At 44.4% G+C, this 72,089-nt stretch overlaps 1 protein-coding gene across 1 annotated transcript; it reads right to left on the bottom strand.

Moving 5' to 3' along the window:
* Positions 1-15,227: 15,227 nt before the first annotated feature.
* Positions 15,228-19,660, bottom strand: LOC133393426 (uncharacterized). Its single transcript, XM_061658449.1, has one exon. The coding sequence runs from the start codon at positions 19,598-19,600 to the stop codon at positions 16,730-16,732; it is 2,871 nt and encodes a 956-aa protein (XP_061514433.1). The 5' UTR covers positions 19,601-19,660; the 3' UTR covers positions 15,228-16,729.
* Positions 19,661-72,089: the final 52,429 nt, after the last annotated feature.

Here is a 72,089-nt window from a genome sequence, read left to right on the forward strand (position 1 = left end):
TATTGCCGTCGCCCACGATGACATTGATCATGCGTTGACGCATCGACATCACCAGATTCTGGATCGTTTTCGGTGGAATATTGCTCCACGCCTCTTGCATGTGGTCGAAGAGTTGATCCAGATCTTCCGGTATGTTTTTACCCAGCTTCTTCTTGAAAATTGCCCAGAGGTTCTCAATGGGATTGAGATCCGGGCTAAGGGCAGGCCACTTCATTATTTTCACATTGTTGTCAGCAAACCAAGTTTGGACAGTCCCGGAAGTATGCTTAGAATCATTGTCTTCCATAAACATCCAAGACCGAGGAAGGTTTTGCCTAGCGTGTGATAATAAATGAGTATCAAGAATATTTCGATACCCAAACCGATTCAAATTACCGTGGATTCGAACCAACGGACCCATTCCATAGTAGGAGAAGCATCCCCACACCATGAGACTACCACCGCCATGCTTAAAAGTTTTGAAGCAGTATTTCGGATCAAGAGCACAATTAACAGGGCACCGAACCAACCTGCGTCCGTCCGACCCCTGTCGATTGAATTTCGACTCGTCTGACCACAAAACCCTGCGCCAATCCTCTTCATCGAAGAACATGTGCTCAATTGCAAATAACACCCGTGCGTTTTTATGCGCAGGTGTTAAATTGGGCACTTTGCGTGGCACTCGCGTCACCGCCAATTTCAGTCTGTCTCGGATCTCTGGTGCCGAGCTAAACGGATGTTTCTTCGATATGTTAACAATCTTACGGTCTTCCTCCGCCGTGGTCTTCCGAGGACGTCCGGGTGACTTGCGCGTTTCGGTTGTCCGAAGCGCGTTTGCCACAAAAATGCGCGATCGTTCCATCACGAACTCGATCGTTCTGCGCTTAATGCCAGCAGCCGCCATTCCGCCATTGCGATTTGATTAGGATTGAAATAAGGAGAGCCGAGCACGGCAAGGAGATGGTCAGATCGGTCTCTCTTGATTCGGGCTTGGTTGGGAGCAGACGTGTGTCGTGATAGATAATTTTATTTGTTAATATATAAGATTTAATTATATTAATTGTGTTCGCGTCACAGTAGCAAATCCGAACACAACACTTTCTTCTTTTTGCATGATCATTACTCGTTCTGGATCGTCACTGAGTACGTTTTCGTTTCCGAATACTAACCAACCAAGTTTAGTTTTTATCCCGATGGGCTGGTTGTCTAACCCTGTTTTCCGATCAAGCAGAAGGATTAGTTGGCTGTAGTTAAGGCCGATTAGCAAGGTTGGTCTCACATCTGCAAAGCTCTTGAGTGGAATGCTTGAAAGATAAGGATATTCTTTTTTAAGTCTTTCTCCATTCATGGTTTGTAAAGGAAGGTTCAAGCTCATCAGCGTTCTTGCATCATCTATGAAGTGTTCTACGTTGTTGCTTCCAATTACATTGAACTTTACTCTACGACTCTTCAAGTCAAGATTTTCTATATTGCTTGTCCACTTCAGTTTAAGGGGATCGCAATCACCCAGTTTTTTGGCTATATTTTCCTCTAGAAGTGTTAATGAGGAACCTGGGCCAAGGAATGCGTATGTATTGACGGCTAAAGTTCCGTTTCGCAGGGTAACTGGCACTATCTAATAATATATTTTTTGTTTCTCCCTTGAAACTTCGTCGTGTTGCAAATGATGATATGATGTTTGGGCGTTGTTTTCACTATGTATGATAGGATGATGCTCTCTTAAAACTTCGTGGTGTTGATTTACCGATTGTGCTCTATTTTCGTTATGCATTAAGAGGTGGTGCAGTCTCGTACACCCGTTCACACCACAGCCTTTCCAGATTCTGAGTAAGCTTATGGTTCGTGAAGCGTAAACAGCCGTGACACAGACCAGCCCTTACACCAGTCTTTCATGTTTCGCTGATCGTCTTTGTTTTAAACGTCTCACACTGTGATAATGAGTGGTCGTTCGCGCATTCCACACAGCGCAGCTTTGGCTTCTTATTTTGTTTTGGGATTGCTTGAGGTTGCTTGCGTTCCAACTCACCTTCGTGGATGCAAACATGATCTCATCCCGCTGGTTTTATTACGCGTCGAATCTTACGAGCAGCGATTTTTAGCCATTCATTCACTTCATTGATCGTGGCATCTCTTTCCGAGAGCTTTTACGAGCTCCTGTATAAGCGACCGATTGTTGTTACCAGTCGTGGCCGGTTCTTCCATCTTCGAAGTGCTCGGCTTCTGGTTACTTGTGCTCGGACGTAGAACGCACTTGATACACAAAAAAGCTTCATCCGGCGTTGGGAGTACGCTAAGCTTTGCGCATTCCAGGTGGAACCACCGGTCACAGTCGTCACACTGGTTCATATGTTCCGTTTCTTCGTCCGGTTCGTGGCACAATGTACATGCCCCTTTCTTGTTGTCCACAAAAAAATCCTTCCTCGTGGTCGTTTTTATGGGCGCCGTCGTGGTCGCCCTTTTAGACACCGTCGTGGCCGTCTGGCTGGTAGTATCTTGCTTCGTTGCCATTTCACCTGTTTCGTTGCGGGGTTTTCGAGTACCGCTGATGTCGTCTGCTGGAAGTCTCGATGAAATGCTATGTTCTGGCAGCGCCGTCCGTTGTAACACTGTCCGTGTTCAGGATACGATCATCCACCAGCTCCTATTCCTCCACCGGGCCGATCACGCTATCGGGTCTCGTACGAACCTCCTTGGTTTGCGGTACGTATTCGCACGCCTAGAGTCGTCTAAGCGTTTTGGGAACTAACGTCTAAGCGTCCTCTCCGCCGCACTGACCAGCCGCGAAGGTAGCTGGTGCCAGGGTCCGCCGTGGAGACGAGCAGCAATTCGAACTAAGCGACGCTTCACTAACACCGCCAGGAACTCCGCCTTCGAGATCCCTTTGGCAAAAGTTCGCGCTTCACAGCGACTGTCTTCCAGCTAGTTTCCCCAGGCTTTCAGGGGGCTATGCAGATGGAAGGGGAACCTTTACCGCAGAAACGTTCAAGAGGAGAAGCTCAAGAAGTAGAGAGTGAGCGAGCAGAGATCGGATTCGACTTCGCCTTTCTGCCTACTGGTGTCCGCCGAGGATTACAACTGGAGGGGTCCAATAGCGGATCAATAAGCTTTCGAAAATTATATCGTTTCGGAAGTGAAATAATATGTTGCGTTTCGATTCTCTTGCTTAGCTCATTTGGTTTATTTTCACTTGGGAAAGGGATGATTTTACAGCGTGTATTTCTAGCGATGGATAACATCCTTTTCTAGAAAAATATTCTTCATTAGACGAGGCGAGAAATATGTTGCTAGCATCGAACGCAATCCTCTATTACCGCGCCCTGGACACCTATCTCTAACTCTAAATTATGTATCTAATTTCGTGTGGTGCATACTAGGTTTTATTAAGAATTCTTGCTCTAAGTCGAAAAATGTCCTGATGAGGACGAAGGGAAAAATATTGATTCGAGGATCGAACGCGATCCTTTATAATAGTTTACCGCATGTCTGCCGCATGCACTACTTAGGGCGGTGGCAACGCTGATGGGATGCTATTTTATCGGACGAGATTTATATGGGATTTGACAGATAACGTCGGACGTGCGATTTCGTCGTCTGACGTTATCTTTCAATTCCCATATATAAATTTGACAGGCCGTCCGATAAAATCGCATGCGAAAAAGCGTTGCCACCGCCCTTAGTACGCTCGGATACTACCCAAGCTCCCAACCACGCTCGTTTTCGCTGGTCTTTTCGGGGATAATTGGTTAACGAATTATGCCCGAAAACATCAACGAAATACAGAACATTTTCGGGGATAGTGAACACATGTGATGGAAGAACCCATGCAAAAACGAGCTAGAAATATAAATTAACATTCGGATTCACTCCCTCCCCTCATGTTTCAATTCATGCTTGTGCTTCATCCTTGATGCTACCAACCACATCGCTAGTTCTACTTCGAATGATTCGAGAAAAATATAATATATTATCAATAATAATATTATTATTTATTCCGAAAGTTATCCAGCTGGCATAAGCTTACATAACATACTTATTTCTATAATTAATGCTAAAGAACAGTGCTAACAAAAACGCATCGAAAAACATAAGAAGTTTAACTGTCAATCAACCAAATAAAAATAAAAAACAACATAAACTGTGGAAGCGTCATATTAAGCTATGTAAAAAGGTCCGTAAATAGTTTAAGTTTAAGTTCAAGTCGACATTGTTTCCTAGCGAGTTATAGACACTTATCATTTTTAATAAAGGATCGTTAGATCCAAAATTAGTCGATCTGAATTGTATGTTGAATAATGTCCTGGTTCTTAACATTCTACTGGGTACCTGAAAGTTCAATTTACTCAGAATTGACGGGGCGTCTAAAGATCCGCTAACAAGTTTGTGTATAAATAAGCACTGTGCTGTCTTTCTTCTATGTTGTAGAGGTTCTAGTCCAAATAACAGGCACCTTGTACGGTAAGATGGACAAACAGAATTACGAGACCACGGGAGACGATAAAACAATGAACGAGTGAGCTTGCGTTGAACCGATTCTAGCCTATCTATGAAATATTGCTGTGTCGGAGTTCAAATAATACTAGCGAATTCTAGGGTAGGACGGACAAATGCACAATACAGAGCTTTTATACTGAATGGATCTTTGAAGTCTTTCGCAACACGCAAAATGAATCCTAACAAACGGAAAGCTTTTGAAAGTATTGCTTCATAGTGGTTTTGTAACGTTAGTCTGCTATCTAAATGAACGCCTTAATCGCGAATCACATTTTTACGCGGCACTGATCTATCATCAATTTTATAATCGTAAACAATGGGAGTTCTTTTTCTAGTGTAGGATATAACAGAGCATTTAGATATGTTGAGACGCATACAATTTGAATTATACCATGAGTTAAATCGAGTTAAACAGTTTTGAAGAGTAAAACAATCGGTTTGATCTGATGTCGGTAGGAACATTTTCATATCATCTGCATAAAACAATTTTTCGCAATCTGGTATAACGTAAATAACATCGTTTATGAAAATGTTAAAAAGAATAGGTCCGAGAATACTGCCTTGTGGTACCCCGGACGTGTTGGTGAATGGTGCAGATAGAGAGGAGGAAATATTCACTGTTATATGCCTATCACTTAAATAACAGGAGAGCCAATGAACTAGCGCCCCATTTACTCCGTAGCTTGATAGTTTTGAAATTAGCATTGAGTGATTTACGGAGTCAAAGGCAGCACTGAAGTTGGTGTAGATTACGTCTACCTGTTTACCGTTGTCCATTGCAGGATAACAGGTGCTCAATAAAAAGAGAAGGTTAGTTTCAATTGAGCGGTTGGGTAGAAAGCCGTGCTGATCGTTGGAAATTATATTTTCAAAAGCACTTGATAGGTGTTTCGAAATGGTGATCTCAAAAATTTTGCTGACTGCACATAACATATAAATACCACGGTAATAACATATGTCATTACTATTTCCATTTTTGTACACCGGGAACATGAATGAAGATTTCCAGGCTTGAGGGAAGCATTTCTGCTGCAAAGACTTGTTGAACAATGTGGTCAAGACAGGAGTTAAAGCATCTCTGCAGCGTTTGAAAATAGCACTGGGTATAGCGTCAGGCCCAGCAGCGAATGAAAGCTTCAACTCGTTGATAGCCGAAGCAATGTCAGCTTCAGAAAGAACAGGAAGAGGAATGTCGGCAGTATCAGGTATATGGTTGGACGAAACAGCATTAGTGACTGGTGGCGAGTTAATCACGTATGTTGATGAAAAGTAATCAGCAAATGCTTGACTGATTTCAACATTACCGGTGTACGATCTTCCATTCAGAAGCATCATTGATGGAAGTCTGTTACTATCTCGTTTTTGTCGAGCAAAACTAAAAAACGTTCTTGGATCCCTTTTAAATCGGTTTTCTATTTTTCTTACGTAGTTGGCGTAGGCTCGGCGATTAAATGTCTGGTACAGACGGGCAGCTTTAATAAATATTCTTCTATTGACCTCGTTCTTATGTTGACGGAACATTTTATGGAGTCTTTTTTTCTGTTTTCTCAGGTCTTTTAACCGTGAGTTAGACCAGGGTGGCTTGGTTGGGGTCCGATAACGAGGGACAAACTGATCGTAAAAGCTTGTGATTTTGTTTGTGAACAACAAAATGTTTTGGTTGAGATCCGGGTCTCTGGTGATATGGCTCCAGTTAACGTTGGTAAGGGCCGATGAGAGACCTATAAAATTCGTCTTTCGGAAGTTCCGACTCTGGAAATTTGATGTATGTTGTGGAGTTGTAGTGTGGTTTGATTTAGAAAATATGCGAAGAGCAATCACCGGGTGGTAGGAGTCGGGTTGAATCCAAGGGTCAAGAACGTGCTCCAACTTTAATAAGTGGTAAGGAATCCCATCATCAGCCAAAATAAGGTCCAGTATAGACTCCGTGAGGATTCATGAAGCTGTTTAGTTGGGACAGTCTTGCATAGTTGAATTCATCGAGAAGAACTGAACAGGAAGTATTAATCCGGGATTCCGATGTGTTTAAAACTGCAACATTGTCCTGGGATGTGCTCCATACGAGCTGAAACTGATTGAAATCCCCCATAGGGATCATCGAATCATCAGTATATTTATCCCGCACACACCGAAGAGTGGAGCATAAAGCATTTATTGTGTGGGTGTCGTTGCAACGGTCCGGTGCGAGGTAGATAGCACCAACTATAAGAGAATTCGTAGGGGTTCTCAGTTGAATCCACAGACTCTCAGTAATGTTTGAGAGAGGAGTGCAAGGGCTAGAGGCAATTGTTTTTTTTAACTGCAATAAGAACTCCCCCTCCTCTTGTCTTTGTACTATTAGTAGTAGAACGATCGGTACGATAAACTGTGAAGCGGTTGTCGTCAAAAAGCATCGTCGAGGAAATAGCATCGTCGAGCCATGTTTCAGTTAAAACTATAACGTCATATTCCGATTCATAACTTGCTGCATATAAATTAGCTCCCAGATAGCAAAGCCGACCCAAGTGCCACAAATCCACTAAACGACCACTAAACGGCTTCTAAACGACTCAAGTTCTCTACCTAAACAGAATATAGAAAGACTTCGTTTAGCAGATGGCAAACGACTCATGCATTCTAAAAATAGCGAAAAAGCTGGTGGCGCTCTCTGTTGGTGGGATACCCCAACCAGTTGAGCTTCATCGCTTGGAGGAGAGCTTTCTCATTTCCTCTGTACTGTTGTATGGTTTCGCATTGAAGTTATGCATCGCTAGAACTAGAACGGCGATACAATTGTTTAACTAAACTTTAACTACTTAACTAAGTTTAACTTTAACTAAGTTTAACTAAACTCCAAAGGAAACCGTGCTGGTGAAGCAAGTGAGATTTGAGTAATGGTCGTTGGTGTTGATACCCACGTATCTGATCACACGACCATTCATATAGATTTTTGCTCAGAAACTTAGAAGGTTATATAGGTCATGATAAGATGAAACTTGTCGAAACACATTGTAAGAAAAGGATGGCAATATAATGATGAGTTGTAATACGCCATCTATTGATCAAACCAATGAAGCTGTGGAGCTTTCATTTTTTTTCTATGGATATTCAATTTTCCAGTCGTTTAAGCTTAATCTGTGGCGCTTGGGGAAGGCCTTTGTATGGGAGCCATCGCGCTGATCAAGGCTCACTTTTTCGCGCGCATAAAGCAAAATGTGCGCGAAGGCGAAAAAACCCGAAAGCGCTTCGTGTGGCCCTCTCTCGTGTTTCTAGTTTTATTCTCTCTCGCATATCATAACTCTCTCCCAGTTTTTCGGATTGAAATGAGAATTCACTCTCTTGATTTGGTTGCGGCAGTCTAGCTGCTTCACACTCTTTATTCTCTTCTTTTTGCAGTTCGCACAAGAGGATTCACACATGTGTTCTCACATACTTACATACACACACACGGTGGTTGGAAGCCTGGCGCGGCTGTTTCCAATTCTGTCTTTTCTTCTTCCCTCTTCACACCGCGCTGGAGCCCGTGGTGGTGCGCGTGTTCAACCTGCTTGGTTCAGGAAAGATGTCATCAGATTTGGCGCGCCTCAACAGTGGTGTTGTATGAAGACTGTTGATGAAAATACACAATTAATAGACACACTTTGTTAAAAAGATTAAACTTCATTTAAAGATGTGACAAACTTACCTTTGTGCTCGAGGATCATTTGAAACTAGAACGCCTGTGCACAAAGTGTCACACTTTTTAAGTAGTTTGAGGAACAGCTAGCGGTAGCAGCACACATCTGAAACTTGTAATGTGCAAAACATTGCATATTAGAATAATATTAGAATTAGAATAAATGTCACATAGCACTAGACACTTAGAAAAGGAAACTTACCCAAACAATTAGATGATAAAAATTCGTCCTCCCATGAAGCAGAAAGAACACCGCGGATGGCGCAGTATGGAAGGTGTTTCACGCAGGAAAAATAGTTCACGCAGTACACAAACACACACTCTCACGTTCACGGTTCAGAGCACACTGAAGTCGCTCTTTGACTTGGATGGAAAAGAGCAAACACCCAGATGAGTGCGATGGAAGAAAATGACTTGTGTTCAACAGGGATGGGTATAATCAAACACACGAAGTAGGCATGGGCAAAACGATTCTTTTCACCGAACGCGAACGAACTAGTTCGCTCACCAAAAAGAACCGAACGCGAACGACGATTCTTTCGTTCTTTGTTTCATGAGGTTTTTATTCACAAAGAACGCTCGTTATCTTTTTCATTTACCCACCATAGACGCATACTGTAGCCAAAGAAGTACTCATTCTGCGGTTGAAACCAATCATTTAAAAACATTAAACACTCGGCTGTCTGGTCAACACAATCCATCGCAAAACCGACCAAAAACTAGCATGTAAAAACTAATACGAGCAAAAATGTCTCCTGCATATATTGTACCCCATGCCTTATACACACTTAAGGATTCTATTTAAAAAAAAACTACTTAATTATGGATCAACACGACGGGCTCGATCTATTGAATTGTATAGGTATAATTTCCATGCCAACAGAACACAGATCGAACACCCGTTCGAACGCGTTCGATGAATTCAGTTGTGTAGGTACGATTTACACACCAACAGAACACAGATCGAACACCAGTTCGAACGCGTTCGATGAATTCAGTTGTGTAGGTACAGTATCGGACAGAAAGATAGGGCATTGGGTTTTTAACGCACCGTGCACCCGTTGGGCCAAGTTTATGTGTGGTTTGTATGTGTTTGTGTTTGTGTGTGTGTGTGTGTATGTGTGTGTATGTGTGTGTGTGTATGTGTGTGTGCATGTGTGTGTGTGTGTGGATGTATGTTTGAATGTGTATTGATGTGTGTGTTTGTTTCACAAGTAGGTCGTTTCGGATAGATTTGTAAGTAGCTTTTTTGTGTTTTGGGTTAGGTTTTTGGTGTGATAAGCAGGACCACCGCCCTCACGATCAGTGTGTTTTCGATATATTAACAATGTTACGGTCTTCTTTCGCCGTGGTCTTCTGAGGACGACCGGTTGACTTACGCGTTTCGGTTGTCCAAGCGCGTTTCAGTTGTCTAAGCACGTTTCGGTTGTCCGAAGCGCGTTTGCCACAAAAGTGCGCGATCGTTCCATTACGAACTCGATCCTTTTGCGCTTAATGCCAGCAGCAGCCATTCGCTTTTACATATGGCGCTGATGATCGGTACAACGTTTACCTCGACCCATTGTTACTAACATTGCTTGCTTGGACCGTCAAGAACGCGCTGGTTAAAAACTTGGACACGGCTGATCCCGTGCTCTGCCTGCGTTCTACTTCTATACGCGATGAACTACATCGTTATGGAGCAGCGAAAACATCGCATGGATAAAAACTATCAACGAGTACGCGAGTAAGCGTCTTCCCTTCAAAATCGAGAAAAGAATACTGCCGCGCTCATGAAACAAAACGCCCATTGAAAAGAACAACTGCGCGCCAGCTCAATGAACGCACAAAGTTTACCATTCGCACACAACGTGCAACGCAGAGATGCACGAAGGCCTTTCAATGGCGTGCACTGGAGAAACACCTGTGAGGGAATGCCGAGTTCATTGCTATTGTGCGTGTGTCCATTTCGCACCGGTGTCGCATTCACATTCATGAAACAGCACACCTGCATTTTCGTCCGAGGAACAAGCGCTGCTGTCGATGCAAACTTTAGTTTTTATCCAAGTGTAAACGCACAATGTTTCACATGATAACACACATAATAAGAATAATTTCAACGCAATATGACATCATGGCAAGCTATGTATTTCAGACACAAACACGCGCACTTGCAAATACACATTAAAAAGCACACTCTCTTTCTACTACTACTACACACACACACACACATGCACACACACAGACACACATACATACACACACACACACACACTCACACACTCACACACATACACACACACATACACACACACAAACACGAGTAACGTGGCAAAACAAGTGCACGGTGCATTGAAAAAAAGGGTCCTATCTTAATGTCCGATACTGTACGATTTATACACCAACAGAACACAGATCGAACACCAGTTCGAACGCGTTCGATGAATTCAGTTGTGTAGGTACGATTTATACACCAACAGAACACAGATCGAACACTAACGGATCAGATCGAACGCGTTCGATGAATTCAGTTGTGTAGGTACGCTTTACACATCAACAGAACACAGATCGAACACCAGTTCGAACGCGTTCGATGAATTCAGTCGTATAGATACGATTTCCACACCAACAGCACACGTATCGAACACTGCTGGACAAATTCGACGGCGTTCGAGGAATTGAGTTGTATGGGTATGATTTCAACACCAACAGGGTACATTTTGATCTCTGACGACCCGTTCGCACAGTGCGAGAAAGAGCGAGAAAGCAATATGATTTTGCACGTTTTATTACCACATTTATGTATGCCGTCGAACACTGAACGGAACGTTCGAACGCGTTCGGTGTAGTCAGTTTCTTCCAAAAGTCCTGGTCGTTATTTTTGTTAAGAACCTCGTTCGTTCGTGCACTTTACCGAACTGTTCGAACGGTGCGATTCTCGTTCATTTTACACATGCCTAACACGAAGTGTGCTGGAGAATTCTCTTCGTGTGGCAAGAGAGAATTGACTAGCACCCTGATGAGCGAGAACGCAACAAACGTTGTATAATGTAGAAATGGGATAGGAATAGTGAGCGAAGGCAGTTTGTGGACATGAGGGGGTTGAAACTGGGAGAAACAGGCTTCGATTGCTACTTGGGCTGTTTTAGTGCGTAACCCACGCACATTTTAATAATAGATCGAAAGTTCACTCAGGGGAGGCTGAGAGTATGTGATCGTTGGGAGAGTATCGGAGAGCGAAACAGTATGATATTCGGTGTTCGGGCTACTCTCTTCGGGTGTGAGAGTGTTCGGGACGATCTGTGATCTCATAGTCATACTGGTGAGTTGTGTAGGGTATGTGGTGTAGAAAATCGTTGATTTTTTTTTATTAAGGAACTCAAATTCGGCGAATACGAAACCGCGGAGCCAAGTTGCAGGTGAAAGTGCTTTAATATTAAGTGCATTTGGGAGACTGACCTTGAAGTAGATAAATCGAAGCGTTGCAGGATCGCGATCACGAGGATGTATTTTTTTACCATACAATTTTAATTTTCAAGGCGATTGTAATAAAAGTTGTCATATCTTCTTCAGTAACGTGCGGTGCGATGTGAGTGACAAACATCCATACTCGTGGCTCAACATTAGGAACGAAGCTTTCAAACGATGAACTTGCATCAGTTGCTGCACCGGTAAGCAATGCGTTTCGATGATGAAAGGAATGATCAGCCGAAGCAGCACTGTCAACACCGATTCTTTGTTGTGTTTGTTCGCGTGGTGATGTAGATGAAAGAGTGTGAGTGATATTGCGTGTATAAGAACATCCAGGCGGCATTTCCGAAGAGTTCGTGGTGTTGTGAATAGTTTTGACGGGATGGACAGGCGTAGTGTTCAGTGTAGTAGTGGAAGCCAATCTTTCGTTGAACTGTGAAGTGTTAGTGGCATGGTTCCTAGTGAGTATGTGAGGATATTCAGAGTAGTTTGTGCGTATTCGTATATCAATCTCTGCAATCATTTCTCTCTTCAACTCATTTAGTAGGTGAGATATTTCGTTCTTCGTCTCACTAATCGTTTCGATGTTTCTATTCGAATCACTTTGCCAGTTGCGCCACCATATTATTATTCATTATCATGCTATTTACTGGTTTTGTTTTATGGAGGTGTACTGATATTAAATGAATTAAAAGAAATAAAACAAAAACAAAAGAAAAGAAATAAAACAATAAAAATAACAGATCGACTATTAAACACCCATTTCTAACAATGAGTAAAGAGGTCTGAAGCTATTGGAGCTGGATGTTTTAAAAATAAAAGAAAACTTTAAATCATCAATGAAAACAATAAAAATGGAATTGAACTCAGGTCGACCATGGTACAAACATTACATCATTACCATTTGACCATGACTACTTCATGAACATGAATCGCTATCTATCAGTTTTAAACCCTCCAAATATAGTACAATGAACAAAGAGATCAAGGATAATGTATTTAGAAGGTTGATTTTTACCGATTTTGGTGGGCGACATTGTGGGGGACATCTGTCACTCTCTGCATACAAATTTCATTACCCAGCACCAGCCCTCCCCGATTTTTATACCGGAGCCCTCGGAAGAGATGTGTCAAGTCGAGAAATGTCATTTTGCTCTGAACAACTTCACCTTGTCATTTATAACACCTTGGTCCGGATGCACCCCGACCTGGCATCAACTAAAAGAGCTCTAGATCAATCAGCATCGTTGGCTCGTGAACTTCCACTCTTTTATTCTCCTTATTATTACATTCTTTTCAATAAAGTGAATTCAATACGCAACATTTTTGGTGTCAGAAGTGGGATCCTAACAAAAGGCGATCCAGTAAAAGATTAGGAATCTGATCCACAGAATTGCAAAACTGCGTATTGCGTGAATGAGAGAGACAAAATGGCTCCCATCGACAATGAAACAATAGCAACACTTTCAAGCATGATTGCGCGAGCCTTGCAATCCGCAATTGGCACTGCTGTTGGCCAGGCCAGAGAAGACGTCGCAGCATCGTCCCAGCAAAAACTACCGCCATTTTCTCACGAGCCATACCAACGAACTGAAGGGATGTCTGTCGCTGATTATTTCGACCGGCTTGAATGGGCGCTCCAACTCAACAACATTCCCAAGGAAAAATACGCCGACTACGCACGCGTATACATGGGGTCAGAGCTTAACAACGCCTTTAAGTTCTTGATAACGCCCAAGAATCCAGAAGAAATTCCATACAAAGAACTTCGCCAAATTCTACAGCGGCACTTCGACCAAGCGAAAAACAAGTTCGTGGAAAGTATCAAGTTCCGGAACATTCGACAACAGAAAGGAGAGACAATTGCCCAGTTTGTATTGCGGCTTAAACAAGGTGCTGCCTCCTGCGAATATGGAACTTTTCTTGACCGAATGTTAATCGAACAAATGCTTCATGGTTTCGATGAACGCGCAATTTGTGATACAATTGTTGCAAAGAACCCTACGACTTTCAAAGAAGCTTTCGACATCGCCATCGCTATGGAAGCCACACACAACACGGCTCGACAAGTAGGCACTGTTTCACCCGTATCAGAAACAACACACCGGCTTGGGGTTGAAAAACCGCGCACAAAACAACAACAACGCCGTATAGCACCTGCTAACCGTAACCGGCAGACGAGCAGTGAATCATCCGATCGACCACCGAACACATTCTACGAGAGCGGCACACAACGTACAAATTCCTGTAATGGGTGTGGAGGACAACACTTGCGAAGCCAATGCCGTTTTCGCACCGCTAAATGCAACAAATGCAATCGTAAGAGTCTTATTGCAAAGGTATGTAGATCTGAACGGAAACTTTAACCAACTGCACAGGTTCAGTCGCAGCAGAACTCCGATATCGACGTGGTACAATCGCTACATTGTATCAACAATATGCCGTCCGTGAACAAGAAAATGCTTAACGTGAAGATCAACGGTTTTCCCCTGACGATGGAATTGGACACCGGAGCACCATGCGGCATAATCAGCGAAACCACATTACGTAAAATACTGCCGAAATATTCGCTGCAACCGTCGGACCGCCAATTTTCGAGTTACACAGGACATCGTATCAACTGCATTGGTCGCCTGTTCGTCCAAGTTTAACTTGGAACCACATCTAACAATCTTTTCTTATATGTTGTAGAGGGGAAGTATGACTCGCTTTTCGGACGCGATTGGATAGCACAGTTCACAAATGAGATCAATTTTCGTGAACTGTTTACATCAACTGTACCAGTAAACGTACTCTCAAGCATCGAACCAACTCGGGAACAAGCAGCTCAACTGTCGAAACTGCTCGAAGACTTTAACAATATCTTTAACGACGTTCCAGGTATGCTTGTAGGGCCACCAGCGAAGGTACACTTAAAACCCGATACCACTCCGGTTTTCGCTCGAGCACGAGATGTACCACTTGCTCTTCGAGAACGCTACGCATCAGAGATCGACAAGAAACTTGCTTCCGGATTCTACGAAAAAGTTGAAGTTTCAGAAAGGGCTTCACCGACCCATATCGTCATTAAAAAGAACGGAGGTTGTTGACGCCGTCAACCGTCAATTCAGATGCAAAAGCCTCCTTGCACGGGTCACGCGATAGAGGCCGCTGCCGGTCACTTCGAAATTAATCGGTTTATCGAAACCCGACCAGCGACGGCACGAACCGAAGCCCTTAGGGGGAATGACCGGCGCAGCAGGATGACGAGCAGATTCCTTCGCGCACCCGAGCATACGCACGTGATTTTTTAGCGCCACCTTGCGAAATAGTAATAAATTATACCATTCTAATTTCGGCTAAAAAACGTTTTAATTGATCTCTGGGTAGAAAGAATCGGTTGCATCGCAACATTCTAAAAAATCACTCTGGCTTTATGAAGGATGCGGTATTCTTCTGGATATACCATCTGTTGCACCTCTCGCAATATACTTCTCTCCGCCTGCTGCAGTTCTGCGATGCTTAGGGGACCGAACGATCGTCCATCCTTTTGACTTTTGGACCGTGTGAGAAAACCTCACGAATGTTCGGCTACGTGGTAAAACTCGTTTTCTTTCCCGATAATTCCAAAAACTTGTGCCGGTTAGAAAAATGAATGCGACTCGTTCAAATGTCCGTTTGCTACTGTATATTCAATTGTCAAGAGTTCATTACATAATTCATTTTGAGTTCATTCTGTTATCCTTATCTATGCCTATGAGTTCATTTCCTATCCTATTTCTAAATTGAGTTCGAATTTCGAATTCGAACTAATAAATTCAAATGATTCCGGCTAATCTCCAACATTCCGGCCACCAAAGAAAGTATTTCTTTAAACATTCAGAAAATACAATTGAAAAAAAATAAGAAAATGAAGAAGTATCTCGATCTAACTTCGCCTCAGAGATAGCAAATGTTGTGCAAGTGTGGTGTTGTGTTGTACAAGTTGCAAGTGTCGATCTGTCACTTCGTGTATCGTGTCGTGTGTATGTGCGGTGTGGTTGTTTACATTACGCATGTGCTTCGCGCTGATCGCCTCCTAACTTTGGTGTTCGAGGTTAATTGTCTTCACCTATGTTTGGATTTGGAAGGATTGCCAATCTAGCTGCTGCGCGTACTATCTCCTTTCCTGCAGCTGTACGAAGTGTTACTACTCTAACAACGCCGTCCTTTCCTGGGTGCAATCGTGTTATTCTACCCATTGGCCACAAGGTAGATGGTATATTGTCTTCCTTTATGATTACCAATTGCCCTTCTTCTAGCGACACTGGTGGAACTATTAAGCGTTTGGCCCGGGCCTGAAGCTGCTGCAAGTATTCCGGATACCAACGCGACCATATATGTTGCATATGCTTTTGCACCAAATCAAACTCCTTCAATCTATTGGCTGACACCTGACTCCTATCAACTTGTGGCAACGCCAGCATGTTCGACCCTACCAAAAAATGACCCGGAGTGAGTGGTTGCGTGTCCGAAGGCTCACTAGAAAGCGGAATCAGGGGTCTTGAATTTAAGCATTGTTCGACCTGCGCTAGCAATGTTACCATTCCCTCCTGAGTGAGGCTCGTACTTCCTATCGTGCGAATTAGGTGCTGTTTAGCGGATCGTACAGCAGCCTCCCACAGTCCTCCGAAGTGTGGCGCTCGAGGTGGAATAAACTTCCACTGAATTTCTTCATTGGCACACCAGTTGAAGATTTCGATGCGTTCGCTATTGCTGCACTTAAACATCTCGTAGAGGCGATGAAGTTCGTGTGCAGCCCCCTTAAACGTAGTAGCATTATCCGAATGCAGTTCCGCGATTTTGCCTCTGCGAGCCACGAAGCGCCTTAGTGCTGCCAAAAATGCCGCCGTAGTGAGATCATTCACCAACTCAATGTGGACCGCTCGTGTTGCAAAGCACACGAAGATGGCGATGTATGCCTTGGTGGGACTTCTATTGCGAACAGGCGACTTCAGCAATACCGGACCGCAATAGTCCACACCACTGACAGCAAATGGTCTCGTGGGTGTAACCCTTGATGTCGGAAGATCTGCAACGGATTGTTGCACCAGTGTAGGTTTGGCCTTGAAACACTTGTGACACCGATGGAAAACCAACTTCGTCAAATTACGGCCACCGATTATCCAGAAGCGTTCACGAAGTATGGATAACAAGTGTTCCGGTGTGCATATACTTCTGGTGATACGCGACTGCCAACAATGCAGCGAGTGGGTGTTTTGCAGAAAGAAGTATAGGATGCTTCGTGTATTCTGCTATTTGTGCGTTGTGAAGCCGACCACCAACACGCAGGATTCCCGCCTCATCAATAAAGGGGGACAACCATTTCAACTTCGAATTGCGCGGTACATCCTTGCCGGTTTTGACCGTTTTTAACTCGTCCGCAAATGAATCTTGCTGAGCTAACCGACACAACTGCAGCTCAGCTTGGATGAGTTCGTCTCGAGATGGAGGTGCAATCAATGTAATCATGTCCTGAATCGAAGCATGACCCTTGGCTGTCGGTGACGTAATTGCGGGTTTCGGTGTCCTCATGCATTGCACGAAACGTAAACAATACGCCATGGTTCGACGAAGTTTGGGGTAGGTTGAAAACCGTGCAAATAGCTTATTGTTGAAATCGTCCTCCATCGACATTGCAGCTATTCGTGATTGTGTAACCCGTTCTTCTTCTATTGATGCCGTTTCTTCAATTGCAGGTTCTCTTATAGGCCATTCTTCCTGTTTGCTGCTCAACCAATGTGGCCCATGCCACCATCGTTCACAGGATTGCAATTTGTCTGGTAGTAGACCTCGCGATGCATCGTCTGCTGGGTTGTCTACACCAGGAACATGCCTCCAGCACTTGATCCGGGTTTCTCCTTGAATTTGTGCCACCCTGTTGGCAACGAAAGGCTTCCACCTCCGTGGTGCTGAATTGAGCCAATGTAGCACGGTCATGGAATCAGTCCAAGCGAAAGCATCGTATTCACCGTTGAGGGACTGACTGACCTTCCGGAACAGTTGCGTTGCCAACCGCGCTGCACAAAGCTCGAGTCTCGCTATAGAATGTGTGTTCGACAACGATACTACTTTAGACTTAGCTGCCAACAGCTGCACCGATGTTGTCGAATCGTTTTCTGCCCTGACGTAACAGCAAGCACCATATGCCACCTGAGAAGCATCCGCGAAAATGTGTAGCTGCACGTTTGTTGCTTGCCGAATTGAAGTGTAACGCGGAATGCGCACTTCCCGAAGTGAATGCAGCTTGGAATGAAATGCCGTCCATTCCCTTTGGAGATGTGATGGTAGCTCACGATCCCAATCCCACGGCTTCCCGTTTTCCTGCAACTTCCACAGCTGTTGCATAAAGAGCTTAGCGATGATAATGGTTGGACTAAGCAAGCCCAGCGGGTCAAAGATTTTGGCGATGTAGGACAAAGCTAGCCTCTTTGTCAACATCGTCGCAGCAGTTGGTAGATCGATCCGATATCGCAGCATATCAACTGCTGGCTCCCAAACCAGACCAAGCGTCGATACAAATTGGGGATCTTGCCATTCATGAGTAGGAAGGATGGCAAGGTCTTCTGAAGGAATGCCGATTAGTGCTTCGGGTACGTTCGATACCCACTTCTTCAACACGAATCCAGCCTGCTTGAGCATCTCGGAAATCTGCCTTTGCATTTCAATTGCATCTGCCAACTCGTCTGTTCCCGTTAGCAGGTCATCCACATAAAAATCGTGCAATACAGGATCCACTGCTCGGGGGTATTGCATCTTGTGATCGAGAGCGATCTGCTTTAGCGTTCTTGTTGCTAGGAAGGGTGCGCAAGACGTGCCATATGTTACTGTTTGTAGTTGGAACGTCTGAATCGGCTCTGCGGTGTTTCTTCTATACCGAATGCGCAGGTATTCAGTGTCGCGAGAATCGTGGAGAATTTGGCGATACATTTTCTCAACGTCTGCTGAGAGTGTGACTGCGTGAGACCGGAAACGAACGATGATGGTAAACAGATCGTCTTGGATCACCGGCCCAACCAGGAGTTTGTCGTTTAAGGAGTAGCCAGAAGCTGTCTTGCACGACGCGTCAAAGACTACCCTGACCTTGGTGGTTGTGCTCGATTCCTTAAGCACCGCGTGATGAGGGAGATAGTAGTGTTCACACGAATCGTCCACCGGCTCGGTGAGTTGTTTCATGTGCCCTAAGCGCTCATACTCCGACATGAATTTACTATACTCCTCCTTCATTGCAGGGTTAGACTTAAGCCGCCGTTCCACCGCTAGGAGACGACGATCAGCGATTGCTTTCGATTCTCCTAAAACGATATTCGTATTAGGAATTTGTGGTAAACGTACGACATACCTGCCAGATGGGTCTCTGGTTGTAGTAGAGATGAAATGACGTTCACACATGTCTTCCTCCAGAGATAGAGCGGGCTCGTCGAAGATGGTCTCGCTCTCCCAGAACCGCGTCAATATGGCTTCCAACGGACTGTCGCTCGTTGCCATATTACATACCCGATGTTGTTGAGACGAATGCGTAGTGTTTCCTGCTACCGCCCATCCAAACTGCGTTTCTACCAGCCATGGCAGACCCGAACCGAGAGATTGCTTGCGTCCGGTATGCAGCTCCCAGAACGTATCGCCACCGATGACCACATCGACCTTGCCTGGGATGTGATACGTGGGGTCTGCTAGCGTTACATCCGGGATGTTCCACGAAGACACGTTGATTGGTGAGGTGGGAATGTCCGCCGAGGGTGTATCCAGGATCAGAAACTCCAATGGGGTGGTGAATTGAAGGTTCCTTGAACGAACGATCGCCGTGGTCGAACCCTTTATCTGCTGCCTTGAAGTTCCGATGCCAGACACTGATACATTAACTCTCGCTCGAGGTGTCATGAGCTTCCGAGCTAACGTATCCGAAATGAAGTTGGACATAGAGCCCGAATCCAAAAGCGCCCGTGCCTCATGTTTCTCTCCATAATCGTCTACGATGAACACAATAGCCGTCTCGAGAAACACCATATCATCATCTGATTGGGCTGACAAAGCGACTGTAGGTTGTTGTGGTGGTTGATGAAGCAGCGTATGTTACCGACCGCCGTGGTGCGGTGGGCCGATGTGCCCCGGCCACCTTGATCGGAGCCACAATCCGATCGCACGAGATACTCTGGCTCGATTTTAGGATTTGGATTCGGTCTTGCAGGAATTCGATCAACTCGCTGTACTTATCCCTTTTCTTATGCACAGAATGCCTTTCCCACGCCAGAATGGTCTCATTGTCCAGCTTCATCAGCAACATGTTGGACAAAGGCGTGTCCCATGAGTCGACAGGTTCATGCAGCTTCTGCAACCCATTCACATATCGCACGAATTCATCTACCAACGACGTCAAGCCATCGACACTTTCTGTTGCAATCGCAGGTAGGAAATGTAGCCGTCGCCAGTACTCGCGAATGAGCATCCGTGAGTTGTCGTATCGCTTAAGCAGCGCAGCCCAGGTAACAGAATAGTTTTCCGTGGTCAGAGTAACATGTTCGAAGGGAACCGCAGCGTCACCTTTCAGGGACGAAAGTAAGTACTGCAGTTTTGCAATTGGCGGCAGCTCGACACTTGCGTCAATCATCGCGACAAAGCGATCGCGGAATGACAACCACTTTGTCGAATCACCGTCGAACGTTGGTAATTCGATTTTGGGAAAACGAATGTTTGATGTATTTGGCCGTCCAAACGCCAGGGTTGAGTTAGCCAATAAGGAGTCGTTGAGCGAATTGGCTTCCTTCCGTTGGTTTTCTCTAAGGAACGATTTTAGCCGCCGGCAGCGCTCTTCCATATCGATCCTGTCAGTAATACAGGCTTGAATCGCATCACTAGTGTCGTCATACTCTTCCAATTTTGCCACCGCGGCAAAAAAGTCCTGTCTGTGTTGCTCCAAACCCTCCATAACCTCCGGGATTTCACCTACATTTTCGGGTTTGAAGTTCTGCTTAAAGCGCTCCAGCGCCTTAATGTTTTCCACTGCGACGAGTTTTTTGTGCTGAGCAGATTTTATCTTCTTGTCCATCTTAGCTTCCGTCAGATTTCACGATAATGTCGATAACGCGATATGAACGTTCACGAAACTGTAGCAATTCGAATTTACGCGGGAAAAATAAACCACGATTCACGATCACGAAAATTCGACCGATGCCCTTGCTGCAGGGCTAATGAACTTGAACGAGCGCGAGAATTCGAAATGGCGCGAATGATGACTTGCACCGTGCTCGTGATGCGGAGCGTTCCGAATTTGCCGTTGCTCTTGATGCAGAGCGAAAGAAAACACTTAGCACGCACGTATCCGGTTCGAAGGACCAAAAATGTGAGAAAACCTCACGAATGTTCGGCTACGTGGTAAAACTCGTTTTCTTTCCCGATAATTCCAAAAACTTGTGCCGGTTAGAAAAATGAATGCGACTCGTTCAAATGTCCGTTTGCTACTGTATATTCAATTGTCAAGAGTTCATTACATAATTCATTTTGAGTTCATTCTGTTATCCTTATCTATGCCTATGAGTTCATTTCCTATCCTATTTCTAAATTGAGTTCGAATTTCGAATTCGAACTAATAAATTCAAATGATTCCGGCTAATCTCCAACAGACCGTTCACGGTAGTAAACGGTAGGAAAACGGAGAAAAGATGGGGAGTTCTCTTTACCTGTCTGGTGGTGCGGGCGATACACATTGAAGTCGCGCATACACTGTCCACTAGTTCCTGCATCCTCGCCCTCCGCAACTTCATAGCTCGCCGAGCAACACCAAACGAGATAGTATCTGACCGGGGTACCAACTTCGTCGGCGCCAATCGGGAACTCCAGGAACGGCTAAAAGATATAAACATGAGTAAGATCGTCGAGGAGCTGAACCTTACCAGCGTAAAGTGGACCTTCAATCCGCCAGGAGCACCGCATTTTGTAGGTGCCTGGGAGCGGCTCGTACAATCGGTGAAGAAAACATTGGCAAACATTCAGTTTACCAAACATCCATCAGATGCGGTGTTCAACAGTTGGTTGATGGAAGTGGAATTTATCATCAATTCTCGTCCTCTTACAGATGTTCCGGTTGATCGTGAAGAGGACTCCCCACTTACGCCAAACCACTTCCTTCTCGGATCCTCGTGCGGGGCCAAGCCGATAACCAGCTACGATGTGTCGGCCGAGTCTATAAAAAACACCTGGAAGACGTCACAGGTGTACGCCGATATCTTCTGGCGAAAGTGGGTGTCGTGCTACCTGCCCACTCTTACCAAGCGGACCAAGTGGTTTGACACTGTGAAACCTATTACGGTGGGCGACGTGGTGCTAATCGTCGACGAAACACTCCCGCGCGGATGCTGGCCAAAGGGACGCGTAGTTCGAGCCATCGTATCGAGAGACGGCGCGGTCAGACGAGTACACGTGCAAACGGCCTCCGGAAAAATAATCGAAAGGCCGGCTGTCAAGATAGCAGTAATTGACGTATCCGCATGAAAGTGTTTGCAATGTTTACAAACACTGGGGGCCAGTGTTGACGCCGTCAACCGTCAATTCAGATGCAAAAGCCTCCTTGCACGGGTCACGCGATAGAGGGCGCTGCCGGTCGCTTCGAAATTAATCGGTTTATCGAAACCCGACCAGCGACGGCACGAACCGAAGCCCTTAGGGGGAATGACCGGCGCAGCAGGATGACGAGCAGATTCCTTCGCGCACCCGAGCATACGCACGTGATTTTTTAGCGCCACCTTGCGAAATAGTAATAAATTATACCATTCTAATTTCGGCTAAAAAACGTTTTAATTGATCTCTGGGTAGAAAGAATCGGTTGCATCGCAACAGAGGTATTCGGATAACCGGGAACTACAAACCGACTGTAAATCCCAAAATGATTATCGACGAACACCCAATACTAAAAATCGAAGACATCTTCAACAAAATGAAAGGAGCTGCCCTGTTTTGCCACCTCGACGTAACGGATGCTTACACGCACCTTCCAATCGACGAAGACTTCCGGCATATTTTGACGCTAAACACATCGACACATGGACTGATCCGTCCCAAGAGAGCGGTGTATGGTGCTGCAAACATACCAGCTATTTGGCAGCGACGTATGGAGACGATCCTTCAAGGTTTGACCAATGTTGTCAGTTTTTTTGATGACGTCATTGTATTTGCGAAAGACTTCGAAGAGATGCTAGCAGCGCTGAACGAGACATTGGAGCAAATGCGACGAAACGGTCTTCGACTAAATCGTTCCAAATGCATCTTTGCGACATCATCCCTCGAATGCTTGGGTAATCGCATCGATCGTCACGGCCTGCACAAATTAGACAAACACATGAAAGCCATACGCGAAGCTCCAACACCAACTACACCAGAGGAACTACAATTATTTCTTGGTAAGGCAACTTATTATTCCTCATTCATACCCAATCTCTCTTGTAGGGCACGTCCTCTTCGAGATGTACTGCTTACCGATCCTTTTGAGTGGACACAAGCAGCAGAGAAGGCCTACCAAGACATAAAACTTGCGCTAATTTCACCACAAGTGCTGATGCAGTACGATCCATCGTTACCACTGATTCTCGCAACAAACGCTAGCAAAACCGGTCTCAGCGCTGTTCTCTCACATCGATTGAGCAATGGATCAGAACAACCGATCGCGTATGCCAGTTGTACAATGTCGCTAACTGAACAACGATACCATATGATTGATAAGGAGGCTCTTGCGATAGTGTGGGCAGTGAAAAAGTTTTTCCATTACCTCTATGCGCGAAAATTCACTCTAATCACTGATCATAAGCCCCTTACTCAAATACTGCACCCAGAAAAGTCTTTGCCTACTTTGTGCATTTGTCGAATGGCCAACTACGCCGACTATCTGGCACATTTCAATTTCGATATTGTCTACAGGCCCACAAACCAGAATACAAACGCCGATTACTGCTCCAGAATCCCAAATGCACCAACAGAAAATCAGAGCAATAGACAATTTTCACACGAGGGAGGAAATATGGATCATATATATCATATGTCTATTGGCCAGGAATTGATTCCGAAATCGAGCAAACAGCTAAATCTTGCACTGAATGTGCACGACAAGCCACAAGTCCACCAAAATTCAACAAACACCATTGGGAATACCCTAACGCACCTTGGGAACGCATACATATCGACTATGCAGGTCCCGTGGCAGGCGCTATGCTATTAGTAGTTGTGGATGCATACAGCAAATGGTTCGAGGTAAAGGTAACCACATCAACTACAACAAACGCAACGATCAGTTTACTGGATGAATTATTCGCAGCTTATGGAGCACCAGTAACGGTAGTCTCCGACAACGGTCCACAATTTGCATCAGCCGATTTCACGTCTTACCACAAAAACACAGGCGTTAAGTACCATAAGCTTACAGCCCCCTACCATCCGGCTACAAACGGCCAAGTAGAACGGTATGTTCAAACCGTAAAAAAGGCGTTGACAGCTATGGGTACAACAAAAGACACTTTGCAAAAGAATCTTAACACGTTTCTGCTACAATACCGAAAGGCTCCTCACACCGAAACAGGAAGTCCGCCAGCAAAGTTGTTCTTAGGTCGAAACATTCGCACGCGCATTGATCTTGTGCGACCACAAGATATCAACACACGGATGCATCAGAAGCAACAATCCACATTCGAACCGACTTTCCGTACATTCTCAGTTGGACAGAAAGTGTACTGTCTTTCTGGAAACCCACGAACGGACAAATGGATTGTAAATGGACCCAAGTGGAGTCATCGAAGCCTGCTTGGGTGATCTTCATTATCAAATCAGGTCTAACGGAAAGATGCTTAAGCGACATGTCGACCAGATTCAAAGCTTCCAAGGCAACGTCAGCTTCGAAGAGACCGATGAAGACGTACCTCGTCGACTGGACTTCTATGCGAACACTGAGACGCAGCAACCACCAATCAATAATGAAGCCAACGAAACAGCAACGTCTTCAGATGAGTCCATTTCATCAGGTATTGTGTTTGGAACACCTATGAGCAGCCCGCAACAATTAAACTCATCGTCAAGCGAAGACTCACCTTCAGTAGCCCGCAGGTCCCAAAGACAACGTCGCCCTCCTCTACGCTATTCGCCATCCTAGAGTGAACCAGGATCTTCATACAAGAGGGAGGAAATGTTGTATATGGAACACCCTATGTATGAGCGGTGATGATTGTCATCGCTCATGACGTGACACAACCTGGATGCCGTCCGGATGCACCCCGACCTGGCATCAACTAAAAGAGCTCTAGATCAATCAGCATCGTTGGCTCGTGAACTTCCACTCTTTTATTCTCCTTATTATTACATTCTTTTCAATAAAGTGAATTCAATACGCAACAATCAGTGCCCGAAATTACGACGAAATCTTGTGCAGCTCAAGCTAAGAGGCTAGATTTCTGATTTTGGTCATTTTTAAGTGATGAATTACTGAAAAACTACTCCATGCCACGTTCATGAGAAAGAAATGTATAGTTAAACTAAGTTTTGAGCACAAAATGCACAATTAGCCCTAAAAAGTGTATGGTTGTTTGGAATCGTTTGTGAACGCTTTTTCATCTAATTGTCAAAAATAAGCCTTCAAAATGGTTGACCATAATCGAGCTATGCATCGACCTCTGTATTATATGGACTTTGGCTGCTTCGATGTAAACAACTTTTCTAAATACAAATTGCGAAGGAAGTGTGAGGCAAGATTTTGTGAGAATTATTGTATAAAACACCCAGGAAAATCATTTTATAAGTTTCCAAATCAATGCAAAAGATGTGAGAAGTACATAAAACAATACGCATTGGAATTTGGGAAGAAAAACTGATCCCAAGTGCCACAAATCCACTAAACGACCACTAAACGGCTTCTAAACGACTCAAGTTCTCTACCTAAACAGAATATAGAAAGACTTCGTTTAGCAGACGGCAAACGACTCATGCATTCTAAAAATAGCGAAAAAGCTGGTGGCGCTCTCTGTTGGTGGGATATCCCAACCAGTTGAGCTTCATCGCTTGGAGGAGAGCTTTCTCATTTCCTCTGTACTGTTGTATGGTTTCGCATTGAAGTTGTGCATCGCTAGAACTAGAACGGCGATACGATTGTTTAAATACTAAACTCCAACCGAAATCACCAGTACTGAAGCAAGTGAGATTTGAGTAATGGTCGTTGGTGGGTGGGTATCAACACGTATCTGACCACACGACCATTCATGTAGATTTTTGCTCGGAAAGTTATAAGGCTATTTGGGTCATGATAAGATGAAACTTGTCGAAACACATTGCAAGAAAAGGATAGCAATATAATGATGAGTTGTAATACGCCATCTATTGATCAAACCAATGAAGCTGTGGAGCTTTTATTTTTTTTCTATTGTAGTATTGTGGAGATTTGACCCCTAATTAGACCATAGTGCCGGATCGGAACATGACCATCACCGCGACAACTGTGCGAAAATCTGAATGTCAAAAATAAAGATCATTCGTTTTCGGATCGTTGAACTGACAACACCTTCAGCCTTCTGTTAATTCTTCTGCCTTGCGATTTTGTGCCTTTTATAAGTTCAACGTTTAGTTCAAATTGGTAAAATTCGAGGGTTACACTATGGATATTCAATTTTCCAGTCGTTTAAGCTTAATCTGTGGCGCTTGGGATATGTCCGAACTACTCGGACTATTGCTCACAGGTTCTAGTTTTAACCGCAGGACTCCACACAGCATAACACGGAGCGCAACATAACAACTGACAGCTGCCAAACGCTTCAAAAATCGCTTCCATGCTGGTAACTTTTTTTTGAATATCCTTAGTAGGCAGCTCATTGCTCGTAGAAAAGCTACCAACCTTCTGCGATGACCGACAGTTGATGAAACGCTTTACTTCCTTTCCCAAGCGTTTTGCAGCTGTCAGTTGTTATGTTGCACTCCGTGTTATGCTATGTGGAGTCCTGCGGTAAGATACAGTATCGGACATTAAGATAGGACCCTTTTTTTTCAATGCACCGTGCACTTGTTTTGCCACGTTACTTGTGATTGTGTGTGTGTATGTGTGTATGTGTGTGTGTATGTGTGTGTGAGTGTGTGTGTGTGTATGTGTGTGTGTGTGCATGTGTGTGTGTGTGTGTGCATGTGTGTGTGTGTGTAATAGTAGAAAGAGAGTGTGCTTTTTAATGTGTATTAGCAAGTGCGCGGGTTTGTGTCTGAAAAACATAGCTTGCCATGATGTCATATTGCGTTGAAATTATTCTTATTACACCTGTTCTCACTTTCCTCTGAATCGTTATCCGGTTGCTATGGATCGCAATCCATGAGAATGGATCGCAATCAACTACGTCTGAATCGTTTGCAACTAAGTCTGAATCGTTTTCAGCTACGTTTGGATCGCTCTCAGCTACCTTTGGATTTTACGGTAGCTCGCGCAAATTTCGTTTTAGCGCACCGTTTATTTGGTGACCGCGGGACACATTTGCACCCCAAGGAAAGAATTAAATAATTAATGCATTCAATTATAAAATCTTATCGTATTTTTTATATGAAGCTTACATCACCATTCATACGTTTTTGGTTATTAGACCAAGTTTTTCAAACAAACCAGCACAATCTTCTTCTTTTTAGCGTAACGACCTACGTGGTCATTCAATCTTGTTCAGGGTTTCGAGGTATAGCCGGATATTCCATCTTTAGAATGGAGGAAATCTGTTCTGATGCGTAGAAGCAGACAAATCTGTCAAATGTTGTTTATAGCTCAAAAATGGGTTTTTAACACATATTCTCAATTGGGTTCAAACTTAGAACAATACGAAATTGTTGCTTTTCAAATTGTCTGTCATGAGGAGAATCGTGGGGTACGCCGAATGGTCACTAAATAAACTTTGCGCTGCAACGAGATTTACGCGAGCTACCGTAAAATCCAAAGGTAGCTGAGAGCGATCCAAATGTTGCTGAAAACGATCCAAACGTAGCTGCAAACGATTCAGACGTAGTTGATTGCGATCCAATCTCATGGATTGCGATCCATAGCAACTGGATAAAGATTCAGAGGAAAGTGAGAACAGGTGTATGTGTGTTATCATGTGAAACATTGTGCGTTTACACTTGGATAAAAACTAAAGTTTGCATCGACAGCAGCGCTTGTTCCTCGGACGCTGGTGTGCTGTTTCATGAATGTGAATGCGACACCGGTGCGAAATGGACACGCGCACAATAGCAATGAACTCGGCATTCCCTCACAGGTGTTTCTCCAGTGCACGCCATTGAAAGGCCTTCGTGCATCTCTGCGTTGCACGTTGTGTGCGAATGGTAAACTTTGTGCGTGCATTGAGCTGGCGCGCAGTTATTCTTTTCAATGGGCGTTTTGTTTCATGAGCGCGGCAGTATTCTTTTCTCGATTTTTAAGGGAAGACGCTTACTCGCGTACTCGTTGATAGTTTTTATCCATGCGATGTTTTCGCTACTCCAAAACGATGTAATTCATCGCGTATAGAAGTAGAACGCAGGCAGAGCACGGGATCAGCCGTGTCCAAGTTTTTAACCAGCGCGTTCTTGACGGTCCAAGCAAGCAATGTTAGTAACAATGGGTCGAGGTAAACGTTGTACCGATCATCAGCGCCATATGTAAAAGCGAATGGCTGCTGCTGGCATTAAGCGCAAAAGGATCGAGTTCGTAATGGAACGATCGCGCACTTTTGTGGCAAACGCGCTTCGGACAACCGAAACGTGCTTAGACAACTAAAACGCGCTTGGACAACCGAAACGCGCAAGTCAACCGAACGTCCTCAGAAGACCACGGCGAAAGAAGACCGTAACATTGTTAATATATCGAAAACACACTGATCGCTAGGGCGGTGGTCCTGCTTATCACACCAAAAACCTAACCCAAAACACAAAAAAACTACTTACAAATCTATCCGAAACGACCTACTTGTGAAACAAACACACACATCAATACACATTCAAACATACATCCACACACACACACACACACATGCACACACACACAAACACACATACACACACATACACACACACACAAGCACATACAAACCACACATAAACTTGGCCCAACGGGTGCACGGTGCGTTAAAAAACCAATGCCCTATCTTTCTGTCCGATACTGTATGTATTCGGAAGTCAACTTAAGAGTCAATCGGTGATGAGCTATCGGCTGCTTATATACCGCATGGTTGCTATGTTCTACTATGTGTTGCTATGTGTTCCATTATCCCTGTGGTAACTGGGATCCAACAAAAACAAAAAGGAAGTTCAGCAGTTTCTTCTCTGTGTCAGTGTAGTAAGCGAATCATTTTAGAGATGGCGCTAGAGTTAAACGTATTTTCATTTGAAATAAGGAGACTACTTTTGAAGCTCATGTTGTTCGAAGTGTCACGTTGGTTTGTCGGTGATTGCACGTCCGACGTTATTTGTTAAGTTCCATATAAAATTTTGACAGGCCTTCCGATAAAATCGCATTCGATGTTGCACAGACACGGGCCTTACCGTATTACAGGGTTTCACACTTTATCTCAAGACCGCGGGACCCCTTCCCGAATCTGTCTTAGCCAAAGCCAAGACTGCGGTATGATGCTTGAAAACGTTGATGATACCTGAATTCATCGGATGCAATGCTGAATCTGCGGCACATTTCTCGAAACACACTGGTCCGCGCCGAGGACATGCGGTCGAATATTTTTTACACGGATAACCTTTGTGTACATCAGTTTATTAGAAACACTTAATTATCCTTTTCGTTTTTGGGAAGAAGAAGAAGTAAATTTATGAAGTATGGCTTTTAGTTACATAAATTGAATGCATAGCAATTAGTTCAACTGACACTAATACACCGCCATGTCTTCCCGACTGTCGGGGCAATCATTTCAATCTATGTGACTTTTGAAGAATATTAAGAGCTAGAAAACTTTTTGAATAGATTCTATAAATATAACTACATGCATTGCTATACATATCATAACAAAATTAGCGACTAATCGAAACCAAAATCCTTTATTGTATGTATGACCTACCCGGGTAGGTGGTTATACAAGTAAGGGGTAAAAGTTGATTTTATTTTTTAAAGCACATTTTAAAAAATTGAAAAATTCTGAATTTTTTACCACTTTTGTAAAACATGTTTCTCTAGGCATTCTATTTTTTTGCATCGATTCGATAATCCAATAAAAAGTTATCATAAAAAGAATAAGCAAAACATACCCGGGTAGGTGGTTATAGAAATGAAGGTTAATGTTGTGTACAAAAACGGTGCAGTGTAACCGCGACTCGATGCTGTCGTGCAACTGACAGCATCCGACGTCCGAATGGCCGTTAAGGGCTTCGGGAGCGATCGGGCTACCGAGGGTCGGCACTCGATTATAGGCCACGACCCGACACACACAACAGTCCTGTAGAATATATGTTATTTATATTAGAATATAAGTGGTTTATACAGAAGAGCCGCGTGTGTCTTAAATATCCTCAATTGTGCACCAGTCCGAAACACAAAAGTGGCGACGAGGTTCTAATTGTTTGTTTCGTTTCATTTATTCGTGTGAAAATTCCGCGACCCAAGCGGCGAAGGATGTCCTCTGAGGAGACTGGTGCCATGGACGAGGAGATGCGTCGTTCATCGCTAGGGCTAGCTAGCGCGAGCGGAGGGCTAATTCCGCAGAACGGTGCGATGCTGCAACCCAACGTGCATCTTTTGGGCGACCAGCGCATTCTCGGTGGTATGCAGCGAAGTGAAGATGCCGCGCCGTTGCAGATACGTGCGCAATCGCCATCGCAATCCGGATCATTGCCACTGTTCCACGGTGGTCAGGCGCCATTGCTGTCAGCTCCAACGGCGCCATCGCAGTCGGCTCCCGCACAGCAGCACCAAAGTACTGGTCCGTATTTGAGTGGAAGTGATAATACGATGATGCAAACGCTACAACAGCTACAAAAGCAGATGGCACAGCAGCAGCAGCTGATTACTGAATTATTATGCCAGCGTTTAGACTACTTAGGTGCGTCTACGGCCGCGGTACACCCCGAGCAGATCATTGACACGCTAGCGAGAAATATAACGGAATTTCGTTATGATGAGGAAGGAGGTGTAACGTTCGGTGGGTGGTTTGCGAGATATGAGGAGCAGTTTAGGAAGGATGCGGAGCGTATAGATGAAGCCGCGAAAATCAGGCTGTTGATGAGGAAGTTAGGTCCGGTCGAGCACGACAGGTACACGTCGTTTATATTGCCCCGGAAAGCGGGAGATTTTTCGTTTGCGGAAACGGTCCAGAGGTTGACCGAGTTGTTTGACACGCGAGAGTCGTTGCTTAGCAAAAGGTTCAAGTGCTTGCAAATAGCGAAAAATAAGAATGAAGACCATATGTCATATGCGTGTAGGTTGAACAAGGCGTGCGTCGGATTTGAGCTTGGAAAGCTTACAGAGGAACAATTTAAGTGTTTATTGTTTGTGTGCGGGTTGAAGTCAGGGCACGATGTTGACTTCCGTACGAGGCTGCTTGCGCGAATAGAAGATAAAGCAGATATTACGCTGCAGCAGTTGTCGGCGGAGTGCGGCAGGATAGTTAACTTAAAGAAGGATAGTGCCATGATCGAGTCCCCAGCACAGGAGAATGTGTTGGCTGTACAGTCGGAAAGACACTTACAAGCCAAAAGATCGCAGCTAGATCAGCGTACGACGCAGAGTAAGCCCTGCTGGGCATGTGGGGATAACCACTGGCAACGTGATTGCCCATATAGTACTAAAGAATGTTTTGAGAGTAGGCGGATAGGCCACAAAGCTAGTCATTGCAACAAAAATCGAAGGAAATTTAGGCATCCTGAGTATGGCCTCAGATATGAGGAACAGGAAGGGAATGTTGCACAAGTGGTAACTGTGAGTGTGCAGAGCGTAGCATCTAGGAGAAAATACGTGGAGATTAGTCTCAACAACAAGCCAGTTCACCTGCAACTCGACTCAGGGTCGGATATTTCTATAATAGGCATGAGTACATGGAAACAAATAGGGAGCCCCCGGCTCAAACCCCTTTCCGTCGCAGCGAGAACTGCTTCAGGAGCTGGTCTTATGCTCGAGGGTGAATTTCTATGTGAGGCCACACTAGACAATGTTACGGCTGAAGTAACCATAAGAGTGGCAAAACATGATCTTATGCTATTCGGTGCGGATCTGTTTGAGTTGTTGGGTCTGTGGGCAACACCCATTGAAAGTTATTGCTATAGAGAGGGCAGAAATTTAAAGCAGCATGATAGGCTTGATAAAAAAAACAGACCGAATGTCTAGTAGCTAGTATAAAGGCTGGTGATGGCATAGATTATGCAGCAGGCACGGGAAATGCAATTCCATTCCTTTACAATGAGGTGGTTAAGCCCATGCAACGTGATACAATGCTGCGCAGATTATATAGCTATGGCAATTATGAAGGTCGAATAGATAGCGCCAATTACCTTCGTAAACAGCCCTCGCCGATAATTTGTCACGAAGCGTACCAAAGAAAAGGGAGACACGTGAGGTCGCAAGAACCTTAGCGTAGGCGTAAATAATGATTTATAAACGGGCATATGATTTAAAGGATCCCTGGCGAGAGGGTACATGTCTCAAAGAAGTGCTAGAAATTAAGTGATACAAGAATGGAAAATAATGGTATTAATTTACGGTAGGATGTTTTAATGGCTGAGGGTAGAGTTTCTGGAACAAAATAGCCGTCACAATTTTTAGCATTTTAGCAAACCCAGTTTTAGCCATCGTGGCACAACATTCCCCTAGCATAGTCTGCGCACGTGAACAAATGAATGGTCCACCTCGCCGCTCTTCTCGTGATAGAAGGGCGTCGCGCAGGTTGCAGCTGTACCAGCTGAATTAAGAGAGGGAGATGTTGTGTACAGAAACGGTGCAGTGTAACCGCGACTCGATGCTGTCGTGCAACTGACAGCATCCGACGTCCGAATGGCCGTTAAGGGCTTCGGGAGCGATCGGGCTACCGAGGGTCGGCACTCGATTATAGGCCACGACCCGACACACACAACAGTCCTGTAGAATATATGTTATTTATATTAGAATATAAGTGGTTTATACAGAAGAGCCGCGTGTGTCTTAAATATCCTCAATTGTGCACCAGTCCGAAACACAAAAGTGGCGACGAGGTTCTAATTGTTTGTTTCTTTTCATTTATTCGTGTGAAAATTCCGCGACCCAAGCGGCGAAGGATGTCCTCTGAGGAGACTGGTGCCATGGACGAGGAGATGCGTCGTTCATCGCTAGGGCTAGCTAGCGCGAGCGGAGGGCTAATTCCGCAGAACGGTGCGATGCTGCAACCCAACGTGCATCTTTTGGGCGACCAGCGCATTCTCGGTGGTATGCAGCGAAGTGAAGATGCCGCGCCGTTGCAGATACGTGCGCAACCGCCATCGCAATCCGGATCATTGCCACTGTTCCACGGTGGTCAGGCGCCATTGCTGTCAGCTCCAACGGCGCCATCGCAGTCGGCTCCCGCACAGCAGCACCAAAGTACTGGTCCGTATTTGAGTGGAAGTGATAATACGATGATGCAAACGCTACAACAGCTACAAAAGCAGATGGCACAGCAGCAGCAGCTGATTACTGAATTATTATGCCAGCGTTTAGACTACTTAGGTGCGTCTACGGCCGCGGTACACCCCGAGCAGATCATTGACACGCTAGCGAGAAATATAACGGAATTTCGTTATGATGAGGAAGGAGGTGTAACGTTCGGTGGGTGGTTTGCGAGATATGAGGAGCAGTTTAGGAAGGATGCGGAGCGTATAGATGAAGCCGCGAAAATCAGGCTGTTGATGAGGAAGTTAGGTCCGGTCGAGCACGACAGGTACACGTCGTTTATATTGCCCCGGAAAGCGGGAGATTTTTCGTTTGCGGAAACGGTCCAGAGGTTGACCGAGTTGTTTGACACGCGAGAGTCGTTGCTTAGCAAAAGGTTCAAGTGCTTGCAAATAGCGAAAAATAAGAATGAAGACCATATGTCATATGCGTGTAGGTTGAACAAGGCGTGCGTCGGATTTGAGCTTGGAAAGCTTACAGAGGAACAATTTAAGTGTTTATTGTTTGTGTGCGGGTTGAAGTCAGGGCACGATGTTGACTTCCGTACGAGGCTGCTTGCGCGAATAGAAGATAAAGCAGATATTACGCTGCAGCAGTTGTCGGCGGAGTTCGGCAGGATAGTTAACTTAAAGAAGGATAGTGCCATGATCGAGTCCCCAGCACAGGAGAATGTGTTGGCTGTACAGTCGGAAAGACACTTACAAGCCAAAAGATCGCAGCTAGATCAGCGTACGACGCAGAGTAAGCCCTGCTGGGCATGTGGGGATAACCACTGGCAACGTGATTGCCCATATAGTACTAAAGAATGTTTTGAGAGTAGGCGGATAGGCCACAAAGCTAGTCATTGCAACAAAAATCGAAGGAAATTTAGGCATCCTGAGTATGGCCTCAGATATGAGGAACAGGAAGGGAATGTTGCACAAGTGGTAACTGTGAGTGTGCAGAGCGTAGCATCTAGGAGAAAATACGTGGAGATTAGTCTCAACAACAAGCCAGTTCACCTGCAACTCGACTCAGGGTCGGATATTTCTATAATAGGCATGAGTACATGGAAACAAATAGGGAGCCCCCGGCTCAAACCCCTTTCCGTCGCAGCGAGAACTGCTTCAGGAGCTGGTCTTATGCTCGAGGGTGAATTTCTATGTGAGGCCACACTAGACAATGTTACGGCTGAAGTAACCATAAGAGTGGCAAAACATGATCTTATGCTATTCGGTGCGGATCTGTTTGAGTTGTTGGGTCTGTGGGCAACACCCATTGAAAGTTATTGCTATAGAGAGGGCAGAAATTTAAAGCAGCATGATAGGCTTGATAAAAAAAACAGACCGAATGTCTAGTAGCTAGTATAAAGGCTGGTGATGGCATAGATTATGCAGCAGGCACGGGAAATGCAATTCCATTCCTTTACAATGAGGTGGTTAAGCCCATGCAACGTGATACAATGCTGCGCAGATTATATAGCTATGGCAATTATGAAGGTCGAATAGATAGCGCCAATTACCTTCGTAAACAGCCCTCGCCGATAATTTGTCACGAAGCGTACCAAAGAAAAGGGAGACACGTGAGGTCGCAAGAACCTTAGCGTAGGCGTAAATAATGATTTATAAACGGGCATATGATTTAAAGGATCCCTGGCGAGAGGGTACATGTCTCAAAGAAGTGCTAGAAATTAAGTGATACAAGAATGGAAAATAATGGTATTAATTTACGGTAGGATGTTTTAATGGCTGAGGGTAGAGTTTCTGGAACAAAATAGCCGTCACAATTTTTAGCATTTTAGCAAACCCAGTTTTAGCCATCGTGGCACAACATTCCTGTCGCTCACGCGACGTGAGTACCAGTGAGCGTATGCGTAGGCGGTGAGCGTATGCGTAGGCGCCTACGGTGAGCGTAGGCGGAGCTTAGTAGTACCACTACTACTAAGCCGACAAAACTGTTTCCTTGCGGAACACATGCATCAGTGCTGCGCGGCAACAAGCGCAAGTTGGCAAACTTGCGCACAGGAACCCTGGTTCGATTCCGCGTAGCGATTACTATTTTCGTCTTGCGTTCCAGAACAGGATTACACTAAAATACGGAAAAAACGTTTTACTAAATATAATTATATATAGTTATTAATATATATATATAGTTATATATATAATTATATATATAGTTATATATATATAATTATATTTAACTATATATAATTATATATAGTTAAATATAATTATATATATATAGTATATATTATATTATAGCTCTGTAATGGGATGGGATCCGAAGCCCCATTGAGGGATAATACAGGCTCTCCCATCCAACTCCTATTCCGACACGTCCTCGTCGTGCAGAGTGGTAACATGTGTCACCACATATCCAAGCTTGGGTACACGGGCTTGACCCAACCCCTTGGGCGGATGGTGGCACATGGCGAACCAGGAGGGGGGTGGGTATCCCGGGAAACTGGGTGCCTGAACGTCGGGGGGGCAACCCGACGCTAAACAAAACGGTCACGTGGGCGCGGGGCCAGTCACCCAGTCCCATGAATCAACGACTACGGAAAGCACCAGGAATCATCGAAACGGAACCAACGATACCGACCCTACGCAATGCCCCAGGACTACTCTGAAAATGGGCTCATGGAACGTACGCACTCTAAGCGAAGCCGGAGCCTTGAAAAAACTTGATGATGCCCTAGCCACACTGAGCATGGACCTCGTAGCTTTACAAGAGATTCGGTGGCTAGGGAACGGTGTGCACAACAGGCGTGGTAAGCATTGCTACGACATATATTTCAGCTGCCACGACCGCCACCGCGTGCTCGGAACGGGTTTCGCCGTAGGTCCCCGGTTGAAACCCGCAATCATGGATTTCAAGGCTATAAATGATAGGCTATGCACCCTGCGCATGCGAGGCAAATTCTTTAATATAAGCCTCATAAACGTTCACGCCCCTACCGAAGACAAAGAGGAAGAGGAGAAGGACCTTTTTTACGGCCGCCTCGCTAGAATTGTAGATGCTTGCCCCAGGCATGACCTCATAATCATCCTGGGGGACTTCAACGCAAAAGTCGGTAGGGAGCCAATGTACCGCCAATACACTGGCTGTCACAGTCTGCATGAGCACAGTAATGATAATGGTAGTAGATTGGTCCAGTTCGCCGCAGCGAACAATCTGGTTGTAGGAAGTACCAAATTTGCGCGCAAAAAAATCCACAAGATTACGTGGGCGCACCCGGGTGGAGAATCCTTCAACCAGATCGACCAGGTGTTAATAAGCCGCCGACGACAGTCGAGTCTGTTAAATGTCAGAACATATCGAGGAGCCAATATCGATTCCGATCACTACTTGGTTGGCTTAGTGATACGTTGTAGAATCGCCCGCCCCCGCGCCAATGGGGGCGGAGAAAACACGCAGGCTCGGCTCAACACGGACTCTCTAAGGGACATTGCTGTCCAACAGGAATTCAAAACCGCTTTAGAAGAGTCTCTACTACCAGAAGACTGATACGAAACTACGAGCGAGAGGTGGAACGCTCTAAAAACAAAAATAATAAACTGTGCAAGAAATATACTCCCACCACGTCGTGGCAACACCAAATCTGGCTGGTTCGACGATGAATGCAGACAAGTGACCGAACGTAAGAATACTGCATACCGAGCAATGCAGCAACGGCATAGAACGCGGGCATGCGCAGAGGAATATTCACGGCTTAGACGCGAAGAGAAACGAGTTCACCGCTCCAAGAAGCATGCTTTGGAAGAGCAAAACATGCGGGAACTCGAGCAAACCAGAGAGGCGTACGGACCGACACGAAAGTTTTACCAAGCGATAGCAGGTCACCGAAACAACGTTGTACCTAAGGTAACCTGCTGTCGCAACAAGGATGGAGATCTGGTCAGTAACCAGCCAGAGGTCCTCTCGCGGTGGGCTCAGTACTTTGATGAATTACTCAATGACCAGTTTAGCGAACAGCTAGAAGCGCCACTAGCAGATAGTGTCATGCTACTGCCACCTAGCATAGATGAAACACGAAAGGCTATCCGTCGGCTGAAAAATAACAAGGCACCCGGAACCGACGGAATTGCAGCCGAACTGGTCAAGAATGGAGGTGCACGACTAGAAAACGAGATTCATCAAATTGTTACTGAGGTGTGGGATAGCGAATCGATGCCTTGTGATTGGAATCTCGGCATCATCTACCCCATATACAAGAAGGGAGATAGGTTGGACTGCAACAACTACAGGGGTATTACGGTGTTGAATACCGCCTATAAAATATTCTCCCTGATCCTTCAGGATCGCCTTGTCCCGCACGTCGAAGAGATAGTAGGAAACTATCAAAGAGGATTCCGAAACGGAAAATCAACCACTGATCAGATCTTCACCATGCGGCAGATCTTGGAGAAGATGGCTGAATATAGAAACGACACATACCATCTCTTCATAGACTTCAAAGCCGCATACGATAGCATAGCCAGGGTAAAACTGTACGACGCTATGAGCTCATTTGGAATCCCGGCCAAACTGATAAGGCTAGTTAGAATGACTATGACCAACGTCACATGCCAGGTGAGGGTGGATGGAAAACTCTCAGGACCTTTTGCTACCACCAAGGGTCTGCGCCAGGGGGACGGGCTTGCCTGTCTCCTATTCAACTTGGCGCTAGAGAGGGCCATCCGCGACTCGAGGGTGGAGACTACGGGAACCATCTTCTATAAGTCAACCCCCAAGTAACATTTTAAGTTTTATCATAGTTCTAACAATGTTGTTATTATCATGGCATTAAGTATTCAATTCATAGGAGTTTTTCTTGTATGTCCTCATAAAACCATAATAAAACTCTTTTAAGCCTGAAAGGGCCCATCTACAGAACTCTATTAAAACTATTCGTTGCAACCTTCTCTAGACTTAAAGATCTTGCACCTTGAAAATTTAATTCATTCTCCAAGTACATGTTACGACTGAGATAATCATACTTTAACAAGATTCAATGATCTTTAGAAAGTCTTTAAAACACATAAAAAATGAAATCATGGGATAAAAATCATAATCCGTTTCACTGTGAAATTGTTATTCTTGAAAGATTTCAGTGACAATAAAAATACAACCATAACATTATCTGCCTGTGAATCGTGAAAGTCAACAAATTAAATAGTCGTATTTTTATGTTAAGCAATATAACATTGCCGAAGGGCAAATTTAAATGCCAAGAAAGTTTTACTGTGAAATATTACATTGTACCTCGAATTTAGACGAATCGCCGACATAATAATACACTTAATAAATAAATAAATAACAATAAAAAAATTTATTAAAAAGAACTGCCGAGTGTTCTGCTATTTTCAAATAATAAAAAAAAACCTTTGACTGTAATCCCATATTGTAGCATAGCAGAAAGTAATATCATGTTTAAAAAAGTCATGTATTATTAAATATTTAAATTATAAGCATGAAATCAAATACTTGCATACACAGAAATTCAATATGGCATACACATTTATGTACCAATAAATGTCAATTTCATTAATAAAAATGGTATCCATTGCATTAAGACACTTATATTTTGATTTACGACTCTTTCACACACATTTTGATTTAACATGTATGGCAACAAACAATGTTTAGTCTTAAAACTCTTAGTTTACCTATTCATGTGCTCTGTTAAGCATAAATGACTGTACAGCACTGTACGCGATGACATGTAAAACATGTTAACCTGTTAGGCAGCACTGGCGCAAGCTATTGTGTCTTAGGAAGCTTCATCGTGTCAAGTGTCAAACTTATAAACAAAAGCGTCTGTCGTTGTAGTGCTCCCGAAAGAATTGGAAATTCAGTGTTGCAATTAAACAAAATTGTCCTGTAAGTTGAATAGTTGACCGGTATGGACAGTCATTAATTCAGTCTTAAAGCATCAAATGCAGCTTCCATTGAAAGAGCAGAGTCAATGTTCTACACCACACATCGTCTATGTCGATCCAGCTTCAACTGTGCAGAACCTAGAATCAACACAGCTCGCGACCATCATCAATAACCAAATGCATATAATGGAAACCCAGGACAAAATAATGCAGGCTCAAGCGATGCTGCTCACATATTCCGAGTACGTCTTACAAAGTATCAAAGAAAACCCGATTGGTGCATGGCCACTGCCAAATAAAAAATATGACAACCTTTTGTCAAGTAAACCCATAAGCGACTTCATAGCCTTTTTTCTTATGTAGAAACCCACGGACCAGCTTTGAAGATCGTTGTACAGTAGTTCATCATTATTAATAGAGTTTTGAACGGGAGTTACACTTGGGCGATGAATTTCATCATTTACAGCTGGGAAAAACATTTGCTGTTGTCCCAATTGTAGAGATTGTGTGGATTCCCGAGGCGTTCGTTTGATGTTTGTTGTTCAACTGCATTTTGAAAAGGCTGATTTACTGCTCGTAATGTTTCCACTATTCTTATAGGATGTGTTTGCACAATTTCCAGATAGATTTTAGCTACATTTCGCCAAAAACTTCCACTCGATTTTATTCTGCTCGATTTGTCAGACATGATAGCTACTTTTGTTGGTACAAAAATATGACAACTAGCAACTATTCTTCCAACATTCTTTTTATAATCCTGACGTGTCGGTATTAAGAGATTATAGTTTTAACGAGCGTAAAATTAGACAGGATGGTCTTATTGCTTTGAGTTTTAGATAGATCTTAAATCAACGGTTTTTAGAAGCTCTTTACAGCACATCTACAGTGCGATTAAAATCACCCAAAAAAACAACAATTTTGGTTTTAATAGGTGGTTTTGTAGGTGTTTTAAAATGTTTTAAAGATGCTCGCATTTCAAAAACTGCTTAGCTAGTAAAAATTGTGTATTACGACATTTAATTCTTAGGCCAATCATGATAAAACTTTGATAAGACATGTTTAAGCCTAAAAAGCGTAGGAAATGTTCCTTGGGCCCAGATCCTGGCATACGCTGATGATATAGACATCATTGGTCTGCGGCTCTCCTATGTAGCAGAAGCCTACCAAGGGATTGAGCAGGCGGCAGAGAACCTCGGATTGCAGATAAACGAGGCAAAGACCAAACTGATGGTGGCAACATCAGCGGACCTACCAATAAATAATCCAAATCTACGTAGGCGTGATGTACAGATAGGTGAACGCACTTTTGAAGTCGTCCCAGAATTCACCTATCTTGGGTCAAAGGTCAGCAACGACAACAGTATGGAAGTTGAGTTGCGCGCAAGGATGCTGGCTGCCAACCGGTCATTCTACAGCCTGAAAAAGCAGTTCACCTCAAAGAACCTGTCGCGACGGACGAAGCTGGGACTATATAGTACCTATATAGTACCAGTACTCACATACGCCTCTGAGACATGGACACTGTCCAAATCTGACGAAGCCCTCTTAGCCGCGTTCGAGAGGAAGATGCTCAGAAGGATACTTGGCCCCGTATGTGTGGAAGGACAATGGAGGAGCCGCTATAATGACGAGCTATACGAGATGTACGGCGACCTCACTGTCGTACAGCGTATTAAGCTCGCCAGGCTCCGGTGGGCTGGCCATGTTGTACGCATGGAAACGGACGACCCAGCCCGTAAAGTCTTTTTAGGCCGTCCACAAGGACAGAGGAGGCGTGGTAGGCCCAAATTGAGGTGGCAAGATGGCGTGGAGGCGTCCGCCATTAAGGCCGGGATAACGGACTGGCAGACGAAGGCGCGAGACCGTGAGCGGTTTCGGACACTCCTGAGGCAGGCCAAGACCGCAAAGCGGTTGTAGCGCCGGATAAATAAAATAAAAATAAATATAATTATATTTTCGCGGAAAATGCTCTAGGCAATCGCTAGATCAGCATGTTGCTTGTAAACGACTCCAGTGGAAGAAAAATAAAATAGTTAGTAGCAAAAGGAGAAATTTTGTGCAAGAGATTATTACTTCCGATTATTCCGAAAGTATTTAGATCCGTTCCACACAAGCCCTGTACTCCCTTCGAGACCCTACCCAAGGCAATCTTGACTGGACACTACTTGGCGAGAAGGCGTGGTCACCATCCTCTCCTTTACTACCCGGGCTCGTTCCCTCGTGTCAACTGACCAAGGTGTTCGACATTGGCAGGATTCCCCTTCCGTCCGCATAGGCCCCCGCAAGCTTGGGGCAACTAGCTGGAAGGCAGCCGTGAGGCGCGAATCTCTGTCGGTGAAGACGCTGCGGGAGGGAGGCACTTGGTGCAAGACCGTGGTCGGCGGGTCCGCTTCGTCCATCCGCTTCGACAGCACGGGAAGGCAGCGGGCATATATTTGCCGCACGGAAGCCGACGGCATCGCCAGGACCAGTCACCTTCGCGGCTGGTCGGTGCAGGACGGAGGCCGGGCGACATTGGTGGCTCCAGAGAGGACTAGCAACCGCTAGATTCTATAGAGGCGTACAGATACGGACTGTATCAAGGCGCAAGGGTGCTTCGAGGAAGTGCTTCCATCGGACCGGTGGACGTTCGAGCAGGTTTTCCGGAAGGCGAAAGAACGCGCCAAGTGATCGCGTTATCTGGCCTGCGGACAAGTACCATCGCGTGAACCGACTGGTGGCAACTCGGCAGCAACAGGCAGCGACGTGAGACGATTGGCTCAATCTGGTTCAGCAGATAGAGGAAGAGAAGAGAAGACCAGAGCGACGAATCGCAGCCGCTGATATGGAGACGAGAGGAAAGAGTTCGGGAAAGCTCTTTGTAGTAAACCCGAACGGGGCGTGCAGGTTATGCACGAGGAAAGATGAATTGGACCAAATGGTGCAGTGTGATGATTGCGACACCTGGTTCCACTTGGGCTGTGCAAAGCTATCCAAGCTACCGACGGAAAGCGAGCCATTTTTGTGTGTTGAATGCGATAAGCGCCCAATGGAAGAAGTTCCGGGGCCTTCGAAGACAAACGAGCCGGTAGCGGGAACGAAGATAGCGCCCGAGCAATCGCTAATATTGCAGCTTGTAGAAGCATTGAAAATGCTGCAGGGTGAGCCAAAAACCACCACCACGCCAGCTGTAAAAAAAGACGAACTGGTCGAACTTCCTGTGTTCGACGGAAGGCCGAGAGATTGGCCGTTCTTTAAGCAAACCCTAACGGAAACTACCAAACAAGGTAGATTTACTGAGCTGGAGAATCTCCACAGAATCCAACGATATGTGCGAGGCGAAGCCGCGAAATGCATAAGACCACTGCTACTCGATTCGAAAAATGTGGCTGCGATAATCGATAGGCTAGAAGAAAGCTTCGGTAGACCTGAACTGGTGTACAGGGAATTGTTGAAGGATGTGATGAAGGTACGTGTTGATCATGCAACAAAAATACCGGAATTATCAAACGCCATTGATAATCTGGTTACCAACATGATCGTACTAAAGTGTACGTCATACCTGAACGACGCAAGACTGATCGATGATATAATAGCGAAACTAGACATGACGTACCAGGAAAAATGGCTTGATTATAAAGACAGCGTGAGAGACGACGTTACATTGGAAGATGTAAATGACTGGCTGAAGACAGCGGCGCGAAAAATTCGCCGCACAACCTCACTACCTGGCCGTGAAAGGGTATTGATGCACGGAGATGACGCAAAAAATACTGTCACGACCCCAATTAACCGAGAGAGCATTCGGAAGCAGAGGAAATTGTGTTCAGACTGCAAGGGCGATCATTGGCTAATAGATTGTTCCACATTTTGCAAACGAGATACTTGTGCAAAATGGACGATCGTTAGAAAGGCAGGTATTTGCCATGGATGCTTAAAGTACACAAATCACCAAATAAGAGATTGTCGACTATGGAAGGGTTGCGGGGTGAATGGTTGCAACCAAAGACACCACTCAATTATGCATGACACGAGGAGAGAGGTACAACACGTTCCCGAACAAGGTGTTCATCACCACGGAGCAGCACCAAAAAAGTGTATCTATTACCAGATAGTACCAGTAACGTTGCGAAACGGCTCGACAAAAATCAAGACATACGCGTTTCTCGATGCCGGATCATCAGTGACACTATTAGAAGAAAGTATGGCGAAACGGATGAAACTCGAAGGTGTGCGAGATCCACTCACTATGAAATGGACAGGGGACATTGAGAGCTATGAGAGTTTCAGTAGAAGAGTAAAACTCAGAATACAAGGAAGCTCGGAACAGGAATACTCGATGGAAGACGTGCATACCGTCAAGCGTTTAAACCTCCCCGTGCAATCACTAGACGCAACGAGGCTAACAAAGGAATATAGTCACCTCCTAGATGCTCCGATCGAAAGCTATAGCTACGCTCGTCCAATGATTTTAATTGGGTTGAACAATAGCCATCTGATACTACCGACTGCCTGGAAGGCGGGACTACCGAACGAACCAGTCGCGATCAAGACGAAGCTTGGATGGGTCGTGTTCGGGAAAGAAGGAGTAGAAGCTTCAAACCATCCGGAACGATTGATGATTTTGAAGGAAGAAGATTGTATGGACGAGATGTTGCAAAAATACTTCTCGACTGAAGATTTCGGAGTAAAAACTACGGTGAAGCTCGTTAGCAGTGAGGAAGAGGAGAGAGCGGACCGTATAATCGGTGGTCTAGAGAGTCTAGAGCGACAATTGGACAAACAACCTGCCCTTAAGGAATGGGCCTTACAAACGTTCAAAGACTACGAGAAAAAAGGTTACATTCGGAAGCTTACGCCGTCAGAATTGTTGAAGATTGATTCAAAGATTTACTATCTCCCGCACTTCATCGTCAGCAACAAAAACAAGCCGAATTCGAAGCCACGATTGGTGTTTGACGCCGCCGCTAAGATTGAAGGAGTATCGCTAAACTCTCAGTAATGCTGCTGGCGGATGTGTTGCTCCGTCGCAGCGCCCAACGCCGGTGCTTTACACCGAGTCGGGTATATTTTTCCTTCGTCGACCGGAGAGTGCCTCCGACTATTAAGAAACGAGCGATTCTGAGGTTTGTGTTCGAATGCGCTCACTTTATTTAGGTTTTCATTTCTTATATACTATTTAGTTGCTGACCGCATATAGGTCAGCTAACTGTAACTATAACTATTTTGATAACAAGATGTATTTATACTTAATGCGACATGTGACATGTTTATGGTTTATGAATTGCGTAAAGTTACTTCCTCGTTTGAACCGTGAGAACGGTTGACTACCTGTTTATGTTTGTTGCCTTCTGAAGCGCGCGCTATCGCTTGAGGCGTGTTTTGCTTGAACTTTGTTTTAACTTAAGGTGTTTTATCTTGAAGTGTTTTACTTCGCTACATCCGCATCTATGCTTTTACTTCATAATGAGGTCGTACGCAACATCCCGGCCCCCGTAACTTCTCGTGAGAGGTTACGCTTCTGTTGGTGCCTTAAACGGCGGAGGACGTTGACGTCTTCTATTACATCTTTTAATCGCAAAAATCGCAAGTATAGTTAATGGTATGAGCGCGAGCGTTGTTATTATTAACATGTAGTAAATGACGTTTTTAGAAACGGCGGTTTTAAACGGTAGTTCTTTCATTGGCTTAAAATATGTTTTGAATATTTCGTTTTTCTTCACCACTACCGGACGTATTTCCATCGATCTGGTTTCTAATTTACATGCCGGTGAAAGCGTGATAATGCCCGTGTTGTAGGCGGGATTCGTAAGTGTGCCGTTACAATTCAAAAAAATCTCCTGTGGTTGCGCGGAGTAATACAATATTTGGTTTGGTTGGTTCAACATATAGAATTTAGTAAGAGGTAATTTTATATGCGATATCGAGCAAATTGTTGGAATTGATATGTGCAGGAGTGCAGCAACTATACAATCTGTTTCTTTTCTGATTATGGTTTTAGATGAAAGATAGTGAGTTGTATTAATAGGCTTCATCTCATGTGGATATACATAACTTTGATCATTATTTACTGCTACACGTGTTTCTTCTATGTTTAGTATTGTACCGTTTGTAAAGTCTGGAATCGGAATTATATCAAAAATCTCAAATTGATCCTTACTTATGACTATATGCTCTATATGAAGTATTACTTCTCCTGCTATTAATTCCTTCTTCCTTAATATAGGAGCCTCAATTGTTACGTCATTGTTTGACTTTAATCTGATGTCCAAAATGGTTTCTAGCTCGTTGAAATGACTCAAGGGATCTACCCTTAAAGTTTGATACTTATTTATTATTTGTTGAACTAGTGTATTCCCTAGCATAATAGTTTCTTGAATATGTTTGTTAAAAATGTTTCGTTTACTTTTGTTCCAGTCTTTCCGGAGCTTGGCTGCTCCTTCGTCTATCATTGCTACCTTAGCACTTATTTGCTCCATTATCTTTTTATGATTACTATTCGCATCATCTAACTTATCTGAAATCTTGGATATTTTTAAATCTTCTGTTGATTTGAGCAGCGAGAGTTGCTCATCTATCTCATTTCCTCCGAAAATAAAATCCTTCAAGACTCCGAATACTCCGCCACTGCGTTTAACTCTGAATTTTGTTGCCTCTTTGACGAGATTGATGGCATAATTGCATTCGTCGATAAGGCTTTCCCTAAGTTTCTGAACCTTAGTATCAGTCTCGTTGATCGGGTTCAACGCTTCGTTTAAATCATACTTTATCTGTGTTAATATGTCGGTGTCGTTTTTTGGGAATATTTTTGTATGGAACGTAGTTTCCCAAGCTCCCCTTTCAATAAGGAGCGTCCCTAAGTGATCAAAGAATAGTCCCGGTTCCGTAATGGGTGTTATTGTTAGACTAAATGCTGAACTGACGAACATCATTACTACTGTTGTCCACCTATTCATTTTGACGATCGTGTTATTCTTCGCCTTTCGGTAGGTTTACTATCCTTATTGTTTGATGATTCTTTATCCTTGTGTCTAGGCTCTTTGTCTTGCAATGAGTTTGTATTTTCGAGATTTTCGCCTCTTCTAACGTCTAAGACAGCTAGTTTCACAACAGGTTTTCGGAGTTCTGTGGAACCTACCTGTAATGAAACTGATCTCACCTGTCCGTCTTTCCCGGGGTATGTCTTTGTTACTCTCCCTTTCAACCACTTCCCAGTTTTGTTTTCGTCTGGGAAGGTTACTATATCTCCCACTACTAGCGGTTTCGCAGGGTCGTGCCACTTTCCCCGTTTTGCAATTGTTGGTAGATATTCAGATATCCAGCGATTCCAATAATTGCGAGCAACCCCTTGGGCGATCTTCCAGTTGATTCTGGTCACTTCCGTTTCCAACGTGCTTGGTTCGGCTTCGCCGGAACAGCCTATCAAAAAGTGGAAAGGAGTAAGTGCTTCATCATCGCTGTTCTCTATAGGTATGTGGGTCAGTGGTCTATTGTTTATGATGAATTCAATTTCCATGAAGATTGCTCTCAATGTGGCCTCCGGAAAATTTTTGTTAGTGGGGAGCAGACTCTTTACTTCCCTTACGAGTCGTTCCCAAGAACCTCCGAAGTGTGGCCCTCCCGGTGGGTTAAAGTGCCACCTAATACCCTCAATTGCGCAACGTTCTATTAGTTTTTTCAGCTGGTTATGGGCTCCAACAAAATTGGTCCCATTATCGCTATAGATATCAGTTATCTTTCCCCTTCTGTGCTGCATTGCTCTAAGACACATTATGAACGTATTTGCGCTTAGATCGTTTGCAATATCCAGATGAGTTGCTCGTGTCGTTAAACAAGTAAACAACACCCCCCATCTTTTTTCAACTCTTCTTCCTATAGTTACGTTTAACGGGCCGAAGTAGTCGACTCCCGTGTGTGTGAACGGTTTTTGGAACGCTGCTGTTCTACACGCAGGTAGTGATGCCATCATCGGGTAACTTGGTTTTGCCCTCTCATTCTTGCATGTTTGGCAATTTTTTATCATATGTTTAACGACGGCGCGTATGTCTATTATCAAATACTTTTGTCGAATAGCTGCAATAGTCGTTTCCATTTTTTTGTGCATATAGCGTAAGTGGTAGTGTCTTGCTACAAGTTCGGTTACATGATGCCTTTTTGGTAGAATTATTGGACATTTCGTATCAAGGTGTAAGTAGTTTATGTTATTTAGGCGGCTTTTAGCTCTCAACAAGCCGTCTTCCACATAAGGGTTTAATGTTTTGATAGAGCTATTCTGGGGAATGGGTCTTCCCAGGCTTAAATTTGCCATTTCCTCTGGAAAGGATTCCCATTGACATTTCTGCAGAAGAACATGTTCTGCTCGGTCTAAGATCGTTTTATCTATTGTTGAGGAATACTCTTGATGCTTTACTACCTTTTCTAGTTTCTCTATGAACTTTAAGCCTAGTGCGACTGCTCTTTTGATGCGTATCCAACTAGAGCACCAGTCGATTGAAAGCGTTTTCCAATCATTAATTTGCACTGTTTTTTCTCTAATCATGTGCACCGGTCGGATTTCTACGTTTGTAGCAAATTGTTCTGATTTGGGGGCTGCTAATGTTTTTTGTTTCAAGAAATCTGGACCCTCTAGCCATATCGAGTGCCCCTGTTTAGGTTTCGTGGCTTCGTCTGCTGGGTTGTCTTTTGAAGCTACCCAGTGCCACTGAATTCTTGATGTTCGATGGATAATTTCTCCTATTCGACATGCCACAAATTGTTTGTAATTGCGAGCTTCTGAATTGATCCATCCTAGTACTGTCTTTGAATCTGTCCAATAGAATTCTTCATCTATATTCAGTCTCAATTCCTTTTTAATGGTATCGGCAAGTCTTACACCAAGTATTGCCCCTTGAAGTTCTAACTTTGGTATTGTAAGTGGTTTTGTGGGAGCTACTCTTGACTTAGCTGCCAAAATATTGACATTTACTGTGTCACCCTGTATTGTTTTTAGATATACCACAGCTGCGAATTTCTTTTTTTGGTCAATTTCTTATCCTCTAGTGGTGGAATTTTTAGTTTATATCTGAAAGTATCGTTTCTCGTGTCCCAGTGCATGCCAAGAATTTTCTCGTAGGTATCATCTTTGTTTTCGATAAAATGCATCTCTTTATTCGCTCTCCTGTTCTCAGGAAGAGAACTTATCAATTCATGAGAATTCGACACAAAGTTTCGTATAAAAAAATTAGCCTTATCATGAATTGTCATGATTTCGTTTACTGTTTTGGCCGCATCTTCAATACTGGCGAAACTATCCAGATAATCATCTACGTAATGATTATCGGTAATTGCCTTCACCGCCTTTGGGTTTTGTTTTTCGAATTTTAGAGCGTTTTGATTCTTTACAAATTGTGCGCATGCTGGAGAGCATGTCGCTCCAAATGTCATTACCTGCATAACATAGACCTGAGGGTCTTTGTTAGGAGATTCTCTGTACAAAAAACGTTGGGCACACTGATCTTCTTGCTTAACCTTTACCTGGTGGAACATTTCCTTTATATCACCAGAGCAAGCAATTTCGTGTTCGCGGAATCTGATGAGTACACCAAATAAAGAGGTGGTAGCATCAGGACCGGATAGGAGAAATGAGTTCAGTGACCTTCCTTCATTTTTTGCGGCTGCATCAAATACTAGACGAGGCTTAGGTGGAAACTTGTTCTTGTTTACTATAGCAAAGTGAGGAATGTAGTTTATCTTCCGGTTATGTTCGAGCAGCTCCCCAGGGGTAGCCTTTCGAGCATATCCTTTGCTTAGGTATTCCGCAATAGTTCGGTGATACCATTCTTTTAATTCAACATCCTTTTCGAATTTTCTTTCTTGTGATTTTAATCTTGTCAGGGCTTGGGGATAGCTATTTGGTAACTGTGGTTTGTCTTCCTTCCAAAGTAATCCTATCTCGTATCGGTTTTCCTTATATGCCAAGGTATCCTTCATAATTTCCAACGCCTGCTGTTCTAATTTTGGCATTGGCGCTTCGTTTGATTTAACTCCAAATTCTTCAGTTGAGAAAAATTTCTGCATAAGTGATGACATTAATTTTTCATCTTCTTCTTTTTGATCTTTGATTGTAAATAGTGGACTACACTTGTTTATATCATTTTGCCAATAATGTTTTCCTCCTCCGAATATTGTCCATCCTAGACGAGTCTCTTGAGCTAACGGCTGGTTAGGTTTTCCGGAGCGATATCCAATGCTTTGAGTATAATAAGCATGTGGGAGACCTAATAAAACTGTGGGAATGGCATCATAGTAACTTTCTAAATCGATATTTTCGAAGTGTTTGTACATTTTGCTTAATTTCTTAGCATCTACCGTTTGTCTGGGGAGGTCGAGTTCCTTCACCGAGCGTAGATTCTTGATGTTGAGCATTTTATTATTTGGCCCACGAACCCTCAAAGAAACAATTTGACTATGTGGTTCGTCTTGTATGTTTCCATTCGTCCACGATAATTTAAGAGGCATATTGGGCCCTGTTAGTTGCAGCTGTTTTCTTACATCATCAACAATAAGACTTGTTGCTGACGCTGGATCCAACAAGGCAAATGTTTTTATTTCCGCACATTCGTGATATAATGTGATCGGTATGATTTGATATTAAAGCTTTCTGTCCTCTTTGTGGAAGTTTAATCTTTGTGGAGGAATGTATGAGGGGGATTGTTCCTCTTTCCTGTGGAGCAACGTATGGTGTTTTTGTGAGCAACGTTCCACTCTGCATTGAGCAGGAAGGCGGCAGGTAACTGCCTTATGGTTTTTGTATTTGCAGCAATTAGTACAAATGCCCTTTTTGGTTAACAGTTTCCATCTCTGCCATACTGGCTTATCTATGAGCTCTTGGCATTGAGTTGTTTCATGAGCCCTTCCACATACCAGACAATGATTGTCTTTAGAATACATCTTTGGCTGTAAGTAGGCATTTAATCGGTGCCCTCGAAATTTCTGACCATTTTCATTTGCTACCAAAACTGCCGCTAGGTCCTCGGTTGGTTTTATCCATAGTGCCAGATCACTTAATGTGTGAATCTCTTGGTCATTTAATGTTTTTGCAATCCATTTATTTCTAAGATCTGTTGATAGCCGTGCTATGAGGTCGCTCAGGAGCCTCTGATCATTTAAATATTGTGTTCTCCCCAGTAAATTCATATTATCTACCATATTATTCAACGCGTTGGAAAACTCTATTATTGATGTTGGATTTTCTATTGAAATGTGCCTGCAAGCTGTGAGATCGTTAAGCAAAGACTTGTAGACGCTTTCGGGGTTACCATAAAGTTTTTCTAATCGGTCGATAATTTTATCAAGATTATCAGGACTTAACATGAGACCACTGACTGATTTTAATGCATTCCCTTTTAAGTATCGCTGTAGTCTATTCAGATTCTCCAGCTTTGAAAAATTTCCTTTCTTAGTTGTTTCATCAAAGGCCGTTTTAAATCGAGGCCATAGTTTATAACTTCCATCAAATTCAGGAAGTTCCATAAGCGTACTTTTGCCAGCAGAAGAACTAGCAGTTAGTGCGCTTACAAGTCTGTTAATATTTTCGGTAAGCGAAATATTTTCCTCGCTTTTTTCGGAATTCAGAGCCTTATCGCTTAGCAATTGTTTTGTTTCCTGCTTTTTTGGTTCTATTATGATTTGATCTTCAAGAGTCTTCTGCAATCTTTCTATTTCTTCTTCTTGCTGCTTTTGTGATTCTTTGTTTCGTTTTTCATTATCTATCTTTTCCTGCAATAATTTCTCTGTTTGAATTAATGCTTCACGCATTTCTTTCCCGTCGTTTGCGGCTTCGTTTAATTCCTCTTGTAACCGCTCCAAATTCTTTTTATTGTTATTACTTTGTTCTAATTCTTTCTCTCTTTTTTCCTTTAATAATTCGCAAAGTCTTTGTGATTCTTCTAGAGCCTTCTTTATCTCCTTCCTTTCTTCTTCAGATTTCTTACATTTTGAACATACGAAATTCTTTGGGGTACTCTTTACCCCCAAACAACTCAGGTGAAACCACCTGTCGCATTCCGTGCAACTAACCTGTTTCCCCCACTCATCTTTGTTAGTACAAAGTTTACAATGACCGTTTGGATTAGTAATAAATTCCATTGTTACTCACTCAGCGTTTGAGATGCTTTCGTATGCCGTATCACGGATGTCCGCTTGCTGATGATGCTAGTCGATCTGGTGGGTTCTTCTCTGGTCCGGCTGCTGCTGTATAGTCGTCTCTAGTAGGTTGGATGCTTTCTTCAGTCACGTTATTGCCGGCCCCGCTCTGCTGCTTGGAACGTCTGCGATCGCTGTCTGCTGCCTGAAGTCGCTGGTGCACTGACCGTTATCCGCTCGCTGTTTGTCTTGTTTGCCGGCCCTGGCGATGAGTCGCTGCTTGCTGCTTGGTGCTTGGAGACGCCGGTGGACTTGCCGCTTGTCGCTCGCTGTTCGTTTTGTTTGTCGGACCTGACGATGAGTCACTGCTTGCTGTCCGTTCCAAACCGAGTAAGCCTACTCGGTGTTGTTTAATTCGATGTTTTTAATCAGCTATTTCCATTGAAACTTAAGCTGTTTGTTGTTACTCGTTGTTTTTATTTCGTTGTCGCCGACCTTGCTGTGTAACCACCTAATGGTCACTACGTTGGCGTAGCCTTTTGCTGATTTGGCTTTTTGACGCTTTGCCGCTGGTTTGTTTATATCGTTGTCGGTACCCTCCGTGCTCTTGTGTTCGCTAACGGTTCTCGGGTTTTGTTTATGATGTCACCTTATTCTTATGGTGTTTCGGCGGTCGTGCTTAGTTACGCACTTATTTGCCGTTCTATTCCACTCCTGGTGTTGATTTTAATGCTTTGTGCACTTTCATTCGCGGTGTTTCGGCGGTCGTGCTGGTTTACGCACCTTATTGCCGATCTATTCCACTCACGGTGCTGATTCTTACTATTTCACTCACTTTCACTCGTGGTGTTTCGGCGGTCGTGCTGGTTTACGCACCTGTAGCCTATCTATTTCACTCACGGTTGTGATCCTTACTATTTCACTCACTTTAACTCGCGGTGTTTTGGCGGTCGTGCTGGTTTACGCACCTTGTAGCCTATCTATTTCACTCACGGTTGTGATCCTTACTATTTCACTCACTTTAACTCGCGGTGTTTTGGCGGTCGTGCTGGTTTACGCACCTTTTTGCCTATCTATTTCACTCACGGTTGTGATCTTCACTATGTTACGCACTTTAACTCGCGGTTTTTAAACGGACGTGCTGTTTTACGCACTTAGTTGCCGTTCTATTTCACTCACGGTGCTTCGGCGCTTATGCTGGTCTGAATCACGTGCTATTCACTACGAGGAGGTCGTTAGTTCCTCTCTGGAGCCACCATTAATGCTGCTGGCGGATGTGTTGCTCCGTCGCAGCGCCCAACGCCGGTGCTTTACACCGAGTCGGGTATATTTTTCCTTCGTCGACCGGAGAGTGCCTCCGACTATTAAGAAACGAGCGATTCTGAGGTTTGTGTTCGAATGCGCTCACTTTATTTAGGTTTTCATTTCTTATATACTATTTAGTTGCTGACCGCATATAGGTCAGCTAACTGTAACTATAACTATTTTGATAACAAGATGTATTTATACTTAATGCGACATGTGACATGTTTATGGTTTATGAATTGCGTAAAGTTACTTCCTCGTTTGAACCGTGAGAACGGTTGACTACCTGTTTATGTTTGTTGCCTTCTGAAGCGCGCGCTATCGCTTGAGGCGTGTTTTGCTTGAACTTTGTTTTAACTTAAGGTGTTTTATCTTGAAGTGTTTTACTTCGCTACATCCGCATCTATGCTTTTACTTCATAATGAGGTCGTACGCAACACTCAGCTTCTAGCAGGTCCGGATGCAACGACGTCGCTATTCGGTATACTCGTGAGATTCAGAGAAGGAAAGATTGCTGTAGCAGGTGACATAAAAGAAATGTTTCACCAGGTTATGGTGAGGCAGGACGATCAGCAATCGCAAAGGATACTATGGCGTGGGTGTGATGAGCGGAAGGCGCCTGATGTATACGTCATGCAGGTTATGACATTCGGTGCTACATGTTCACCCTCATGTGCACAAGCAGTCAAAAATGAGAACGCTCTTCGATTGAAGGATTATTACCCACGGGCATACAACGCGATCGTAAAACAACATTACGTCGACGATTATATCGACAGCTTTGCGACAGAAAGCGAAGCAATACAAACCAGTCAACAAGTAGTTGCGGTTCATGATCGAGCTGGGTTCCATATCCGCAATTTTATTAGCAATTCGCGTCAGCTACTTCAGGAATTACCAGAAGAAAGAAGGCAAACAAAGAGCACAGAACTTTTCTTTGAAGAGAAGAGTGGCTCATATGAAAAGGTGCTAGGAATTTTTTGGAAAACCCCTAGCGATACGCTAGGCTATAAGATAAAGTTTTCGAACCTGCGCACCGATATATTGGAATCCAACCGAAGTCCAACAAAAAGGGAAGTTCTCAGCTTTGTTATGAGCATTTATGACCCTCAGGGGCTAATAAGTCATATTGCTATTCATGGCAGAATCCTACTTAGGTCAATCCACCTGGCAGTAAACGGCTGGAATGAAGAGATACCAGACGATCTAAAGGAAGACTGGGGCAAGATGATGAAACTAATCGAGAAAGCAAATCAGCTAGAGGTGCCACGATGCATCAGGCCGGCAGGTGCAATCTTCAGTGAACTACACACGTTCGTAGATGCATCTACCGAGGCATTTGCTGCCTGCGTATATATGAGAAGCTTCGATGGAACAAACACCGTCACCCATTTACTAGCAGGAAAGGCTCGGGTGGCGCCCATTAAGCAATTGTCGATTCCACGCCTGGAATTGCAAGCGGCAGTTTTGGGGGCATGGTTGGCCAACACGGTTAAGCAAGAGCTAAGGGTGGAGGTAACAAGAATGTATTACTGGAGCGATTCGCAGACGACGCTTGCGTGGATTAAAAATAGGAGGCGACGATACCATCCGTTTGTCACCCATCGAGTTAGTGAAATTCTCGAAACGACGGCCATGAATCAGTGGCGCTGGGTACCAACTAGAGAAAATCCAGCAGACGCAGCGACGAAGCTTACAAACAACCAAGAAATGTGGTTGTCAGGACCGGCATTCTTGACAAAAGGTGAGGATGAATGGCCTATGAGCAGGGCTGAATTGGCCACGGAAGAAGAAGTGGTTAACTGCCATTCGGAAAATGCTGACCCTTTAAACATAGAACGTTACTCCGAATGGAAAAAGCTAGTTCGTCACGGTCTAATGTTACGAAAATTTTCGCAGTACGTTGCAGACAGGAAGAAATTCACAAAAGTTATTCGAATGAGTGACGTAGAAGCAGTTGAAGGGTACCTCTACAAAAAGGCGCAGCGAGAAGCATTTCCAGAGGAAATAAAATGCTTAGAGAAGGGAGAAATGGTGGGCAAGACGAGTTCACTGCGAACGCTGACGCCATTTTTGGACAAAGTTGGAATAATGCGCAGCAATAGCCGACTCTGCAATGCGGAGTGTATTCCATCGACTGCAAGATTGCCTATTATCTTGCCACAAAAGCACCGTTTGACGAAACTCATCGTGCGCGATCGCCACGAAAGGTGTATGCATCAAGCAGACAATGTGGTAATAGCAGAGCTAAGGCAAGAGTTTTGGATTATCAACATAAGGGCGGCGCTTAATAACGTCAAGCAGTGCTGCCAATGGTGCATCTTACACTCCTGTAAGCCGGTGGCACCCATGATGGCACCAGTACCAGACTGCCGAGTTAATCCGTACACCCCGCCATTTACTCACTGCGGAGTCGATTATTTCGGACCGTTCGAAGTAGCAGTTCGCCGATCAACTGAGAAACGGTGGGGAGTGATTTTCGTGTGTATGTCCACACGTGCCATACATTTGGAGGTAGCACCGAAACTCGACACAGACAGCTTTCTCATGTGCCTTAAAAATTTCCAACACAGAAGAGGGAAGGTTAGTCACATGTATAGTGACAATGGCACTAACTTCGTTGATGCGGAGAAGGAACTTCGCAACCTAGCGAAGGAAATCAACGATAGAATGGGAAGAGAAGCAGCCAGTGAGTTCCAGATAGAATGGCACTTTAATCCTCCATCGGCACCTCACTTCGGCGGACTATGGGAAAGGCAAATTCAGACCATCAAAAAAGGTCTGAGGCAGATGATGGAAGACTGGAAGCTGCGCAAACCGTCGCCAGAAAGATTGACCGCTACGCTGCTGCAAATTGAGTTTATATTAAACTCAAGACCCTTGACTCATATACCAGTGGATAACAAAGAGGAGGAAGTACTAACACCCTTTCACTTCCTTTTAGGGCGAAGCGGTAGCGCTATACCGCCGTGGACGCTCTCAACCTCCAGCATCGACCACAAGCAGTTCAAACTAGTCCAGCATAACGCGAAGCTATTCTGGGACAAGTGGAAGGGGGAGTATCTGCCTACGCTCCTAAAAAGGGATAAGTGGACCAATAAGGTGGTGCCAGTGAATGAAGGTGATGTCGTTGTACTGACTGATGACAACGCTCCTCCAGGATCTTGGATAAAAGGTCGGGTGAATAAGGTGCATCTTGCTAAGGATGGACAGGTCCGATCTGTTGAGGTGAATACCTTAAAGGGAATTTTAACTAGACCAGTGGTTAAAATAGCAGTGGTAGACGTGAAGGATAAGGAGCACTTGCTCATCACAAACCCAGCCAAAAGGAAGATTAGTATGGCACAATACCTTATCACGAAACGAAACAAAATGGAGGATACAACAAATCAGCAGTAAGGATGACGATTCAAGGTGGTAATCCAAGCGATTGGATTACGAGGGGAAGGATGTCGCTCACGCGACGTGAGTACCAGTGAGCGTATGCGTAGGCGGTGAGCGTATGCGTAGGCGCCTACGGTGAGCGTAGGCGGAGCTTAGTAGTACCACTACTACTAAGCCGACAAAACTGTTTCCTTGCGGAACACATGCATCAGTGCTGCGCGGCAACAAGCGCAAGTTGGCAAACTTGCGCACAGGAACCCTGGTTCGATTCCGCGTAGCGATTACTATTTTCGTCTTACGTTCCAGAACAGGATTACACTAAAATACGGAAAAAACGTTTTACTAAATATAATTATATTTTCGCGGAAAATGCTCTAGGCAATCGCTAGAGCAGCATGTTGCTTGTAAACGACTCCAGTGGAAGAAAAATAAAATAGTTAGTAGCAAAAGGAGAAATTTTGTGCAAGAGATTATTACTTCCGATTATTCCGAAAGTATTTAGATCCGTTCCACACAAGCCCTGTACTCCCTTCGAGACCCTACCCAAGGCAATCTTGACTGGACACTACTTGGCGAGAAGGCGTGGTCACCATCCTCTCCTTTACTACCCGGGCTCGTTCCCTCGTGTCAACTGACCAAGGTGTTCGACATTGGCAGGATTCCCCTTCCGTCCGCATAGGCCCCCGCAAGCTTGGGGCAACTAGCTGGAAGGCAGCCGTGAGGCGCGAATCTCTGTCGGTGAAGACGCTGCGGGAGGGAGGCACTTGGTGCAAGACCGTGGTCGGCGGGTCCGCTTCGTCCATCCGCTTCGACAGCACGGGAAGGCAGCGGGCATATATTTGCCGCACGGAAGCCGACGGCATCGCCAGGACCAGTCACCTTCGCGGCTGGTCGGTGCAGGACGGAGGCCGGGCGACAATTCCCCTAGCATAGTCTGCGCACGTGAACAAATGAATGGTCCACCTCGCCGCTCTTCTCGTGATAGAAGGGCGTCGCGCAGGTTGCAGCTGTACCAGCTGAATTAAGAGAGGGAGATGTTGTGTACAGAAACGGTGCAGTGTAACCGCGACTCGATGCTGTCGTGCAACTGACAGCATCCGACGTCCGAATGGCCGTTAAGGGCTTCGGGAGCGATCGGGCTACCGAGGGTCGGCACTCGATTATAGGCCGCGACCCGACACACACAACAGTCCTGTAGAATATATGTTATTTATATTAGAATATAAGTGGTTTATACAGAAGAGCCGCGTGTGTCTTAAATATCCTCAATTGTGCACCAGTCCGAAACACAAAACTTAATGTATTAAACTCCATATGGAAATCACTAGCAACCAGAACCAGAACTTCAACAGAGACAACTAAGGCCCGTGTCTGCACTTCATGAACTCGAACGCGCTGATAAAATTTTATATGCAATTTGACAGATAATGTAACCCGGCGCTCTAGCAGCAATAGAACACGACATCGAACATGAAAAATGTATAGGATTTCCCAAGCGCCACAGATTAAGCTTAAACGACTAGAAAATTGAATATCCATAGAAAAAAATGAAAGCTCCACAGCTTCATTGGTTTGATCAATAGATGGCGTTGTTAGAAACTGCCGTTCTAACTCGGAAAAATTGAATAAAATGAATTTCTTAGGTTGGCACTTCAGGTGCACCAAAAAATTAGTTTACTTTTATTCTTGCTATCGCTTATTCACTTTTGGATATTTTCTTGTTATTGTCCCCGTTTATGTGATTTCCTTGCCTTTTTATCTCTTTTCGCGCGCACAAAACATCGCCTTGGCTGACAGTCCGTTGGAACCTTATAACAGTTTCCAACAGGCGTATTACAACTCATCATTATATTGCTATCCTTTTCTTGCAATGTGTTTCGACAAGTTTCATCTTATCATGACCTATATAGCCTTCTAACTTTCTGAGCAAAAATCTATATGAATGGTCGTGTGGTCAGATACGTGGGTCCAACGACCATTACTCTAATCTCACTTGCTTTTCAGTGCTGGTGATTTCCGTTGGAGTTTAGTATTTAAACAATCGTATCGCCGTTCTAGTTCTAGCGATGCATAACTTCAATGCGAAACCATACAACAGTACAGAGGAAATGAGAAAGCTCTCCTCCAAGCGATGAAGGCTCAACTGGTTGGGGTATCCCACCAACAGATAGCGCCATCAGCTTTTTTGCTATTTTTAGAATGCATGAGTCGTTTGCCGTCTGCTAAACGAAGTCTTTCTATATTCCGTTTAGGTAGAGAGCTTGAGTCGTTTAGAAGGCGTTTAGTGGTCGTTTAGTAGATTTGTGGCACTTGGGTTCACATGTTCGATTTGTGGGTTATCACAACGAACATGTAAAACCCCATATATTTTTCATGTTCGATGTCGCGTTAGATTGCTGCTAGAGCGTCCCAATCATTTGTTGGGTTAAATTCCCTAGTACAATTTTCCGACCAACACTTCAGAAAGGCCTCATGTGACCGCCCGCTGCGCAAATTCGAGCAGTTTTCTGCGTGGTTTTTTGCGTCGTTTTGTGTCAAAAAATACGCAAAAAAATACGCTAGACTTCAGCCAAAACTACGATAGCCAGCGTATTTATTGCAGTTTTTAGGTGCGGAACGAGCGCCATCTGTTGAAGGAATGGATGAACTATTTCAGACGGTGGAGCAAAAAAAACGGCCGAAAAATTCAAAAATATTGGCGCCCATTCCTTCCTCCTCCTCTTCCTCTAACTCCCTTCCCCTCCCTGCCTTGCCTTATACTTGCGCTTCAGCCCGTGCCTTTCGCCGTCAGCTGATTGTGTGTATGCGTTGGTGTATATGTACATTGCGGTTGTGTATTGTAATTGGTGGGTGTTAGCATTTATTTATTCGATTTTGACGATGCGGGAGAAGCTGGTTCATTTTGGGATTTAAAGTGTTATCGGTGTATTGATGGTTTATTTTATTTCGTGCCGCTGCTGATGAGGCCATTTAATGCCCGTGCCAATCGAGGGCGAAGAAACCAATTTCAAACAAGCGTACGAGAACGTCTAACACTGATCTAATTTTTTTTTTTTTAATCTGAACATGTTTGATGCTTCAACGACCTTCTAAACATCATGTAGCACGGTGTATAGTGGCAATAAAAAATTTTTTTTTTCAATGTGCCGGAATTTGTCTCGAGTTTTCTGGCCACGACACACACACACGGACACACACACAGCGCGGGGAAAGTGATCGTCCACTCTATCATGCCGCGATCCCCCTCCCCTCCCGGTGCTTTGGATGAGGATGCGCTACAAGTTAAGCCAGCAATTCTACCGATAAGGTAGCGGAAATCGATCGTGCGTGTACGCGCGTTCGGGGGTGCGTTCTCGCGTACACGCGTGCATGCGTGCGTGCGCGTGTGTGTGTGTGCGTGCGGGAACCCCAAAACTGTTTGATTCTGATGCGTGCATTGTCACCAGCTGCGTCTACACACTCCATGCATTCTCAGAAAACGCACTGTACGCCGCCCGGTCGATTACCGCTACCTAGGAGACAATACAACCATTTAATTGGCACCACCATCTTTGCGACCGGTTCTGCTGTTGGGGGTATTAAAAAGACAAACGATCGAAGCAAACGTGCATGTGATATGTTACACATTTCTTTCCAATTCCGCTAGCGGACGCAAGTGGAAACAAAACTTGAATTGAATTCATACAAAAGAGAATTCTGGTTTGGTTTATTACGGTGCGCGTATGATACTGCACCTGTCCGTCCAGAATCTGGTGGCTTGTTGGTTTTGAGTCGGTATCATGACGCCGTGCGACCGGCACTGCCTTGGAATGGGTTCGGATCGGTAGGTTCATGTTTTGGTCGAGTGCATTCCGTGCATTTGTCGCGTCACAGCGGTAGCCCAGCAGCAACAAAGTCAAGACAAACTCTTACCCGGGTGTGGCCTGCTATGCTAAGTTCTTTTTATTATTATTGGCGTAATAGCCAACGCGATCATGCCGGCCTTTTCAGGACTTGAGTACCACGTAGCCGGAGCCGGTGACTAACCCCTTGCTACGGCGGATGGTTCATACGCGATTAGAACCCACGACGGGCATGCAGATGTGCGGAATGATGGCGGTGCCGCGGGCCCGCTCCTATCCAGTGTGCAACTTGCATACTGCCACACTGCACAATGGGCATTTGCCGGGATGAAATTCAAAAAATCAACTTTGTAATAGCGCAATTCCAAATAATAGGTTTTAATACTAAGGGTTAAACTAAGAAAAATACCAAATATAAGCTCTTAATCTTTTCTGATTCTCTAGAAAAGACCTCTCAAAGTCGAGAATTGTTAAAAAAACGCAGAAAATTTTTCACTTTTTCGGATAACTTTGAACCTTTGTAACTTTTGCAAATATGAATCGATTTTGATTAATTTAGACCTTTTAAAAAGTATATTTAGTAAGCTTTATAAATATATTAAAGATTTTGAGTTATGTTATTGTTTTACAAAAATATACGATAATAACTGAAAAAACTTCCCGAAAATTTTCATCATTTTAATTTTTGACTTGATGCCATTATGGAAGTGGCGTAGAGTGGCGTTGTCGCATATATGTCGCATAATAGTGTAATATATATACTATCAATCTGTGGAGAAATATTCTGCGAAAGTTTGCGAACGCGAATTTTATTAAAGTTTTTTCATATCAACTTTTTCTAAAAACAGACACATGCGTAACTAGGCGGCTCCATAGGTAGCGTATTTAGTGTATTCTACAAAAATATATTCTTCGTGCTTTTGATTACCTTTAATTTCCATTACGAAGCTGTGTATCTTAGTTTCAGCTACTGTGCTTATCTAATATGTAAATTTCTATTCTAACCTAACTTTATTATTAAATTTATTATTCAGAAAGAACGGCTTCAGCCGTATTGCTGACTTTATTATTAAATATAATGAAGCAAATCAGAACCAAACACCTTTTGGTACTGCTCCAGATTATAGACGGATGTAAGGAAAGTAATTTTAAAACTATACGCGTAACAGCAAAATATTATGAATACACGAGCATCTATTGCCGTTTTGGGAGAAGAACTCCCAAAAGTCATGACAAACTAAGTATAAGGATAGAGGGGAATATGCTACAAAGAATATTTTGCAAGAAAGAAAATGCATCCAGAAGGACATTTTGTATAATGAGCTGTATTACTCTGATTCGTTAACCAGTTCAATATCAGTAGCTACACACACTAAAACAAAGACAGGGTTTAACTTTACAAATTAAGTAAATACTTTGTTTGTAGCTATAGTTGAATTCTGATTTTTCAGATAGTTGTAAAACCAAGAACATCAGATTTTTATTTTTATTATCCCTTCTGAAGGCAGTTCAGGACTTGGAAAAGTATTGGCTGAATATTGTGTGATATCAATGCCCAGGAAAATGTGTAATTCCTATTTTTTTAAACAACAGATTTAAAATTTTAACCTTTAAATACAAAAAATATGTGCAGCTTTTCATTACGAATTTGGGAACTACTTTATTTCAATGTACCTGCTCTATCTAATTACAGTGGAGCGCCGTTTATTCGGGCTTCTCGGGACTTAGCTTCGCCCGGATAAGCGAGTAACACGGATAATGAGTCAAATGATATATTTTATCACCAATTCCTGGTTATTTTTTTGGAAATTTTTCTTATTTTTTGATAAAAACAACCCAGTTTTTATTAACTTCATGTTTTCCGAAAGAGAATTTTTAAAATTTGCTATGAATTATAGTGTTTTTTGTTATGACAATGTGCTCTTATAACCGCTATTTCAAATATCCTCCTCATAACGCAATGTCACTTTTGTATTGAACTGTCATTTCTCAACAGCACGGATAAACGGAAAGCCGGATAAAAGGTACCCGGATAAACGGCGCTCCACTGTATTTAAATGCCTTTATTCATGTCTTTAGAAATGTGAACTAGACGTTAGGAGCTGTTGAGTAATAGCATCCACCTAGGTTGTATATGTAGGGGAAGGTAGGTAAAGACGAACACTACGGGTAAGATGGACACTTCTCATAAATGCATGAAAAAGCTAATTTTCGAGTAATTCAACAATGTAGAATCCAAACTGAAGGTAAAACAACACATTTGAGAACATTTTTGGCATAATATATATAAAATTGGTTAAATCCACGAACAAAACAAATTTTCAATCAAGTGCACCCTTGTGGATCTAATTTGACAACTGCCGATCTTAAGCTCTACAACTTGTATTGTTTATATTTCCGGAAGTTTTATTTCATGAATGAGTTGTTGTGATCATTAATGAAAAAACTGGCGAAAAAACGAGGATAAAAGCAATACAAAATATTGTTTTCTGGTGGTTCAAACATCCTGACATCAAAGCGGGAAAGACGGACACCTTGTTGTAGGGAAAGATGGACACCGAATTTATTGATTTTTTTACATCTTATATCAATTGGTGATGAATATATTTCTTCAAATATCTTAAATAAGGGTATTCCGATGCTATAAATCAATCAGCAACTAGAAAAAGTATTGGAATAAGCGAGAAATGAAACACCGGTCAAAATAGTAGCCACTCGTTATGCTATTACTCGCTCGACGCTGATGAGGCGCTTCACGAAATCCAATATCTTGTCGCGACTTGGACAACTTTAAGCAATAAAAAGATGAGGCATTTATACGACATTGTTCAGGAATAGATGAGAAATTCTATGGGATTACAAAAATCAAATGTTGAATTTTGACATGGTGGAAAATGGATTAAACTATTAACAAGTCCCTTATAACATAAATACTGGGGTCGTGGGCTTTTTGCGGAGTGATTTCCTAAAAGGAAGTTCTAGACTGTTGTTCTGTAAGCTGGAGCAACGTCAGCTGTAGGTGCGTGATATGTCAATAATGCTTTAGATGCTGCATTCTACGATATATTACAAGCGCCGTTTACAATTCCTAAATTCATGGCTGAATGAATCGCCGTTGCAATAGACCAAGAATTGGTTTATAAACGTACCAGGACGTGGAAAGCGATAGAATTTGTTAAAATACTGTAAAACTCTTCAATTTCCTACGTTTTCTAAAGGTGTCCATCTTAACCTTCATGGTGTCCATCTTTCCCATATCAGGTGTTCGTCTTACCCGAACATTTCAAAACTGCACGAAAAAAATCATGTTTTTCATTCATGAAAAAAACGCAAAAATCGATGGAAACTTAAAAGTTTCAACACATTTTCTGATAAAACATGAGTGTAAGATAATGTATGCATATTTTCATGGTCGTTGCACCTATATATGCTTAGATTTTTACCATTTCCCTTAACGTGTCCGTCTTTACCTACCTTCCCCTACATTTTTAATATTTGTACTGCCTGTGAGTAAAAGTGACTACAATTGTCCTACACAAAGCAGAAAATATTATCTTATTCAAAATTATTATGCTTTGTTCATATATTATGGAACATCACAGTATATTTTAAAATGGTTTATACTATTTTTTTTTTAATTTTTTATTAAAAACGTCTTGGTTCTATTTAACATTAATTTTTACAATGAACAACGCAGAACTTCTATGTCAATCACAGCATCATTGTTTCCAATGATGTGGATGACATAGTTCGCAAACAAACTTAGGATATGGCTGCGTTTACCTGCACTAATGCCGTTTAGTACAGGCAAACGCAACAAACCGAACAATAACGTTGACGAAGACGGACACCCTGAAATTACAACGCTAATTTGCTGGTGCAGAATCTGCCAAGCATCAGCAACTCTTCTGCAGCCAGCGAATTTGTGTTCCAGGGTGTCTATTGCAGAACAAAACGAACATGACGGAGATGGGACGCGGTTCATTCGATGCAGCAGCTCTTCATGGCTGATCTTGCCGTTTACCAGCAAGAAGAGCGTGCTGCGTTGAAGGGACGATAGACAGGAACGATGAATATTGCGCCAGAGTAGCCGCCAATTCACTGACGGATTTTCCAAGGCTACCTTCGGCTCAAGAAGCACTTCCGTCATTGTTTGGCGAATCCAGCGTGTCGTGATGGTGGCTGATGGTGGTTGGTAGTAGGCATGTGTAAAATGAACGAGAATCGCACCGTTCGAACAGTTCGGTAAAGTGCACGAACGAACGAGCTTCTTAACAAAAAGAACGACCAGGACTTTTGGAAGAAACTGACCGAACGCGTTCGAACGTTCCGTTCAGAGTTCGACGGCACACATAAATGTGGTATTGAAACGTGCAAAATCATATTGCTTTCTCGCACTTTCTCGCACCGTGCGAACGGGTCGTCAGAGATCAAAATGTACCCTGTTCGTGTTGAAATCGTACCCATACAACTCAATTCCTCGAACGCCGTCGAATTTGTCCAGCAGTGTTCGATACGTGTGCTGTTGGTATGGAAATCGTATCTATACGACTGAATTCATCGAACGCGTTCGAACTGGTGTTCTATCTGTGTTCTGTTGGTGTGTAAATCGTACCTACACAACTGAATTCATCGAACGCGTTCGATCTGATCCGTTAGTGTTCGATCTGTGTTCTGTTGGTATGCAAATCGTACCTACACAACTGAATTCATCGAACGCGTTCGAACTGGTGTTCGATCTGTGTTCTGTTGGTGTATAAATCGTACCTACACAACTGAATTCATCGAACGCGTTCGAACTGGTGTTCAATCTGTGTTCTGTTGGTGTATAAATCGTACCTACACAACTGAATTCATCGAACGCGTTCGAACTGGTGTTCGATCTGTGTTCTGTTGGCATGGAAATCGTACCTACACAACTGAATTCATCGAACGCGTTCGAACTGGTGTTCGATCTGTGTTCTGTTGGCATGGAAATTATACCTATACAATTCAATAGATCGAGCCCGTTCAAACGGATTAGTCATTGTTCGCGAATGAATTGAACTGAATTGATTGCGCTCATCATGTTGATCCATATTTAAGTAGTTTTTTTTAAATAGAATCCTTAAGTGTGTATAAGGCATGGGGTACAATATATGCAGGAGACATTTTTGCTAGTATAAGTTTTTTACATGCTAGGTTTTGCTCGGTTTTGCGATGGATTGTGTTGACCAGACAGCCGAGTGTTTAATGTTTTTAAATGATTGGTTTCAACCGCAGAATGAGTACTTCTTTGGCTACAGTATGCGTCTATGGTGGGTAAATGAAAAAGATAACGAGCGTTCTTTGTGAATAAAAACCTCATGAAACAAAGAACGAAAGAATCGTCGTTCGCGTTCGGTTCTTTTTGGTGAGCGAACTAGTTCGTTCGCGTTCGGTGAAAAGAATCGTTTTGCCCATGCCTAGTTGGTAGCCAAGTTGCTGTATGACGATACGGGTACGTTGACGAAACAGCGGCGATGTTCGGAGGATTCCCAGCACAAGAAATGTGCTGACCTCCGACTCGTAGACAATCCTGTTCCGTAACATACCGGTTCGTCAACAGCGCCTTGGCCATGATGGCAGGAAGGTGAAGGTTAAGCCCACCACGGTTGCGAGGCAGCGCCAGTTGCTGCAGTGGGACTCGGAAGCCTCCGGATCCATCCCAGAGGAACGTGTTCACGGTGCAGGTCACCTTCGCTATGTCCATTGCACGGGCGCCACAAACCGATGCAACAAACCACAGCTTGGGGAGTAGGAAGGTGTTCAGCAGAACAACCTTCTGCACCACGTTTAAGTCCCTCACGCGATGAAGCCACACCAGCTGTCGGAAATGGTGGATCAACAGGTCCCAGTTGAGGCTCATAGCTTCTCGTACATTGTTGGTAAACAATATACCGAGGAGCCTAAGCCTCTCCACGGTACGAAGCCAAGGGACCTGAATGGCATTTGATGTGGTGTATCCCACGTCGAGCGCGATGGTTTTGTCGACGTTGAGGCGGGCTCCGGAGACTCTGCCAAACGCTTCAAAAGCCTCACGCACCAACTCGATTTTTTGGGATGAGGTAGTCACCACCGAGATGTCGTCGGCGTACGCATTGACCAGGTCATCCTGGTCGCAGCATATGCCTTCTAGTCTGGTGATGAGGGGATGAAGGTATAGGATGAAAAGGTGCATGGAAAGTGGATCCCCCTGACGAACGGATCGTCGGATGGAAATAGGGGGAGATAGGGATCCGTTGACTAGGATACGGGAGGAGGACTGATCACCAAACCTTCTCAAAAGCCCCACCAGCCCAGGATTGAAACCCATAGAAACCATGTTATTAAAGAGGAAGCCTCTATCGACGCGATCGAACGCCTGCGAGAGATCAAAGGAGACTAGTCTACCACACTTGCGTTTCATCTTCAAATCAACCACCCTCTCCCTAACAGAGAGTACAGCTTGAAAAATGTTGCAAGGTTTGTTGCAACACTTTTGCGCTGTCGAGATTATCCCCCATTTCCCGATTATACAATCGAGACGGGGTTTGATAACCTTCGACAAAAGCTTGTAGTCTGTGTTAAGGAGTGATATAGGTCGAATTGAAGACATGGCATCCCCACCCCCCTTCCTCCCCACCAGTACTATGACCCCGTCGACGAAGCTTCGAGGAATTTTTCCGCGGAGTGCCTCATTGAGCACGAGCCCAAGCTCGCGCTCGATGACGTCGAACGCGCGGAGATAAAACTCTTTGGATATTCCATCTGGGCCAGGGGACCTTCGAGACTGGGAGTTTTTGATCGCATAGAGGATCTCACCAGAAGTGATTTCCTCCATGCAACCATTATTGATCTCACAATCCTCAGGAATGACGCGTGTGCATGTAAATGTGTCGTCTGTTTGTGTGTTGTCTGTGTTGTCTGTGGTGTATAGCTCTGAAATAAAGCTCCTAATTTGAACATTTATTGCGTCTTTATCAGTTAAGGATGTCCCGTCTTCAATATTTAGTTTTTCGATCACAGTTCGCCTCCTCCTCCTTTCCTCAAGCTGGAAGGTCGAGATGTTTTCGCCACATACGCGGGTTTCATTGATACGTTTAAAGTCCTCGGAAAAACGTCTCTGAAGGAGAAGCATTTTACCTTTTATACGATTGATATTCGTCAACTCGTTAGGGTCAGACAGATATCGCTCGTATGAGGACTTCAACCCTCTGTAGAGGAGTTCGTGGTGCAAGTGGAAACTTCGGAATCTCTCATTTGTTTTCCAGCGGAAAAATGATTTTATTTTAGGCTTCGCGAACTCCACCCACCACGAGATCCACGTGCCGTAGTTTCGACGCTGTTTAGTCCAGTTATTCCACTTGCATCTGAACTCCTCCAGGTTTCTTTCAGTTAATACGTGTGGCCTCAGCTGCCAATAACCGTTGTTGGTCAAACGATTGGGCGGGGTTGGGAGGCAGAGGCGCGGTGTAGGAAAACTCCACAGAGTTGCCTCTGAGAGCCTCCCAGCTATCACTCATACCCATGCTGATTACGGCGTTTTGCAGAGCAAGGCTGAAATTCCCCCCACCCGTGACATCCTTCGATTTCAACACACAGTTGAAGTCGCCCGCAAGAATGACATGAGGACATGCATTCCGCAGATAGAACGCCACGGTACGGTTGAAAAATTCCTCCCGCTCCGCCCTACGCTGGCTTCCCGAAGGAGCATAAACGTTACATAGGGTGGCTATATTCTCCAACCGAACGCAGATTAGACGTGAGTCCAAGCTGCGCTCGACGTGAGAAAATTTTAAATGGTCCCGTAAAGCGATCGCCGTACCCCTCCTCGACGCGTCAACATTAGACAAAACATTGTATCCTGGAAGCGCTAGATCCGTATGATATACTTCCTGCAGAAATATAACATCCAGATCCATCGTCCTGATAAATGTCTTAAGAGCTTCTAATTTCGTTGCGCTGGATATGGTGTTGATGTTAATAGAAGCTATATTACAGCTACCATTAACAATTGTTCTTATATTATTGGTCACCGTATCCATCGCAACGAAATTCAGAGGTTGTTAGTGGTGGTGGCCTTTTTGGATGGTCGACCAGGCTTACGCTTGGTGACCATCGTAAAGCTGTTCATGGATGAACTTGAGGCGTCACTCTCGACATCTGACTCAGTGGTTCGCTTACGTGTTACCGTTCGCGGTTCATCCGTGGAAGGGCCTGGAAAGGGGGCAGGAAGGACATCGAGCGGTACCTTAAAGGCCAGTGGAGCACTTGTTGCCGCTGGGTTAGCGACGACAGCACCAGGGACTTCAGCAGTAGCAGGAGCGGCGGCAGCAGCAGGATCATCCTTATCCATAGGAGTGGCGACAGTCGCAGGAGCGCCGGCAGCGAGTGCGGCGGTAGCCACAGGAGAGGCGGTAGCCGCATGAGCGGTGGCAGCAGCAGGAGCAGCAGCCGTGGATGCGGCGGTAGCTGCAGGAGCGGTGATAGCTGCAGGAGCGGCGGTAGCCACAGAAGCAGCATTAGTCGCAGCAACGGTGGTAGCCGCAAGAGCGGCGGTGGCCACAGGAGCGGCAGGAACGGCAGGTGATGACGCATCATCGAAGCGCCGATCATGCGCGGAGACGACAGCATCCGTCGTGGGAGCGATAGATAGAGCTGGAGCGACATGCTTATCGTTCGCATTGCTTATCTTCCCCTTGCGAGAGTTCGGCTTCGGGCTGGAAGGCCGAACAGTCACCGGCACGATCGGGATGATCAGTCATGCGGCGATCTTCGATGCGTCGCGTGGATGCTGATCTTCCACGTTTGCGTGTGTAGGTGCAGGTGTCGCCGCCGATAGGACGGATAGGACTTCACCGTATTGTGCCATCTCGGCAACAATTTGCTCGTCCGGGATTAGATGAGGCAAATCGCGCACGGACACGTCTACCGCCCCATCTACCATCTCAATATTGATGGGAAAGTGCTTTTCCTCGTGCGTGATGGAGTGCTTTCCTCTGTGTTCCTTGACGATGGCCTCCGCATCCTCCACCCTTTCCATCGTCACAAACACACAGCTCTTCGCACTATTTAGCTGGGCGACTTGCACTTTTTTTCCGCCGATTCCCAGCCGCTCGCACATGAAATCGACGGTCTCCGAAGGAGACGGTCGCTTTGGCACCATCGAGAAATCGATGCGGAACGTTCCGTCCGCATATTGCGATCGCTTATTCGCCATCGCGGGGGTTTGCAAAAATGAATCAAAACACGACTGCACTCGTTGACGTTTTGATTCGTACTGAAATACTATTAGAAACAACAAATACAAGAAAAAAAACACACAAAATAAAAAAAAAACAAAGCAAAGATCCCTTAAAACACTATTTTATGTAGCGCCACCTGGTGGTATGGATGCAAACTACATATAAAATGTTATTTACTATCATAACACTTTACTACAAACGATAAAAACTAACAATTTCTGCAAAAATAATTTTATCCCGAAATTTGTTCTAAACTGCCCATTGTGCACTGTCTCCTGCCCGGTGCATACGCAGCAGGCAGGGGGAAGGATGCACCTCCACCATAAAAAAAACCGTCATGAACCAGCGGTGGATCTAACGGTAGGCGGACTAGGCGGTCACCGATGATCTCTAGTCTTTGATATGCCGTATGTCTACAAGTATTAGCGACAAGGGCCCCCGGAAAGATGATCGTAGGGATCCCATGACCATCCCCCTCCCTCACCGCTGGCAATTTAAGTATACTGTTCAATCTTCCAACAGCTGTGTGCCAGTACCCCCTGCTCCCGGTCATGCGCAGCGGGAAAGGAAATGTACGAATATGGATGTGGAAGGGAAGGAAGGAAGGGAGGGAGGGTGGGAAGGAGGGAAGGAGGGAAGGAGGGAAGGAGGGAAGGAGGGAAGGAGGGAAGGAGGGAAGGAGGGAAGGAGGGAAGGAGGGAAGGAGGGAAGGAGGGAAGGAGGGAAGGAGGGAAGGAGGGAAGGAGGGAAGGAGGGAAGGAGGGAAGGAGGGAAGGAGGGAAGGAGGGAAGGAGGGAAGGAGGGAAGGAGGGAAGGAGGGAAGGAGGGAAGGAGGGAAGGAGGGAAGGAGGGAAGGAGGGAAGGATGGAAGGAGGGAAGGAGGGAAGGTGGGAAGGAGGGAGGGAGGGAAGGAGGGAAGGAGGGAAGGAGGGAAGGAGGGGAATCCCATCATCTCATCTTTCCGGGGGCCTTTGTCGCTAATACTTGTAGACATACGGCATATCAAAGACTAGAGATCATCGGTGACCGCCTAGTCCGCCTACCGTTAGATCCACCGCTGGTTCATGACGGTTTTTTTTATGGTGGAGGTGCATCCTTCCCCCTGCCTGCTGCGTATGCACCGGGCAGACAGTGTGGCAGTATGCAAGTTGCACACTGGATAGGAGCGGGCCCGCGGCACCGCCATCATTCCGCACATCTGCATGCCCGTCGTGGGTTCTAATCGCGTATGAACCATCCGCTGTAGCAAGGGGTTAGTCACCGGCTCCGGCTACGTGGTACTCAAGTCCTGAAAAGGCCGACATGATCGCGTTGGCTATTACGCCAATAATAATAAAAAGAACTTAGCATAGCAGGCCACACCCGGGTAAGAGTTTGTCTTGACTTTGTTGCTGCCGGGCTACCGCTGTGACGCGACAAATGCACGGAATGCACTCGACCAAAACATGAACCTACCGATCCGAACCCATTCCAAGGCAGTGCCGGTCGCACGGCGTCATGATACCGACTCAAAACCAACAAGCCACCAGATTCTGGACGGACAGGTGCAGTATCATACGCGCACCGTAATAAACCAAACCAGAATTCTCTTTTGTATGAATTCAATTCAAGTTTTGTTTCCACTTGCGTCCGCTAGCGGAATTGGAAAGAAATGTGTAACATATCACATGCACGTTTGCTTCGATCGTTTGTCTTTTTAATACCCCCAACAGCAGAACCGGTCGCAAAGATGGTGGTGCCAATGAAATGGTTGTATTGTCTCCTAGGTAGCGGTAATCGACCGGGCGGCGTACAGTGCGTTTTCTGAGAATGCATGGAGTGTGTAGACGCAGCTGGTGACAATGCACGCATCAGAATCAAACAGTTTTGGGGTTCCCGCACGCACACACACACACGCGCACGCACGCATGCACGCGTGTACGCGAGAACGCACCCCCGAACGCGCGTACACGCACGATCGATTTCCGCTACCTTATCGGTAGAATTGCTGGCTTAACTTGTAGCGCATCCTCGTCCAAAGCACCGGGAGGGGAGGGGGATCGCGGCATGACAGAGTGGACGATCACTTTCCCCGCGCTGTGTGTGTGTCCGTGTGTGTGTGTCGTGGCCAGAAAACTCGAGACAAATTCCGGCACATTGAAAAAAAAAATTTTTTTATTGCCACTATACACCGTGCTACATGATGTTTAGAAGGTCGTTGAAGCATCAAACATGTTCAGATTAAAAAAAAAAAAATTAGATCACTGTTAGACGTTCTCGTACGCTTGTTTGAAATTGGCTTCTTCACCCTCGATTGGCACGGGCATTAAATGGCCTCATCAGCAGCGGCACGAAATAAAATAAACCATCAATACACCGATAACACTTTAAATCCCAAAATGAACCAGCTTCTCCCGCATCGTCAAAATCGAATAAATAAATGCTAACACCCACCAATTACAATACACAACCGCAATGTACATATACACCAACGCATACACACAATCAGCTGACGGCGAAAGGCACGGGCTGAAGCGCAAGTATAAGGCAAGGCAGGGAGGGGAAGGGAGTTAGAGGAAGAGGAGGAGGAAGGAATGGGCGCCAATATTTTTGAATTTTTCGGCCGTTTTTTTTGCTCCACCGTCTGAAATAGTTCATCCATTCCTTCAACAGATGGCGCTCGTTCCGCACCTAAAAACTGCAATAAATACGCTGGCTATCGTAGTTTTGGCTGAAGTCTAGCGTATTTTTTTTGCGTATTTTTTGACACAAAACGACGCAAAAAACTACGCAGAAAACTGCTCGAATTTGCGCAGCGGGAGGCATGATAAAATTCTCTGAACGCCTTGATTTCTTGCGTCGCTTTGCGCAGCGGGTGCTATGAACCAAATCTAAACTACAGGCGGTCCCCGAGATACACGGTACCTCTTATACGCGGATTCGGAGATACAGGCGGTCCCCGAGATACACGGTTAATGGGGACCGAAAACGGCCGCAAAATACCGCGTATCTCGAATTTCCGCGTAAGTCGAATCTCGTGATTTCCAGCTGAAATATCACAAATTTTCGTGTAATTTTGCAAGTAAGGGGTGGTTTTAGTCACTTTATGAATTATTTGATATTATTCTGACTGAATATAACTGTTTTAAACCTTTTTAAATAGTTTTTAACATTCGATCAAAACGGAAATTATTTGGCAATTTGCAATTGATGTGT

Source organism: Anopheles gambiae, chromosome 3 (assembly GCF_943734735.2).
Source record: "Anopheles gambiae chromosome 3, idAnoGambNW_F1_1, whole genome shotgun sequence".
In the NCBI taxonomy this organism is placed as follows: Eukaryota; Metazoa; Arthropoda; class Insecta; order Diptera; family Culicidae; genus Anopheles; species Anopheles gambiae.

Excerpts from the sequence above, each read along its gene's own strand:
- LOC133393426 (XM_061658449.1), bottom strand. The coding sequence starts at position 19,600 with ATGGTGTTTCTCGAGACGGCTATTGTGTTCATCGTAGACGATTATGGA.